Source organism: Cavia porcellus, unplaced genomic scaffold (assembly GCF_034190915.1).
Source record: "Cavia porcellus strain 051 isolate PalLab524CR breed Dunkin Hartley unplaced genomic scaffold, mCavPor4.1 scaffold_17, whole genome shotgun sequence".
In the NCBI taxonomy this organism is placed as follows: Eukaryota; Metazoa; Chordata; class Mammalia; order Rodentia; family Caviidae; genus Cavia; species Cavia porcellus.
In genome coordinates, this window is record NW_026947500.1 from 11,258,110 (window position 1) to 11,315,732 (window position 57,623).

At 38.1% G+C, this 57,623-nt stretch overlaps 1 protein-coding gene and 1 pseudogene across 4 annotated transcripts; both read right to left on the reverse strand.

Moving 5' to 3' along the window:
- Positions 1-230: 230 nt before the first annotated feature.
- On the reverse strand, positions 231-33,560 carry Zmat3 (zinc finger matrin-type 3). 4 transcript variants are annotated; one of them, XM_063227216.1, is made up of 7 exons: positions 33,421-33,560; positions 29,766-30,092; positions 11,827-11,946; positions 9,460-9,626; positions 9,242-9,342; positions 7,001-7,225; positions 231-5,328 (listed from the first exon to the last, which is right to left on the reverse strand). In XM_063227216.1, exons 2-6 carry the CDS (start codon positions 30,033-30,035, stop codon positions 7,017-7,019), a joined length of 867 nt encoding a protein of 288 aa, XP_063083286.1. In that variant the 5' UTR covers positions 30,036-30,092; positions 33,421-33,560; the 3' UTR covers positions 231-5,328; positions 7,001-7,016. The 4 variants fall into 4 exon arrangements, with proteins under 4 accessions (XP_063083286.1, XP_063083283.1, XP_063083285.1 ...); XM_063227213.1 differs by having other exon boundaries at positions 231-7,225; XM_063227215.1 differs by lacking the exon at positions 33,421-33,560 and adding an exon at positions 33,178-33,312 and having other exon boundaries at positions 231-7,225.
- Positions 33,561-42,684: 9,124 nt separating this feature from the next.
- LOC134471089 (mitochondrial import inner membrane translocase subunit Tim9-like) lies at positions 42,685-43,059 on the reverse strand (annotated as a pseudogene).
- Between the last annotated feature and the right edge of the window lie 14,564 nt (positions 43,060-57,623).

Consider the following 57,623-nt stretch of genomic DNA (forward strand, 5'->3'; position numbering starts at 1 on the left):
AGGACACACTGCAGCCTGGGCCACCTCCAGGGTTGGGGGAGAGGTGTTGGGGGCAGCTTGGTCAGCTCCACTGCAAGCCCCAGGGCTTCCAGGGCTCCATGGGGAGTGCACGGCAGTAAGTGCACACTGAGGAACGTAGACCCCCACATTCCTCAACCATCAGCTTGGAAATAACACCCCAGTGCTGACAATTTACCATCTTCCTGGATCTCCAACACAGAACCAAACCATTTGCAGACAAGACTCAGAAACTTTTATTAAATTGAACACAAAATGCCTGTTAGAATAACATCAAGCTTTTATCAGAGATCAGTACATAAGTGAGAATACACAGCCAAAATGAGCCATCAACATAAGCAGTATAAATTTTAATTAACTTTCAGATTTCTATATTCAATACGCTGAAGAAAACAAAACCCAAAGAGCAATTTCAGTTTCACAATTCACGGCTGATTGGTTTTAATCCCATGATGCATTTGTCATTTCTGCTGTCCCAGAACAAAAACATATTCCCAAAGCAGTGACTGGCACTTTGCTCCCATACCATACAAAGATCTAAAACCCCACATGACATTTAAAGAAAATGTTATGAAACAACCTCAATTTCATACAATTCAGGCTGGCATTTGTTTTAGCTGTATCTTTACTGAAGACACAGTTCTTGGAAAGTAGCAAAAGCAGTTTAAAGAGTTGCCATGCCATTCAGGAAGGGTTCAAATGTCTCTCTTGGTTTCCCATGATTTGATTTTTAAGACAGTAACTTTTACACTGAAAGCAAAATCAGTTTTATTTTTGAATCTAGTGCACGCATCTGAGAGGATGCTTTCTGTCCCAGCAGATACGTGCACTGCTTTGAAGTGGAGCCCCACACACTCCAGTAAGGCATTTCCAGGCAAACACACCCGCTCACGCCAGATCACCACGGTCAACAAAGGGACCTCAAAGTGAACACCACATAGTGCAGAATCAACATGAAATTCTTACACACTGGTCCACAGCACCACAGGAAGACACTCAGGTACATATGGAAGGCAAAACAATAGCCACTCCAAAAAGTTTTGTTTCCATAAATGCCAGATTTGCAGTATAGAAATAAACTATATATGCTTTATTCTAGAATAATGTCACTCATTTCAAAACATGGAGTTACTTTTCCTTTAAAAAAAATCATGTAGGAAAGACACATATAACCAATGATACAGAATATTTATTTTCACTAGTGAGGGGGTCACTTAAGCACTTACATTGAGATGAGAGACTCAGGAAGGCCATTTAAAGGTTAAAAAAAATCTGATAAGCCCTGCATTATCAGTTGGTATTAAACAGTGCAGTGAGAGTTCAGTGATTGCAATGGGCTTACTTAAGTGCTATGGCCACAAGAACACTGTGAAGTTAAAAAGAACTGTGAAATGTCTAAAAATAAACATCTAAGTAGTAAAAATACATATTTTTCTTTTAAAGGTCCAAAGGAAGTATTCAGTTTCAGAAACCAGGAACTATATCCAACAAGCACAAGAATATAAACCAAGAACAGTTAAATTTCATTTCTGATTCAGCTTTACTCACTGCATCACCATGACCTGAAGTTGCTTAAATTTTGCAGATTGATCCACCAAAAGTGAACATAGAAAGAAAGGCATATATCCAAAAGGTTCTAAACATCATTGGAGTAAAGCTAAATATAGTTACTAAGGCTCACAATTTCAGCAACTCATTGTACAGTACAATCGTTTTAAATTCTGCTAATTACAGCTAGAGGAAGCATGGGTAATTACAATGCACTGGCAATTGAATCAAATTCCTCTGATACATTAATAGTCTCTATTTTATAAACCACTGGAATGGTTCTCGAGATGCCTGAAACAGCTCATCGTGCATGGGTTTGACCCTTTCCTCCCCTCTCCCCCTGCCAGAGCAGCTGACAACAGTGACAAGAAGAGGAAAAGCAGCAACTGGTGAGGTGAGGTATACGCCGATCTCATAAACCCCAATCTATAATTTACAGTTTTCTGAAGAAGCTGCATAGTTCAACAAAAATACCTCCAGCAGAAGAAGAATAAGGAGAAAAAACTCTTCTCGTGAAACTTTAAAATTGCTGACAATTAAGCATTTAAAATAACCAACTCCAAAAAATGTGTTTGAAAAAGGAGTTGTCTTCCGTCACTCTAAGCATACGGATGAATAGAAACTGGAAGACTGAAGTCCACAGGAGAAAAAACAAGTGTGTTAATTGGCTCAGCGTACCAACTTCATACACTGCTTTCAAAAAGATATTAATATTGAAATCAATATTAAACCCTCGTTAATGCACCTAGGGGAAGTGCTTTGTCTAAAATTTACACTGCAGAGTCTATCCTGACGGACTGGTGGATGAACAGAGCGAGTGATGGATAGATATGTGGAATTACAGGTATGTAAAATGTCAATTAGATTCAGTGGGTGAGTATGTGAAGCATTTTTTATTTTGACACGTTTAAAATTTTTCATGAAAAAGTATTTCTGTAACAAAATAAGTTTAGCAGTGTTTTTAAAGATTCTAGCTACTCAGGCAATTTAGAGTTTTAAATTAATTGATGTAAGAGAAATTATTAAAGGCCTCAAACGATTTGTAAAGATACCTCTCTTAAAGAAGAGATGAATTAACACAATATTTATGCCAGACAGGTTCATAATATATTTTATTTGCAAATATGTCATTCTCTCCTTTAGAAAAAAGATGTGTTGGAAAAAGACACTGGAATAAAGAATTTATCCAAACCCCAGTGTCAAGCTCCTCCAATCTACTATACTACCATTCACTAAATATAAAAGTAACACTTCAAGGTGACTATTGCCAGCCTGAGACACCTGGATTCATGTTCAGGGTGTATATTTCCTGATCCATTGAGTTTTACTTACTATCAAGTTGAGATTGCATTAACAAAAAAACAGAATCCACATAGACCTTGGCTATTCCAAGTTTCTGTTTTATGAACCATGATGAATAGCAATAATTCTGTCATCTCTTCTCGGCGAAATGCTAACACTTGCTAAAGGCACTCATATTCTGGGCTTAACGGACACAGGGTCACACAGGACCATAAGCCATACTTTTTTTGGTAGCTACCCAGAAAGGGAGTTTACAAATGATCCCCCCATTCCTAATGGGAAGAAAACATCAAACAGTTAACAGTTACCGTAGAAATCTTACGAGAGGCTATTTACACAGTTATTTGTTCGAACATTCAGCTACACTGATAGTAACAGCTCATAAGGGTATGAGTTCCCCCACTAAGAACACAAACACAGGAATGAAACACTTTGTATTATACATGGAATGCCTCAATAGTGATTTGTCTGGTAAGAAAAAAAAAAACCAGAGGGTAAGGTACAATTTTTTTTAAACACCTGTTCAAAATCTTGCCTATCCTAACAAATCACTCCTCCACTTATTTCTAAAGAAATAAGAACCACTGTCCACTGCCTTAGTACAAGCTTCCCCAAGTTTTTAAGTACTTCCAGCTTAAGTTTTGATATTACAACGTAAAATTCCAAATCTACCATCTTTAGGCCTCTCTGAAGAGAATACCGTGTCAAAGTGTTCCTTCCCCATCTCTCCTGACACAAAAACAGACTCATTTTACACAGGTCACTACACAGTCCTCAAACTGTTGCTGTTCAATTCCAGACAACTCAGGCATGAAGAAATCACAAATCTCACCACAAATCCTTAGCGCCTAACTTCAGGGGAAGATTTAATCAAATGTATACATATACATATGCATGTATATACATGTGCATATGTACATGTATTTCTCCTTTCCTTTGTGTTCAAACTGTAGCTCAATAGCCATAAACAAGCACACAGTTCTGCAGAACAGCTTTATAAAGTGGGGTGGAAGACCTCGTGCTTCCCATTAGCCTATTAAGAGAGAGCGATGCAATGACCTCAGCCTTTGAGTCATATTTGCCTTCAGGGTTTCAAAAATCCTATGGGTTTCTAAGTCTACCCCAATTAATTAAAAAAGAAAATAATGACGAAAAATGTGGAGAGGGTCTTTTTCAAAATGAACGATAAAAAAAAGTATTCACTTTATAGAATTCAGTGCAATAAAAGACAAGCAGATAAACATAATAAACAACATGCACATATTTACAAGTTGCAGGACATGACCAAGACACGACCAAAGACAAGACCAGCAAAGTATTTTCTACTCAGTGTGGGGTCAAGGAATTACAGGACACACTCTATTTAATAACTAAACTTAAAAAAAAAAAAAAAAGAACACTTTACAGGCATATGCAATCCAATCTTAATTGAAATATGGATATTTTCCTTCATAATCTTTCACTCTCAGTGTCTTAGGAGAGTTTACAATTATCTTCTAGTATTAATTTTTTAATGGCAATGTACACAAAGATTCACAGAGAAAAGAGATTTTGATGCTAGGCATTCTTACAGATGATTGCTGAAATCTACTTTTTTTAACTAGAGGTTTTGCTTGTTTAGGCCTCTGTCCATCCTTGTACACGGCATACAGAAGAGGCACGATTTCTGAGGGACACAGGGTACAGATCCTAAAGCTTGTTATGGAGCAGGACTGGATTTCACAAGATGAAACCAACAGAGATCACATTTCACTAATTCAGAGGCAGCAGCAGCAGCCATCTAGAGGGAAGAAACACTGTCTACACAAAAGGTGCCAATATAAGAAACTGTTCCATGCAGCGACGGCAACTTCCAACACCCTCTTTCACCGATGGAACAAGAGAACACTGCAATGTCACTAGCCCAAAATACAACCTACTACGATAGAAATTTGTGATGTTTTTCAGATGTGCGTGAAAGCTCTGTAAATGGTCGTGGAAGGTATTATCAACTGGAATTTGGAAACTAAGAAACTGAATCATCATAGACAATGTAGTACTAAAGTGTCATATAAAACAACAACATAGTTCTTTGTTAGTGCAAAGAAATATAACAAGTAAGAAATAACACTATAAATCTAACTTCTTTCTTTAAAAGAAAATACACTTATGCATTCATAACATCCATTAAGGGCACTGGGAAACTGGAAACCTGAATACACAAGGCCTGAAAACACATCAAGCCCTTAAGTCCACTGCTTTTTGTACACATATATTGAAACTAGTAAGTGGAGAGGGCAGGGAAACACATCCTTTAATTTCATTTCCAAAGGAAAAACGGAAAGTAGATGAATGCGGCATTTACAAAAGGTAAATTCATATCCACAGTCTTTAATGTTAAATCTGGAGTAAGGATGCAGTGAAATTCTCTCCAGGGAATTACATGGAATTCTGGGGAAAGTGTGATATGTGTACACACACCTGTCGAAAAGAAACGAGACTTTTAAATAAGCATAAAACCAGCATGAGATTAACATCTACCCAAAAATTGTATGTAGCAGCAAAATGAGTAACCTACTGGCCAGTAAGACAAGTGTTAAATTGTCCTAAACTAATAAACGATACTTCATAGACTCAACTACTACAAAAAGGGCTATTATAAAAAGAGTTATGGATCTAGATAGAATCTCAACAGAAAATTATTTCATTCTTCTGTTACTGGGAGAAAAAAAAATTTACCAAGTAATTCTACTGTTCAATAAACCACCACCTTAACAAAAACTGATTTTAATTATAGATCTAGACTATTTAAAATTGTCCCAACATATCACCAAAAAGAAATGATGATTATACCTATTTGCCTATACAATTCTCAAGGTTACCAAGAGTTTCAGTCAGTAGCAAAAGCAATCAAACAAGCATCTGCCAAACACATGCTCCCTGTAAACTTCCGGAGTACCTGGTCTTTCAAAAGAAGCACAGATGAGCACCTGTCTTGTCCATGTAAAGTAAAATGTAGCAAACAGACACAAATGCAGTTAATGAAACGTCATGTAACACTCCATGGGTAATTGAGACATACACTATGGCTTCTTATTTTAAAAGCAAAAACAATGTTCTACGGGAGGTGGTGATACTGAAACTTGAACAGCTTTTTAAAATTTCTTCTCTTATCTATGAAATAGCAGGTGATGCTATTAATGTTTTTTCCATGATGGTCAACAAACTGACAGAACAGAGAACAATATAGTATAAGGATTGGTTCATTTAAAATTTTCTGCCAAAAGAAAATATCAAGAGAGCATACATTATGGTTAAGACAATCATACATTGTATGTTACACTATTATCAATGAAGCCAAAATTCTAAACTGAAAAAGCCAACACATCTTTATGTTTCCTAAATCAGATGGGAAACATTCTCTGAAAAACCTCATGCCCACCTTGAACTCCTATGCCCAAATTCATGTTTGGAAAGCCCATAGCACAGCGAGGGCATGAAAATAAACCTACAAGACAAGATGATTCCACTGGGAGGAAGAGGGCAGACCGGGCGGCAGCAACTGAATGTGTGGAATCCACAACTAGAAATGGAGTTTAGCCGTTTGGACAAACACAAGCACACTGAAAATATCTGAATTCAAGAAAACCTGCACTTCAGGGACGGAGGGACAATACAGGGGAACTATGTCTTGGAAAGACCCTAATACAGACTGTACTGATACATCTTATTGGCAGTGCATTGAGGTGAAGATTCCCGCAAAGCCTTGAGAAACAAACCTCAGCTTTTATTGCAATCTGAAGTAAGAACTCAACACAATTCTTTATTTAACAGTACATAAAACTAAAACTACAAAAGCAGATGAGATTTTTAAATGGTCGTATCTCTAAGTCAACCAGAATTTGGCCAAGATAAAATGTTACTTCTGATGGGATAGGTAAGTCACATGCAATAGAGCTCGACACAGTGGACCCGAAAAAGAGTTAGGACCTAAGAAGCACGTCTGCCTCTCCCCCATCGCGGGGTACTGACATCTCATGGTACCATTGCAGGGTACGCACATTAACATCAAGCGGAAGAGTGGATTTGGATCAGAGGACCACAAAGCAGGGCGAGCAGACAGAAGGCAAACAGGCAGGAAAAGCTACTCCACCTGAACAGGACCACCACTATACATAACCCAGGTTCTCCATCTCGTTCCGGTACCGCTGTTCAGACACCTTGCTTTTGTGTTGCTTGCTCTCTAAATGCTGCCGAAATTCCACTTCTTCACCAGCCCCAACATTACACATTGAGCAGTAAAACTGGCCACTCGGAGTAACACACATGGCTAGGTCACGTGGAATCCTCTGCCGAGAGCGAGGGTTGAAATAAGGGCCTGCGAAAGCAAGAGATGGAAGAACAGTATTGACTTACTGGAAGACCCTCTGACCAATTCTCATGGCATCTGTAAGTCTACAGCAAATGACGCAATTAAGAGATTCTTAGTTTTCAATGAAGTTAAACGTAACGAGGTTTTTTGAATTAATTATAATTTTAGATCAGCTCAATCCACAAAGATAAAATGATTCCCAAACTACTGTTAGGAAGGTTTGGGGTTTTTTTTTTTTTTTTTTTTCATTTTTATCTGTACCCGGGATTGAACTCATGACCACCTGAAGGCAGGTGCTTATGCCACTGAGCTAAATCCCCAGCCCAGGAAGGTTATTGTAGTGCCAAACCCAAACTCTAAATGGCCATGTCTCTAAAGAGTGAACACAGCTTTTAAAATAATTTCCAAGCATTATAATTCCTGTAATTATGTTAATTAATCTACAAATTATACTCCTTTAATTACCCTAAGAAAACATTAAGAGTGTTTGCACAGAGGTTTTACCAGCAAGATATTCACTTTGACAGTGTTTATAAAAGCAAAATTTTGGTGAAATGAGAAACCCAAAAACATGTGATTTGAAAAAGCATGGTAATGAACACGATGATAAACTACAGAGCGGGCTGGGCAGCAGCTCAGTGGTGAGCACTTGCTAGCATGTGCAGGGGCCTAGCTCCATCATAACCAAGCAACGAACGGACAGAAAAAACACCTATGAAGACAATAAATAGAATGCTATAGAAAACTCATTACATTAAAATATGACATTCTATTAAGTAAATGGTGAATATCACAAAATATGAAAAGATTTATATGAAAATATGAAATGACATACAAAAATGTTGATGACATTGCAATTAATTTTATTTTCTTTATTTTGTATTACTTGACTTTCCTGGGCCATTGTTTCATTAATTTTCTTCTTTTCTGTTCTAGTGTAATAAATATTTTTCCCAAAATATAATTTTCACTGTCTTACAATTATTGATAAGATAGTTTCATTACTGTTTGATTCTAAGAATTATTAAATTCTAGTATGAGTGCTTCTTTGAACTATGAATCATTTAATGTTTTAAAAATTTCCAAGCACATGTAGATTTTGTTTTTATGTTTTTATTACTGACATCCCATTTAATAGCACTCTAGCCAGAGAACATAATCTATACTACATTCATCCTAAAATTTATCTTCTCTAACACTGAGACACTTAGCCTGGCTTCCTTCATTTCGGCTGGCTTTCTTTTACCCAGCTGATAATTGTGGTTTTTTAAGTGACACTTTCTTAAATCTGTATTATAATTACTTATATGTTAGACTTTCATTAATCATACTGCGTCATGTTTCCTAGATGTCTTAAGTTCGCTTTGTTTTACTGGTCACATAAATGATTCTGCTGTCTCAGAGGCTGAGGTGGGGGAAGGATGAAGATCTCCTTAATCCTAGACTCCCTACTAAAGACGAGAAAAGAACATTCCTTTAAACATGGGATTCTAGATTGAATGTGTGCATCAAAATCACTAAGGAATCGTTTGCAAAGCATACTCAGGTCCAGGTCCCATTCCAAAATTTACTGATTGAGTATCTCTATGTAATCGTTCAGGTATGCATATTTTATGAGAACACCTTAGAAAACTGTGATTCACTACCCTGCTTTAAAACCTAGTATTTTCTTTCATTTTCCCCAAGAATGTGAACTGAATGTAGCATAAGTTTAAAGCTCCAACCCATTTTCATTAGGCATTTTATACTTTCCAGCTGGCAAACAAGAAAAGCAACATAAAGGAACTATGATAAGAGACCTTAAAACACAGACATAGTTTCAACCCAAAAGAAATACGTAATATACTAAGTAGGAAATAAGACCTGAAATAAACACCAGCATGGAAGGCCTCTAGACCAACAAAACAATGGCTCACTCTGACTTCTCAGGGCTATCTATTACTATTAAAGGAAATAAAAATCAGAGTCCATTTATGGAACATATGTGTAAATTTCCAAAGTATGTGGAAATACATGGGATACCTGAATTATTCTGTACTGTGTACATATTTCTCCTATTTGGCATCATCTTAAATTCATTGCCTTCTTTCCGGGCCCGCCGTTGACCCATCTCTGAGGAGTCCCTAGAGAAAAGAAATTTTAAAAGAGTAAGACTTCTAAACAAGGATCCCTTTCAGCTCTCTTTAAAGAGAGTCTGTCTCACATAACACCCTGGCCTCAGAGAAAATGGCAATACCTACGAGAACGAGTTACTCTGAGCTTCAGCCAGCCGCAGCCTCTTGGCATGATTCTTCCCTTGATAGTGAGCCTGGGCCACAGCCGGGGAGCTGAAGGAGGCATCACAGAGCTTGCAGTAGTCATTCTCTGTAGCCAGGATCACTCTGCCTCCTGGCCTAAAGGAGCCCACCTGACATCAAAGACACAACACACGAGGAGGCAAGGTTTAAAAAAAACGGAGCTTAGCCTTCCTTCTCTTCAAAGGTCCTTCTCAGAACTGAAACAGCCAAAGACCACAACACTCAGCTTTACAAAGAAAGGAAGTAACCCCAGAAAGGAAAAAAAAGCTTGGAGACACTTAACTCGTGCTTCTGCATTATAATCACCTATGGCAATGTACCAAACTCTGAGCAGCTTGTTGCTATGCTTCTGAAAAAGATTGTAAGATAAGTTAAACACTCCAGCATAGAAGATTTAGAGAAATAAGTAATATGTAAATAAATAGGGAAGACTTAAAGTCTCCTTTTCAGAACAAATAGTCTCCTCAGAAAGCATCAGTAAACACCAAGTGCCAACTGTTTGCTAAGCCTTGCTATCTAATCTAGAGGGATACGGTCAATACATATTTTTTAAAGTCAAACCTCTGCTCTCATAAAGGTTACAAAATAGGCACCAATTAATATAATCAGAAAAAAAAAAAATAACTAGCAGACCCAGGCAATGTGTTAAAGGTTAGGGAACATGTTAAAGGAAATCTGACAGTGCCTGCAAGACAGACAGTGGGTATCCAGTTGTGTTTATGTTAAAAAAAAAAAGTCACAAAGCAGGTTTTGGCGAGAGGAGAAATAGATGATAAAGAGTCTGAAAGTCGTATCATTTCAGGAAACGTTGAAGGAAGTAGAATTGTTTGATCCAGAAGAAAAGAATCTCTGGGTAAAGGTTAGCTGTTTTCAAAAATCACAAGGGCTCTGTTATCCAGGGCAATGCAAGCTGTTTTCCCGAAAGGGTGGAGCCAGGCAAAAACCATCCCTGACAGGGATGAGCCATCCAATGCCTCTGTGGCCTTCAGAAAGCGACAACGTGAAGAACTCTAAAGTGTTTTCTTGTCCTCTGATTCCATTTTAATGTATCTCATTTTCCCCACAAATTGATGAAAAGGAACAATAGCTGGAATTGCGAGCCACATATTAAGTACTAAAATAAGAATCTCCAGAAAAGTAAAATCAGGCCATGGTGATTAGGAAGATCCTAAGATGTAACACTAAAAAGAGTTACTTCACTTTACGGGGCTGTTAATACAACTCTAAAGAGGCTCACGCTGCTGGCACGTGGACCACACTTTGAGTAATAAGGCCGACGCCTCTAAGTTGCTGCAAGCATAAATGAAGTTAGGGCCCAGGTCTGAAATGAGACACTTAGACTTTGTGCACAGAATTTAAGGGAATATCAAAAAACTTTAGTAATCAAAATAAATAAAATTTTAAAGAGTGAAATTTAATAGAAAAAATAAATGAGCAAAATATCAAAAATTGTACATAAAGACAAAATTAGCACCACTACCATGCTAAATCATCCTGCAGTAAAGCTAAAGGAAAACTGATTAATACTTATCCTACCTTTAAGTTTTTGATGACTGGTCCACTATTTCTTAAATTAATTTTGAATTTGTTAAATAGTTCATGAATGAACTTATGAGACCTGTTTGTTTTTTGACTTCTTAAACTTTGTGCCCAAATCAAGGTATCCTTCACCTCATTTTAGTCCCACTTCTAAAGGAAATGATGCATTAAGCAAAAAACACCTTGCAAATACACTCAATATATTATTCCTTATGTTGTTCTGTGAGCAGAGAACATTTCAAAGACAGGTTAAGAAGGACAGTCCATATTTCAGAGGCAATAAAAACCCAGGAATACCTCGCTTGAACCATTTGCTCTGACTTTCAAAGAGTAAAAAGAACTGGCCTCTCAAGTGTGTCTTGTAATTCCAAAGCCTACATGGCATTTGTCCTTGATCTCTCTACAGAGGTAAATAAATGGCAATCTCAAGAAACATCTTATAAATGGAAGATACAACACAAGTAGAATTAATGGCAATTAAAATTTGTTTTAAATCTCTCATCATTCAGGGGTACTTACCCTGGAATTCTGAAAAAAGTACAGAAACAGACTCATGTTATAATATTTGTTTCATAAATATCAAAGTTTAAAGATTTTGATGTGCATTAAATACAGCACATAGTAAGTACCAAGGAAGACCTCTCAGGAATATCTGTACAACTACGTCCCGATGGACACATGAATGACAGATTTCATCCATGACTGTACACGCCCACGACCGACCGCTTCCTAACACCACTGCCCCGCCTCCCGCCCCGACGCAGGTCTCACCTGTGCAGGGACTGAGACCACAGGCGCAGCTGCAGGCTCCACAGCATTGCTCATTCTGGCAGGAGGAGGACAGCTACTGGCTGCATAGTAGTTTCGGAGTTTCTTACCATGATTTTTACCCTAAATGAAAAAATATAACGAATAATCACCAGGAGGAAATTCTGTCAGATTTGAACTCATCAATGTATTTGTTAAAAAAAAAAAGGAAAGAAAAAGCCCACAAGCAATACTAATTATGTATTATTTCTCTATCTACACTACACTGGGGTAAACACCACTAGCTAGATGCCATTATTAGATTTTATTTGTTTGAAGATTTTGTTGTTGTTGTTGTCTTTTTTTGTGGTACTGGGGATCGAACTCAGGACCTCGCACTTGCCAAGCAGGTGCTTATGCCACTAAGCTAAATCCCCAGCCTCATTATTAAAAGAATCTATTGATGCCTCTATGGAATGACTGAATTATTTGCGAAGGATAAGAGAACAGTGTCAGACAAAATTAATTTCCTAAGCATTTCTAAAAAAAAATCCCATTCGCCAGTGGTCTGTGTCTCTCCCCAATTCGTGGACATTCAAATGCCACTGCTTAACTATGAATTTCACAACACTCTGATCTAATCACCTTTGGAACTGAGTCATGAAATGAATAATCCAATTATTTTAACAGACCTTACAAAGTATCTTTTTTATGTAACAAGAGACTTGCTGCTCATAAAAATACTGTCTGAGAAATCCATTGATGTAACCCCCAGATGACAGCTAAACATCTGCTTCTGGGTGGGGAAGGCGGTGGTACATGACTTTTCCAGAAGGACAAAGGAGCAGAGCCAAGGCTTGACGCTGGCCTTCTGAATCCAGTACACTACAGAGTCACGGCTTCAGGCTGTATGCTGAACCTCTATGAAAACAGACCTCCCTTCTTCATCGTTATATGCCTTAAGCTAATAAACCAGCAGCAAGGGTCAGTGGTTGAAAAGCATTCTCAATATGGGTAAAACAGTGTATTTGTAAAACCACACTGTAAATTCACACCTACAAGCAATCATTTATTTGCCATCTACTTCATGCTAAAACCAAGAAATAAAATGAAGACTGGCACACAGTCTAAAGGAGACTGAAACAAAAATGTTTAAAGCAATGAGGTATGTTCTCTCCGGGCTTCCTCGGCACACCCCAGCTGTGCTCTTACCATGGCCACGGTGAGCGCAGTCCAACTCGGATCCACCTTTCCTAACCCAGCACCTCGTCATCAGTCCATCTTATCACTCCACCTTCACAGTGCAGCCCAAGCCACGGCACTGCTCTCCACCGACACTAACTACACCGCAGCAATCCAGCCCCCAACACGCTTCAGCTGCAGCCGTGACAACTCCTAACCAGGCACAGCCCTCCTGCACTCCTCCCTATCACAAATGAAAGTGATACAAACAAAATCACCTCCCGCCCTCACTTACAATCTTCCAGTGACTTCTCAGCACTTCACTAACACGAAAAATCTTTTCTTTGAGTCACCCTCTGGCCTGTTTACTTCTCTGATGTTACATCAAACAGGGCTCCCTTCCCCAGCTAATTTGCTCCTGCCTCAATACCTTGTTTTTTACTCCTTAAACACTTCAAGCTAATTCTGGCTCCTCTTCCTAACAAACTTGCTGTTCCTCCTGCCTAGAATATAGAGTTTTCTTATCTCTGTACAGCTGATCAGTATCTTTAAACTCTGAACACATACAGCGTATCTCACTGCATCTCAAGTGTCATAACCTCCCAAACACATGCGTATACAGATGTAAACACTTGCTCTATTATATTACCACATCGTCTGATTTCATTTAATCTTCCTGCCACTTATCACTATGTAAAATAACAGGGATTATTTTTTTTTTCTCCTTTCTGCTCTCAAAAATGTAGACTCATTAAAAATAAAAATCTTGCCTGGTTTACTCCTTTCTGTGATGCTCGGGAAACTTTCTAACATACAGCAAGCAAGCAATAAACATTAGTTGAATAAAAGATTCAAATATTATAGTAGAGATGGTTTTTTAAAAACATTAAGACAACATTGAGAGGCATTTCTTATTTCTGTCTCAACAGATCAGAAGACTTGCTGGAAGAGGGGATGGCGAGTTACCTTTTAAATGAACAAAATTTCACCAGGGAAGTAGGGGTAAAGGAGGAAGAAAACTGTGAGCTAAAAACTAGCATAAGCAAAGGCCCAACCTAAAGGGGAGATGGTCTCGGGATCTCAAGAAAACCAGGAGCTCAGGTGCAAAGGAGGCGCACCCTCAGCGGTTTTACCAATGATTCAGAACAGGGACGTTCAGGGCAGCAGGAGCCTGAGCTATAAGCCAGGCAAGAACAGGACTGTGCTGGATTTGATACAGAGCATCCTGGAATCATCATGGGGCACATAGCAGAGCAGATCAAAGTTAGAAGCTGGGAAGACAAAGGAAAAAAGCCAAGGACTTTTAGTAACACACCTTACTGTAAGTCTCCAACTAGAGGGACACTATGATAATGTGGAAGAAAACAAAGTACCAGGTCTATCGAATAATATGAAAACAAAAGTGTTTTCATGGAAGCCTAGAACCAAAATGGAGCTTGGAGGGAGGTCAGGCAGTTATGAACATGCATACGGTATTTAAGGTCATGGAACCAAAAGGACAAGAGCTTCTGAAACAGCCCTCCAGCAAAGCAAGGGTTCACAGCAGGTCAATGGCTACCCTGAGGAGAAAGACACAAGAACCATGGAGAAGATAAAAAGAAGGAAGGACAAGTTGGAATGAGGGCCAGAGGGAGGCAAAGCCATGAGCAAATGGGAATGCCAGTTATCAAAAAAATTTTTGTTTTAAGAGAAGGGTGCTGGGGCTGGGGATTTAGCTCAGTGGCGTAAGCACCTGCCTTGCAAGCAGGTATTCGTGAGTTCAATCCCTGGTACCGATAAAAAGGAAAAAGACAAAAAAAAAAAAAAAGAGAGAAGGGTGCTATGGTTTGAACATGGTCTCCGCATCAAACTCATGATGAGATTTAATAATCAATACAACAACAGAGAGAGAGCCTTGGTGTGGTGGTTGAAGTCATAAGGGCTCTTCCCTCATGGAGAGATTCATTGAATTCCCATTAGCGAGGGTTAGTTCTCTCCATAGCAGGGAGTCTGGCACAACCCCTACACTCTCACAAATGTGCTCACCCACATGTACCAGCTCCCCGTTTCCACTTCCTACCACAATGTAACACAGTACAAGCCCTCACCAGAAGTCGCACATTTGCTAGAATTATTTATTTCCCTGTCTCCAGAACTATGAGTCACACAAACCTCTTCCCCTTGTAAATTAAGCAGCCTCAAGTATTTTGTTATAGCAATAGAAAATGGGCTGAGATAACACAGCATTGGAAAAAAGATAATCTGGGTCAGTATGCTGAGACTGAGGCCAATCGAAGGGCACTCATATGAATCCAAGAGACAGTGCAGCACAAGGATTAGCATTAAGGAAATCAAGGCCACAGGAGTTTAAAGAATCTTCTTAAAACTAAGTGGGAATCTGAATCCACAGATTTGTAGGAAGATAATACATCTACATAATTAACTATCTTCTTCTATGTGCTGGTCACTATTCAAAGAAACAGAGACAAAATGATAAAAGGCAAAGTCCTTCCCTTCAAGAAACTTTTCCAGAGGTTAAAAACAGATTATATATATTTATTTATGGTTTGTGTCTGAGTGTCCCCACAAAGCCTCATGCCATCACAGAGGTGGCTGAGTCTAGTGTTTGCAACTGGTTTGTTGTCTAGCACTGGGACTGGCAGTGTGAGTGCTGCACCCACCCAGGCGTAGGCAGCTGGCATACAGTATAGGGGAGGAAAGGAGGCGGGCTTTTCCTTTTATGCCCTTTTGCTCTTATTGCTTCTGCATCTGCCACAGCTTCCACGCTCCTTCTCAGCCACACCATTCTGCCTTGAAGCCAGCTGAGTATGAACTGAAACCTCCAAAAACTGTAAGCTCAGTAAACCTTTTCTCCCCTAATTTTGGACATTGGGTATTTTGTCCCAGCAACAAAAGTAACCAAGATGTAGATACAGATATAGATACAGATATATACCATTTAAAAATATAACTGACAGCTGCTCTGCAGAAAATAAAACAGGATGATATAACAAAAATGAGCAAGGGAAGCAGGAACAGAAAGACATGGCTTTTCTGTGGAGTGACACATGAGTTAAAAGTGGAAGAAGAGAAGCCTTCAGCTGCGCAATGTGGAGAAAAAAGGGAGGAGCTGGACACCACAACATCCATTTGACCTTGTTAGGTCTGAGATCTCTTTCTCAGGTCCATAGAGAACATAATTCAGAGTTCAGGGCCAAGCCAAGTGTTACTGCTCATGTTTGGATTGCCCCCCCCCCAGTCTCATGTAATCATGGACGTGGCTGAGTCTGGCACTCATGATTGGTTTGTTGTCTGGCGCTGCAATTGGTGGTGTGAGGGCTGCACCCACCCAGGGGCAGGAAGAAGATGTGTCTTTCCTCTTCTGCTCTGTTCACTCATGCTGTTTGTGGTGGCCATGAAGGGCTGCCCTGCCATACCACCCTGCCTTAGAGCCAGCTGAGTATGGACTGAAACCCCCAAAACTGTAAGAAATAAACCTTCCCTTGCTTCACTTTGGGCATCAGGTATTTTGTCTCAACAAGACAAAAATAACCAAGACACCAGACTAGGGATAGAATATGAGAAGTTAACTTTGTGAAGATGATATTGAACACCACGGAACTAAATAAATCACCTGCTGAGCATGGAAATAAAGAGCAAAGGACCAAGCTCTGGGACACGATAATACAGTGTGATAAAGGAACATGCAAACAAGTGAAACTGAGAATGCCTGGCCTGAGGAGAATGATGAAAATCAGGCAAGAGAGTGTCAAATGTTTCAAAAGAAATCAATCAAGTAAAATATAATCCCAAAACCCTACTTATAGGTATTACTAAACAGAAACCGACACACAAGAAAACACATACAAAAATGCTTCTAAAAGGATCTGTTGGTAACAGGACAAAAGCGGGAACAACTTAAGGGTCCTTTTCAGACAACAGCTAAATTGTAATCTATTGGTACAAAGGAATACTATATTGTAGTGAAAAGAAACACACAAGGACTCCATAGGGCAACAGAAATCATTCTCAACAAAATGCTGAATAGCAAGTTACAGAAGATACATAAGAATAATTTTAATATGTGGTTTAAAACATGAAAAGCAATGCTACATATTTTTATTTTTTATTTTAAAGAGATTAAACAAAAGAGGACATAACAAAGCAGATCAGATCAGAACAATGCAAGTAACACAGCATTTTACAACACAACCCATAATTAACAGTAACTACCATAATGTCTCTTTCTTTGAAATAATTGAGCATAGCTTCATATATGATGGTATGAAACATAACAAAACAGTATAAAACCATTCAAGAGAATGTAAGCATTACAGAGCTTTCAGAACCAAATAGCAGAGAACGAACAATGGCTACTTTATTATCTCATTTTCCACAGAAAATTTGTTTATACTCAATGCTACATTATTATACAGTCAAAAATTTTCTGTAGTAAAGGTGAAAAAAATGCTTGGGAATAATGTTACCAATGAGTGTAATGGCTGCATGGGGGAATATAATTGGCAACTTCAACTAACAATTTGTACACTTTAAACTAGATGGCAAATGTAAATGTTCTATTATTTATGCTTTTTATGTATAGGAGATTTTATAACAGACAATAATAATCATAAAAAGGAAGTGATTCACTGGAGTTGTCAGGACACAGTGATGCCTGATTTGAAAAAAACAGAGGTCAAAGCAGTGGAACAGTAAGAGACAAAAAGAGATAAAAGGTCAAGTGGAATGGTTTAATTTAAGAAGGGAATGGGAGCCATAAAAACTAAACACTACAGGCTGGTGCACGGAAGAGTTCAACGACAGAGAGCAGAGACGTAGGGAGCATTACACAGGGAAACGGAGTCACCGGAAGAGTCTCTGAAGATGGGCTTTGCTTATGCTGTTTGAATGGTAACAGGAAGAAGTCACTCAGAAAAGAACAGATGGTGCGGAAGCCAAGGGCATGGCCACAAGAGCAGTGCATGAAACAGCAGATGAGGCACACAGTACCACCAGAGGGGTCAGGTGTAGACAGCATTGAGTCTTTTATTTCCAAAGCATCATCCCCACTAGTACTAAAGCAGACACTGCATCCGTAACATAATCATGATAAAGTCAACCAACAATTTTGAGCACTTTGTCACACACCAGACACTGTTCTCAACACTTCATTATCATCTCATTTGATAATCAGGAAATCTTTATCATGTAGATTAATTATTATCCCTATTTTGTGTATAAGTGAAATTCCTGAAAAAAAGAACAATCAATGAACATTTATAGCTAGGCAAATTTTTCAAAAAAATACATGAAAATTTAAATCTCCACCTGAAAGGACATACTTTACCAGGTGTCAGAAATATTAACCCAGGACAATCAAATCTGGGGCATCATTTACAAAGAGTAGGAGGTTTCAAAGAAAAAGAAAAAGACCTTGAACTTTCCAAGCCAAATAAATAAATAAATACATAAATAACTTACAAAGGCAAGAGAATTAAAGTGGATCCACAATATATAAAACAACAGGACAGTATTTTTTTTTAAACTCTAATGAAAATGTGACCAAAGATTTTATAAGCACACAAGTGCCCCTGTATTGTCAAGACTAGAGAAGAACAGTGGTCAACATACAAGAACTTAGGAATTCAGCACGCCTGAGTCCTTCTTGATGAATATGCAAGAGTTTCATCCAACAAGATATAACCAAGAATCTTCAACAAGACTTCAAGAGTAAATCAAAGGTGGAGATGAAGTTCTAAGAATAACGTTCAAACCGGGCACAAGATACAAACAAGACACAGCGTGTGCTGTAATCCCAGCACTCAGACTGAGGCAAGAGATCACCATGAGTTCAAGGTCAGCCCGGGCTACATACTGAGTCTGAACTACATGGTAAGACCCTGTCTCAAAAAAAAAATTTTTTTTAAATGAGCAATGTGCAAATGTTATCAATTATAAAGTAGAAACAGGAAAATAAAATACTTACTGAATCTGCAATAATGTGTAACTGAGATGCTATTAGAAACTTCAAATCAAAGACTAAAACATTAAATAACAAAACAGGATAGTAAATTCCCCTGAGTACACATCTTTGCATAGCTTTGACCCTTAGAACTGTACTGATATTTCCCAAACTTAAAAAGTCGAATTGAAACCATTAAGAATGAAGGAAGATACAACATGATATATGAACAAAACCAAATATGATTACATAAAAATTAAGTAACAAAACTGCACGGTGGAAGGGAGAAAAATATTCACATCATCTGCCAATGTCTTCCTGACATGAAACCTACTAAACACTAAAGAAAAAGAGTAACTACAAAGGAAAACCCTGGGAGGTCCCATCTTTGAAAACTAGTAACTTAAAGAAGCAAGATTTTAAACCATACCTTGACATACCACAGACAAAAAGAACAGTACCTAACATTATTCCCTGGTTAGTACATTTGTTTTTTCACAGGGTATGGATTACCAACTCCCAAACTATTTGGGGGGTATTAAGCGTGTGTGTGCAGATGCAAATTTTGTGATTAATGAAAGGTCAGACGTCTCACTATCAAAGAAAGTACTTAAACACAAGAAAAGATGGAATGCTAAAGCGAACACTGTTCTACACTGAAACTGAAGGTAACAGAACTCAGCTTTTAATATACGTATACACAGATAGAGACATACGTATGCAAGACACATATTTATTAGCTCTGTTCACAGAGATAACACAGAAACAATAACATCCCAGTATCAAATGGAACAGCACCTAGATTTGAGCTTCTAAATACCATTTATTCTCCAGTACCATTCATGACACTGAGAAATGGCTGGCGTGGGTAAAGGATAAGAAGATCCTCAAATAGTTTTAGACAACAAGGAGATATGCAAAAACGTACGTAAAGATATCAAGAGTAGAAGCACCAGCCCAAAGGGCCTCAACTGATAAAATATTGGACCCTTTAAACATCAAATAAATGACAGAAGATTTATATTCCTAGAATAAAATAAGAACCCACTGATCCATAGTGACATAAATAAATGACTAGGTAGATGAATAAATGGGGGAAAGGGGAAAGGTCTTCCTTAAAGTAAAATTCTAATAAACCTATGAAGAAAGATTAAAACAGAAAAGCTACCATTTAGAGAACATCACTGTAATAATCACTGCAGGCAAGATCATCATTAGCAAAACATGAGAAATAAAAAACAGAGGCTCAAAGTGTCTCTTCACATCCTGAATCAACAAAAAGAAGAGCAGTCATTTTACAAAGAAGACCCAGCAGGCAGCACCTTGTCAGGCAGCACCTTGTCAAGTGAGCACACTCGGCAGCGTTAGCAATGCTGCACTGTCACGTCTGGCCCTTCCGGAGATGATGTACTGGGAAGGACACAGGATCACCTTATGGTATTCTTGCCAAAACACACGTAACCAGGATGTCATCAAACAGGTCCAAAGTTGGGATATTTTAGAAAAAGAAAAGCTCTTTGAAAATTGTAAGCGAATAAGAAACAAGAAAAAACCACAGGCCTGTCCAAATTCAAAGGAACCATGAAAGCTACAGTAAAATTTCCTTCTGGATTCTGACACCAGACAAAGGGCATTAGTACATAACTGATGAAATACGAGGAGTTTACAGATTAGATAATACTGGTGCCTTTGTGATAATTTCCTGATTTTGATAACTGTACTGTAGTTATGTAAAATATTAACATTTGGGGACTCTTTGATGAGGTACATACAGGATCTTTTAGACTCTACTATTTTGGGGACTATTTTGTGAGTCTATAATAACTTAAACTAAAAGATTAATAAAATTAAAGTTGTCCAAAGCCACAAGTATATGGCACACCTGGGGACAGTCTGCTTATAAAGTCCACATCACACTATGCCCCAGTGTAAACCTAGAACCACACAGCATTACAGGATTAAGGATTATCTTAGGGACAGGCAATCATTTTAAATGTCTCATGGATATTAATTTGCAGGTATTATTAGAATTATCATCATCAAAATCATTATCTTCATGTTAGAAAATATTCTCAACATCACACATTCACTAGACACTAAGACTACTGGTTGAATACCAGTCTGACTTCAAAGCTCTTGAGTTCAGAGTCTAAAAAACTTACAAAACAGATGCTGTGAAAAAGAACAAGAATGAATCAAGAGATCCTTCAAAATGAAAAATGATTGTCAAAATTTAAAAATTAGTATAAGATTAGAAGTCAAAACACATCTCAAATTAATGATAAAAAAGAGTAGGTATGAGCACTGTAGTAGTCTCCCAAGCCTTACAGTTTTTCACGATTTTAGTTACCCAGGTGTAGCGGTTGATTGATTGTGTCAACTAGACTTTCAGAAGCTTAACTAAATTTGCTTATCAATTCTACACCCTAGGGGGCAGAAGACCCACCCCAGGGTGGCTCATCTCCTAGATGGTATGAAAGGGAGGAGGAGGAGCTCTGGTCTTCACCTTCAGCTTGGGCATCCTGTGCTGGCTTCTAGCACAGACTCTTTGGCTTCTGCCTTGGATCCTTCAGATTTCCAGCCATAGACTTTTCAGCCTGCTGTCGCAGACCCATCAGCCTGCCGGTACAGACTTGCACAGGACACCAGGGTGCACAGGACACCAGAACTCCAGACCTTGGATTGAATCCTTCCGCCTCCAGCTTGCAGACACTCTGCACACTTCCTCATCTGACTCTACTGCTGACCATCGGGAGCCAATCTTACAATTTCTTATACATTTGTATATTTTGTGTTATATCTGTTTTCTCTAGTAAAACTGTAATACACCATAGTTAACCTCAGCCTATGTTAAATGGAAAATTGCAGAAATAAAAAATTTATAATTTTCAAACTATACCATTCTAAAAAGTATTGTAAAATCTTTATTTTTACAGGTCTTTCTATGTAGTTCAGGCTAGCCTTGAATTCACCACATAGCACAGGCTGATCTCAAATTTGTGGTGATCCTCCTGTCTCAGCTTCTCAAGTTCTGGAGTTATAGGCATGCACTAATGTGGTGATATTTTGTACCATCCTGCTTTATTCTGTCCTGGCATGAGTCATTTATCTGGCATCTCTACACTGAGTATACAGCCACCTGCTACTCACTTAGCAGCCTCAGCCCAGGCTCTCGCTGCTCCTATATACTACAGTGCTTGCACTTCAGTGATCCTTATTTAGCTGAATAATGGCCCTGAAACGAGTAAGTGTTGTTGTGAGTAATTCAGAGATGCCAAAGAGAAGCTGTCAAATACTTCCTGTAGGTAAAAATGTAGACGTTCTCAGTAAGGAAAGAAAAAAAATCACAAGCTGAAGCTGCTAATATCTGTGGTAAAGACAAATCTATGTACAAAATTGTGAAACAAAAGCATTCTGTGCTAGTACGTTTTAACACCTCATGCAGCAAGATTTACAGCCATAGAGCATAAGCACTTAGTTAACAGTGTTAAACTTGTGTATGTATAAGAAAAAACAGAATATATCTACTATGCTTTAGAAAGTCAGTCTATCGATTTACTCAAACTGGAGACAGACAAAAGGAAAAATTCAGCAGGTCAAGGATAGGGATAGTTAGATTTCAAGAAAGACAGAAAATAATACATATAAATAAGAAGGATGTTACCTAAGACATAATATCAAAGAAAATTCCCCAGAGCTCAAAGAACCAAAAGTATACAGTCAAAAGGATCTACCAGCACTGACCAGGACAAATGAAAAAAAGGACCTAAAACTAGACACATCCGTCAATGTGAAATTTCAGACTCCAAGGATAAAAAGGAGAGCCTAAAAATTTATGGCCAGGGAGGCTGCCAACACACAAAATTAAACAGGTCACTTACAAGGTAAGAATCAGTATAAGATTTCTCCTCAGCAACACTAGATGATTTTTTAAAAACTGGACTATATCCCTTAACCTTCAGGGGAAAACTAATTCTCAATCTACAGCTGAGCTGTCAAATAAGAAGGCATGAGGCAGAACATTTTTAGAACTACAAGGGTTCAGAAAATTTTACTTCCCATTACCCCATCATTTTATTTAAGAGAGAAACATTGTAGTGCATGTTCATATGGTTCTTCCTTCCAAGAATGATGATTTTCAACAAACCAAGGTTGAAAAAGAAAGAAAGACAGAAAAAAGAAGCCAGGTGTATTTCATAAGAGTGGCCCAAGCAAAGTGCAATGAGGGAAGTACACAGTTGACAGCTTTGCAGCAAACCTAATGGCAGTCAGCTGAAAATGGACCACAAAGACAGAGGGATCTAAGAGGAAAGAGTATCTTGGTCACTTTCCTCATCACTGGGACAAAACACCCAAAATCCACAACTTAAAAGCATTTGGGGCTTGTGTTTTCAGTCATGACTTCCAGGCAGAGCCAGCCTCATACAAGGGTCTAGTGGAAGAAAACTGCTTGTGTCATGGTGACCAGCAAGCAGAAAAGGCAGGAGTTGGGGAGGGCGATTTACCTTTCCAGGTCATGTTCCCAGCGACCCACCTCCAAGAAGTCCCAACTCCTGACAGCAAGTCTGCTGCAGTGCCGCCTGAAATGCAGTCACCTTCCAAGACCCCTCACTGCTGAATACATGAGGCTCAGGGGAGACACCTAGATCTGAACCCTAACAAAGGGGAACTACACACGATACACAGTGTCATTAAGAGTCCAGGAGGGGTTGGGATGAAGATTACAAATAGATGGCAAGAAGAAAAGATGGGAAAGAAGAAGAGCACCAAGGACCAAAGCTATTCAATGAGTCAGCTCCAAATATAAATTGTTTCATGAAAATAAACAATATAGATTACAAGAAATTAAAAGCAAGACTAAGAAGCTAATAGTTTGTTTGCTTTTGTGGTACCTGGGACTGAAACTGGGGACTTTGCAGGGAGCTACATTCCCAGTTCTTTATTTTTTGAAACAGGTTCTATCACTAAATTACCCTGAGTGCTGAGATTCCAGGTATGCACCAACACACCCACTTCTTTTTAAAGTATAAGATTCTTCTATCTTTCAAACAAAAATCAAAAACTTTGGGAAAAAAACAGAAAGCTATTTCAAAGATATAATACATCCAGTTATGTTATTCTAATTAAACTGAACGTGATTTTGAGGACTTGTGGCCTTCAATAAAAGATGTTTCCTGTGAACATCTCTTTGGTGTACAGTGAGATTATAACGTTAGAAATAGGGACGGAAACAGCTCTGCAATGAATAATTTCCCTGCTTGTAATAAGACAAATACTGAATATCAGTTTTCATCAATTGCAACCAATCTTCAGTGAGCACATGGAAAATTTAATCTCATCACAGATTAGACAAAAATGTGACCAATCTTCAGTGTTAAAGTAAAACTACAGCCAAGTTGGGAGGTAGAAAAAAGAATAGAGAACATTTTTAAAAGGGCATGTGTAGGGAAGAAAGAACAAGTAGCTACTGCTTTTCATTATAAACCCTTTGATTCAAGAGGCCGAGTGAAAAACAGAGTTAGCTCGTACACTCCCGGATGACCCTAAGAGTGAATGGGAAGTGAGTATCTGCAAAGGACAATCATACCTGGCAAAACTCTGACAGGAGAGAAGGGAGAGGCTGCCTACAAGAGGGTTTAAAAATAAAAGTTGTTACTGTATGTATATAGAAGAGACCAGCATGTTATGATACACTCCACAGGACAGAATAAATAGAATCCAACTTGGAAAAAGAAGGAAAATCTCTTCTTCTAAAATAAGAAGAGGTGAGGTAGCGGTAGATTTAGATGTGGAGGCAGGAAACTGATAAAAATCTGACTAATGGCAGATAATCTGCCCTCTGATGTGACCAAAGGATGGGCTGGAAGAGCCCATCCTGGTCATTCAGACTCAAAAAACAAGCAAATAAGCATGGACTTAGATACTGAACTAAGCTGCCAATCCTAGCACCATGGTTGAAAGCACTTCTACATGTGAGAACCATTTTACATTATGTCATCTGGCCAGGCGTGGTGGTACACACCTGCAGTCCAGCACTGGAGACATGAAGGCAGGAGGCTGCCACAAGTTTGAGGCCCACCTGCGCTACATAATGAGTTCAAGGTAAGACCCTGTCTCCAAAACAAACGAAAAACGTTGATGGTATCTGTTGGTTGAATTACTCCTTGTAAGATTCCTTTAAGAAAACCTAGTATTTGAATCCAGAAGAGCATTTTTGGAGAGTGACCAACAAGGACAAAATTTTACTCATTTATACAAGGTCCTACAGCACGTTGGCATCAAGGCAGTAACAACAATAAGAAAATTATATCTCACTTTACACCCTTCTGAAGCTACAAGAAACCTAAGCAGAAATCTTTTTCAATCAGTAAGTATTTATTAACATAAAATACACAGTTCTCACAATCCCATGAGGGAAGTACAATGACCTTTACAGAGGCTGAATTTAGACACTGTACTACTTTGCCTAAAGTAGCAGACTCAATTTCAAAACATCTTTACCAATTATGAAGCACACAAGTAACACAAAATCTGCAATGTATTTTGACTACAAATTGTCTACCACAATTTCATATGGATAAGAGAATTTTGAAAACATAAAAATAAGATGAGATTATTGTTACTGATCATGCCCTCCAAATCTGGGAGATCATGCTAAAAATCCATGTGTCAAAATCAGTGCTTTCTGTTCTGATACAAAAAAAAATTATCTTCATTATGAAGTAAGATCACCACGTTCAGTATCATAATTATAGAACTGTTTTTTCAACCTATGTCTTTTCTTTCTAACTAATATAATTAAACCAAAAGAGAGATGTTATTTGGCTACTAAATAGGACAAATAGATATCTTTGTTTATGACAAATTTTAGAAATGTACTTTGAGTAACTAATTCGTTTTGCATAAATATGAAATTTTTCATATGTCAAGTATAAATGCCTTAGCAAACTTTATCTGTGCATGCCTTTTCTTTTCTTCATTTCTGTTAATAATCTTTCGTCTTACAGAGTTCTTCCTCCGGGCGTTTATGCTGATGAAACAGTGTTATAATTACTCCATGCCAGGATTGCCCTAAGTAACCTGAAATATGCAGACAGATTTTAATAAAATGCAGACATGTTTCACCTCCAAAAATCTAACTTTAAATTAAGTTATAACCAAAGTCATAATTTTGAGACTGCAAAATTACGTAACTTTATTAAAAATAAAACAACAGCTGAGGGTGTTTTGAAGTTGAGTGAGTAGGTTAAAACGCCCTGTTAATAAAACTGTATCTGTGATGACCACAGAAACACTCAGATCTCTGATAAGGTGGCCCTAGTTTGGGACCATGAGGTTACCAGCGGAAAATGGTAGTAAGCTCAAAGGGAAGAATTTACTAAACAGTTTCCACTGTGTCCTAGATTATGAGAAATGATATAGCTGGACTCTAGGGTAAGGATGGCTGCTTCCAACACTCTGGCAACTTAAAACTGTGATTTCAACAATAGCATGAACTGACTAAAAAGTTTTGGGTAATATAATCACAGTGATTCACCACTTTGCATAAAGGTGTTTTCAGCTTATAAACAGGTCACCAGTGGCCACTTTTATCTTACATCTACTAAAATAATGTTATCACCCTGTATTAAAAACTACAAAGCAGGGTGTTAGCCTTGAAATAAAACCTTCCCAGACATTATTTTATTTCACCTTAAACCACTTGTTTTTTTGGTACTGGGGATCAAACTCAGAGCCTTGTACATTCTAGGGAAATATTCTATCTCTGAGCCATAATCTGAGGCCTACCACTTGTTTTCACACTGCCATGCTGTCTATTCCTGGTGCTCGTAAGTCCTATGCTCGGGTCATACCCTGTGCTTACCAGCCTTTCTTTCATCACCACCCATTTCTGTGCTCTTTGACTCGTCTCTCTCATGCTAACATCTCTATCCTTTCCTGTGCTGGTCCACCCACCTCTCCGTTATGGTCACGTTTCAACTATTATTAGTCTGACATACTCACCAATCTACAACTCTCTCATCATGACCATGTCTATCTTGTTAAAATTCAGACTTCATTTCTAAAATTAACTTTCTTCTATGCTATGCCAATGAAATTGCCTTGTACTTTAATAAATAAACTATACTGTCTTGGCTGTCTGTGGAAACAACACACCTTTAAGATTACCAGGAATATTGGTCTCATTCAAATCTTAGTTTCCAAGTTCTTAGACTCATGTTCTATTGCTCTCAAACCATCGCATTTTTATTTTTTAATCAGGTTCCACTCTCTCTGTACCCATTTACCTCCTCATCTTTCCTCTATTTTTATCCTGGTATTCAGCTGCTTACACTGCCCCTATGATAGGCCATCTTTTCTTCTAACTGTCTAACTGTTCCATTAAAATTTTTTAATTGTTAGGAATTTGTCTAAATTTTGCTTCTCTTCCCATGTGTTTTCTTTCTTACTTATTTATTCACTGTCTCACTGAGGGAAATGAAATAAAACAATTACAAATCTTGTCAACTAAAAACTGTAGATACAAAAATATACAATAAAAGAAAAAACTGATTCTGTTTCTTATGTCAACTGTATAACTCAATGATCTTATATCAATATGAATTCTCTAGACATTAGTCAAAGGATCCATCACTGTCTGTAAGTCAAAGAAGTACATTTGGTACACGCTATGATTAAAGAGTATTATGTTCTGCAAATATGTACTGATAAAAAATTAATAAGATATATGAAACTACATATATTAAATTACTAAAGAAATAAATGATATTACATACATTAAATTACTAAAGCAATAAATGATATATAATCCATGCACGCATATATTACAATTATACACTGCTCAAGAGTAAAAGTTAAAACTCTGCTTACAAGGTAAATGCATAGGTACATATGAATGAATGTATAGCTAAAGCAGGTTTACTCCAGTTAGCCATTTATTAAGGTCCAACACTAAAACTTTAGAATTTAGGTTTGGTTTTTCAAAGTAAGTCTTAAGCTATTAAACTGAACATGCCACAGGAATAAATGAAGAAGCTAACAGAACCTAGGTTTGACATTAATTACCCTAACATGCCACTTGAATAGTAAAGAGAGGCAAAGAAGGTCCTGTATCAAATGACCTATTATAGCGGGGAGAGGTACAAGAAGGGATGAGAGGCAAATGTAAACCAAAACAGGAGGAGACTGGTGTAACAGTAAAACCTATAATGCCAGCACTCTGGGAAGCTGGGAAAGAGGATCACCAGTTCCATCCCAGCCTCAAATAAAATAATTTAAAGGGCAAGGATGTCACTCAGTGCAAAGGCCCTGAATTCAATCTCCAATACAATGACAACAAAAATAAACAAAAGGAGGCGGTTAAGAACTAATAATGACACATGCCAAGATTGGAGAGATAGAATTAACACAACTCTCTGTACCTGAGGTCAAAACAAACCCAAACAATGGCATCTCCAGGGAAACAACTATCAAATCTTCCCCTAAATCCCAGAGAAACAATTCATCAACAAAATACATCCTAAGGAGCTGAGAATGTAGCTCAAAGCTAAACCATCCGCCTAGCATGCTCAAGGCCCTGGGTACAGTTCCCAGCTCCATAAAAAACAAAGCAAACTTCTGATACATAATCACAAAAATGACACAACTATCAGTTTTCGGGATCAAAATAAAATGAAACAGAAAAGAGTTACAAACAGACTAAACAAAAATAAGTTCAAAGCAGCTTAGGACACAAGAAGAAATAGCTTTCTAGCTAAGACAGCTTTCTCCCACACAGTCCATTCATGGAGGTAATAAATACATAGTCAAATTAGTGAGGGCCCAGAAGCTATGCCTTCACTCAGTAGGGCTGGGTCACCGTTTATACCTGTCTGTCTGTCTGTCTGTCTCTCTCTCTCTCTTTTGGTGGGGGGAGTACTGGGGATCGAACTCATGACCCTGCACTTGCCAGGCAGGCACTTAAGCCATTGAGCTAAATCCCCAGCCCCTCTCTCTTTTTTTTTTTTTTTTGAAGGAAATTATATAAATTTATACAAATAACAATCTAGAAAAAAACACACTCTCTAGTCAAAATTTAATATCTCATGTTTTTAACCTAAAGATGCCCTTTAAAGTAGTCCTTTCTGCTAGCTGTTCTACATGCAGTTAAAAGCTTTAAATTTGGGGCTAGAGATTTAGCTCAGCGGCGTTAAGCGCCTGCCTTGCAAGCGCATGGTCGTGAGTTCGATCCCTGGTACCAAAATTATCCCTGGTAACAAAACAAAACAAAAGCTTTAAATTTTAAAAATCTAACTTCATATTAATGAGTGAAAAGAAATCAAAGTCTGCTTATTATCAAGAAAGGATATGGTTCAATAATTGGATGTCACCATATTTTCACTTGGAAAAACACATGTGTTTTCCTCAGCCATGCAGGGAGAATTAGAAGTCAAAATGGAAAGCACAAGATTGAAATGCAGAGATTACTATGAACTGATGCAGACTGCATCGGCTTCTAAATAGCTTTCCGCTAAACTGTGTCTGGTACACCATGTTATAAATGCCTGTTCCCCTTAAGACAGGTTCAAAAGCCAGCATAAAGGTTTACAATTGCTCACAAAGACTGGTAAGTATCAAATGCCACACAGCTTAATGTAAGAAGTTAAGAATCACTGCATGAAACATGACACTTAAAAGGACGAACACTATGCTTTTAGTCAAACAAACTTAGTTGTTCTCTAATGTATCCTTATTTTCCAAGCACAAGTGGTCATATAGGGCAAAACAACTTCTAACTGGCATAGCATGGAATGTTCACCCCACCAAATACAGTATACCTGATCTTCTTTCCTTCCCTTACCTGATAATGAGCCTGGGCTTGCTGCGCGGAGTTCAAGGTGACATTACAGAGTTTGCAGTATAGAGGCTTACATAGCTCCTCCAGGGCAGAGTCTTGCTCCCCTGCCTTAGGTAACTCTTCTTCCCCTGCCAGAGGCAAGGAAGCCTCCTGGCCAAAAGGCTTCTGCTGTGGAAGCTGCAAGGTTCCTGTAGACCGGGTGGCCACTGACATAGGAGGAGAGTATGAAGGCTGCTTAGGTGGAGGAAGCCCAGCGTGTTGCAAGAGGATCATTGGGTAGCAGCGCCTTGTGCATAATCCAGTGAGCAATGAGAGGTCGAGTCTTCAAATCTGAATCCACAGGAGGGAAAAAACAACTTAGAAATGAGACCTCAGCAACATGACATGTAAATAAATGACACTACCATATGACTCTTCCCTCTATTTCTCTAACCTATCTTTGGGACTTTTTCCCCTGCCTGTTAATTTATACAATGTTCTTCCACTGAGAATGGCTTTACAGATTTGACTTTATGTCACTTGGCATAGCTCCAACTACAATCCCTCTGGCCTATGAACATTAATAGCATTACATGCTTAGCTAATTAAATCTAAAAGTCATGTGGCTAAAATGGACATTAAAGGTCACCTAGTCCAGACCCCTTCCCTCATGCATACTTAAACACTTTTGATAATAATTATGCATAGTCAAAAAAAACCCTACTAAGAATTCTAGCAAATACCTTTTTTCCATCCATAAGATGTCAGAGTGAAAAAAAAAAAAAAAGAATCCGTGTACTTCTACAACTAGCTAAAATACCAAGGAACTCTTGGGATAACCTAGAAGTAAAATGTGACAGAAATAAATTTAAAAAGGGTCCTTTTGATCAATTAGCAATATTTAAGTGAGCCAGTGATTTCTTACAACAGAGGTTAAAATAGACATCCTGTAGACCACACACAGCTGCACAAGAACTGTTTGAAATAGTGTTTTGTTATGCTTTCATTTTTAAAATTGAATTCCTTTTCAATGTTCAAAAATCAAGAGATTGTCACTCATAGCATCTCCTGATAAAAGGAGGATCTGGCTAGAGTCCTCCCACTGGCCTCCATTGGGAACAACTAGCAGGTTAGCATGGGGTGCTGCCCTCTCCACAGGCCTGCCTTTCCCTGGCCCCTTACTGCTCACTCAGATTGCTCCCTGGAGGCCTCTGAGTTTATGATCCGATCTCATATGGCCTTAGAATGTATTCTTGGATCCTTTGTAAAATCAAAATCTTTTCTCTCTTTCAAAAGGCAAACTACCTGCACAAAATAAGGTATTTCTGGTTGGTAGACATGGACCAGTAATGAATTACACTCCCCCAGCCCTATTATATTTCCAGTTCTTCAGTCTTCAGCTATTTCTTTCCAGTTTCCTACTAAGTAACTGATAGTTTCTTATTCTAGTATGTTCCACCTCATCATCAATCTTTATAATTTCTCTTGCCTTCCAGATGACATTTCCAATTCTGAGTTTCTCAAAATGAACTACAGTACACCCTGAGTTCCCAGGGTTCTAATTAACCCAAATTAGGATCCTTATTACAAAATCTACAATTCCCTCCCCTCTCTCAATATTATTAAACTCTTTTCTTGGTCAACAGAATATGGCTATTTTAGGCTGCTGTGATTTTCCATCTGCAATAAAAATGTATACATTATGACACTAGGTTTACTAAAGTGAATCAAGTTTTGAAAAGTTAATAGATTATTTTACCTCCTTTTTTAAGTACATAGTAGCAAGAAAATGTAAGCAAGTTAACAACTTTTATACTAACTTCATGGTCTGGGAGCAGGAGAGGAAATTAGCATAGTTAAGAAACAGTGTAGTTAAGGACTAAAAATGCATAAAAATTAGCCATAGAATTTTTAAATAATTTTCATTAATCAGATTTAGAAAAATTATTGACTCAAGCAGAAGTTTGCTGCCCGTTGATTTTAGGAACATAAAGAAAAGGCAATGTGGATTTATAATATTTAAAAAGCTAAGTTCTCTATAATGACATTATGTCTCTCAAATTAAATCAGGGGAAGATATCCAGAAAGCAAAGATGGATATGGACAGTTTAAAACAGGAAACCAAAGAGACAAAGACTTGCTTTGTAAAACTTTAACTACCCAATTACAACTGATAATGTTAGACGATACCCATACAATAGTACAGTCCTTCTAATACTAAACTGCAACAAATATGGTGCTGATTCATAACAGAAAAGGTAGAGGAGGGTGTCAAAACATCTGGATAAAGAAATAAGCACTATAAACAGAAAATCAAATGCAAACAATTGCCAAAACATGTCTGGGCTTGTTTTATGAATGCTTATTGCCACTTGAGGAAATTCGAGCATCTGCCTCCCCCAGTGTTTCCTACAAGTTTCCATCAAAATAAAGGCCTTTTAGCACTGAAGCAAAAAAGGCCTCCCTTCAGAGGAATGGAATTAAAGAAAAACACGTCAGTACAGACTTACCTAGTATTGTATTTCATCTTTATAATGTTTAAAGAATAGATATTCCAAAATTATTTTGTGTACCATATGTAACAACCTACTTGACATTCATTCCCCCTCAGATCTATATATGTCAATTACAACATGTATAATTACACTTGCAAACAAAAATTAGCAAAAGAAAATATAATCCTAAAATAAATAAAACCAAGCCCTCGGTGAATATACAATGATGGGATGCAGACACCAAACCCACATGCGACTCAGACCAATTCAACAGCAGCATTGGTTTAAAAGACTAATTTGCAGGCTGACACAAATAAGTGTTCCTCAGATCTTAAAAACTCCTCCATCTGATGCTTGCAGGATTTATGGTGTTGAATGTTCTGGTTGGAAAAGGGACTGAATGGGCCTTGAAGAAAATCCAAGCCACAGGAGGTACCCCGTTTAAAGAAAATGAATTATAACAGAATACTTAATTTTCATGACTGGACTGAGGCCTAGTCTTGGTAGACCACACTGAAGACAATTGCTTTCTCATTTGGAGGAATCTACAGAGCAAAGGGAATACAGAAACAGGTCTCCTGCAGCTCAGTAACTAGGTGAGGATGTCACTGGGAATAGTGGAAAGGAGGGAAAGACGAGGAACATTACTCAGAGGTCATCGGAACGCAGCAAAGAAGGAATGCGAGGGAGGAAACCATAAAAATACCCAGCGGAAGCAAGGTATAGGGCATAAGGGAGGCTCCAGGGAACACAGGAGCGCGGAGAAGAGGCCTGGGTGAACCGGAGACTCTTTTCCAGTCTCAGCTGTGAGGGTTGCGGATCCCCGGGACCATTTACATATGCAAATCAAGCTGCAGCCACTTCAGCATCGCCCACAGATACCTGGGAGCCTCGGGATGTGCGTGCACACACACGAGCCCACGCGCGCGCGCCGCACGCACCTCGACCCCGCAGGGATGCCAGCCAGCAGGGAAGATGGAATCCCCGCCTCCCGCCGGCGGGCCAGTGCGCCGGCCACCTGAGCCGCGGGGCGCACGCGAAACGAGCCAAACGAACAGATAAACACGCGCGGCGCGAGCCCCGTCACGTGCGGGACAGGTGGGAGGGCGCCAGCCGGAGGACCGCCAGCGCCCCGCGCCCGGCTCCGTCGCCGTCGCCGCAGCCGCAGCCGCAGCCGCACTCACCGGAACCGCCCGGGACGCGCCCGCCCGCAGCCTCTCGCCGCCGCCTGCCCGCCGGCCCGGCCAGCTCCGCCCGCCTCTTTTCTCCGGCCACTTTCTCCGCCCGCCGCCGCCCCCGAGCCTCCGAGCAGCCGAAGGCTGACTGTCAAAAGTCAGTCCAAGCCGACCCACAGGGAAACAGCTGCAGGAAGTGACTGCGGAACCGGGAGGCGGCGGAGGAGGAGACTGGAGGCGCCGGGCGGCGTCGCCACTGCGCATGTGCCGCGCGGAGGGGCCGGCGCGCCGACGGCCCGGATTGCTGCGTCCCGCCGGGCAGGTGCGGAGGCCGCCGGCGCCGGGCGCGAGTGAGCCGGAGGGAGGACAAAGGCGCGAGCCCGGGCCGCCCGCCCCTCCGCCGTCCGCGCGCAGCTCGTCGCGCACCCTGGAAACTTGATCCGCAGCGGGAGCCTGGGAGGAGGCTGCAACTTTCGCCTCCCGTTCTGAGAACCAAACTTTTTTTTTTCTTTAGCCGAGTTCCTTGTTGCTAGCTAAAGCGACAGGGTGGACCTGCTAGAACGTACAAGACTCTGCGACAGAACCTTCTGGCCGCACCTCTCCCCACTTCCGCCCAGGTTGGAAGGAGAAGCAAGTGCGCACCGCAGAGAGCAGGAGAGGAGGGACACGCTGCCCCGGCCCTTGGGACCCTCGCTGCAAGACCGGAAGACCTGGAAGGGAGCTCGTGGGAGGAAAGTACATCCTGCTAGAGCCAACTGGACAACGTCAGGGTAGACACTGAGAGATGAGCTTGGGGTTCCAGCCCTAAAATTCTACTCATTTGTACTACTTTCAACTTAGGAAGATTTGCAACTTATTTTTCTCTGTCATAAACTAAATATTGCATAAATTTACCATTTTAACCAAGTTAAGAGTACAGTTCTGTATCATCAAGTACATCCATGTAGTAGTGCGGTTGTTTTTCAGTTATTAAAACGTCAAAGAAATGTAAATGTAGTAAGATAGCGGGTAAACTGCTGGAAATTAAGACAGTTTCTTTTCTGAATTACCCATCACCTAATATCAACAACAACAAATCAGCGGTGACTTCCCAAGTATGATGATTGTGTAGTGAACGTACACACAGCTATGCACACCAGCCTTCTTTTTCCCCATGGTGAAAATAACCCAATCATCTAAATTGTTTTCCAACACTATGTACATATAGTTTGTGACAATTTTAAATGGCGACATTGCATTTAAAGTAATAATTGTGGCCAAAACCCACTGTCCAGCCCTTTTTCTTTCCTTTTTATTTTAAAGAGAATCAAAACAAAACAGAATAAAGCCAATCAGCACAGAACAATGAAAGCAATACAGGACTTGAAAACAAAGATCATAGAAAATCAACAATGTCCACCATAATGTCTCTTGTTTTCTTCAAAATAACTGTCCATACCATTAGTCAGAACAGAATAAAGCTATTCAAAACAAAATGGATATAATACAGGATTTCAAAACAGGATAATAGGAAATCAACAATGGCTATCATGCCTCTTGCTGTCTTCAAAATTACTGCCCAGACATCATAAGATCGAACAAAATAGGACAGAATAAAACCAATCAAAACAGAACATTGGATAAAACAAAATGATAGAACAGTATTGGATTTCAAAAACAAAACAGACAAAATCCCCTATGTTTGCTATATTGCTTATTGTTAACCTCTCAGATGCTCAGTCTACCAGCCTTAGGCCTGCAAAGTCAGTCAAACAATACAAGCATTAAGTTGTTTTGGTACCTCAGTTACTACCAACTCAGTCTGTCCTAGAAGTCAGCCAGTTGCTTGGTGGGCGGCACCCTTGTCTCCCAGCCCACCTGTCTGGGTTCATGGGAAGGGCAAATTGGCTTCTTGACACTCCTCCCCAGGCCCAGCAAGGCTTGTGCCAGCTAAGGATAAAGTCCAACCCTTTTCCTTATGTGGCCTTTTAACCTTTTGTAGATCAGTCAGATTATGATTGAGCCCTGGCTTATCTTTTTTTGTTTGTTTCTAATTCAGCCTCCTACTGTCTCTTCCTTTTTACCAATGCCACTTAGCTTATCACCTCTGATTTTACTCAGTATGCTTCTTGAGTATAAAATGCTACGCTATGTGTGTCCATGTCAGGCCTATCCTTCAAAGCATCTTCTTTCAGGAGCTTCTCTGTACACCTTGATAACATGCAGTTTGTTGTCTTACATAATTACTTAAAGAGCTACTTAATCTGTCCTAGAAACTCCCTGAGCACGGGAAGACTTCATGTCTTGGAATTTTCACATTTTCTATTTCATGGTTTTATGCAGTTTTATAAATCAGGATAAAAATATGAGAAATTAGCTGAACGACCCTACCCGCTAGCCCTGCTTATACACATACAATCCCATGTTCTCTGCCCTGGTTTTAAATTCTTCTCATACAGCTAAGGTATTTCCTCACCTGCCTCAAGAAAGAAGGGGACAACTCCCAGATGTTTATTTAATACACATTTTAAATTCATGGCAGTGATAATAGTGTCTTAAATCAGAGCTTTTGATGTGGAGTAGCTGGAGTTCAAAAGTTCCAGCTCCTGAACAATTGAAAGAAAAAGAAATAGGCCACAAACAATATATCCATCACATTTGCTGAAAAACAAAAATAAATTTCAATAGCATGGGGCCATGGAAATTTATTTTTTGACTGTATTGCATGCTACAGGTAAGCTGAGGTCTGCTCCATGGGTCTTCTCATTCCAGGACCCTGGCTGAAAAGGTATTTGAGATTTTTGACAACTCTCATATTCGATGAGAAGATCGAAAGAGCTGGAGACATCAGTGAAGAACCTTAAAGCTACTTCTCTAATGTGTCATGATACATCCATTCAACTTCCACTGGCCACAGTCTTTTGTATGGCTAAACCTCAAGTCAGTGAAGTCTGCTCACAGGCAAACAACACGGCAATGAGCATGGATTATAATCTTGCCTGGGAGAAAGTGAGGTTGTGTGGTTAATTATAAATAATAATACAGTCACAAATATGGGGCAATGAGTATTCTCAATCTAGAGGTAAATGTAAACCCCCAAGGAAGGCCTTGTTCCACCCACCACACACACAATTCCTGGGATGGGTTTGAGAAAAGATGGAAAGATAGAAATAATGGAACTCCTGGGTATATTTTGAAGATTTAAAGGCAGAGAGTATCTGTGCTATAGTCTCAAGATTTAAAAAGGGGGTTTCCTGTCAATAAGACAAAAAGCAACATACTAGCATAGAATGGGCAAGAAGAACTAAAGGAATGCCTCCAAACTTGTTCTTTTTAAGTGCTGTATTTATGGTCCTTTAAACCTTTTGAAGAAGCTTTGAGAGGACCGTAGAGAGCTGAAGAGCCTACAGGCCAGGAGGAAGGACAGGCTTAAATGTACAGATTAATGATCCAAAGCAAAGAAAAAGTCACCAATTTCTGAGATCAAAGTCAAGGGACATTTGCATCTGACAACCAGACACTTCCCCTTGCTACCTGACTCCCCACTCACCCTACATGCCCCCTCCACCAAACCCCAAGGCTATCTCAGAAAGATGGGGAGGCCAATAGTTCTAAAATGATTTCAGTTGAACCAGAAATGATTTGGGGACAGAAGAGATTTGTGGGTAACAGAAATGTGTGGGTGTATGAAATTGGCTAAATTAAGTTCTCAGGAAGCATAGTCTCATCATTTGAGACTTAATTTCAGCTATTTTTTAAGAGAAATTTTTTGCACACTTGGAATTTATTATGGCATATCTGGTATATTGTATGACCATGGTTATTTGAATAAATGCATAAATGAACAATTTGTTTCCATTATTCTATAATAGGAGTGACAGGTCCTAAAAAGTACTGCACAGGAAAGTTTTCTTTTTAGTGAAACTATGGTATGGGAAATTCTCATATTAAAAAAACAAGGATAATTATTTTTTCATTATGCTAATCTCACACTAAGAAAATAATCTACATTTTTTTATGCAGATGAATATCAAGAAGATAGTTCTAGCATACTTTTAATATCATGGTTTGAGACTCTACGGATTTCAAGTCAAGAATTGTCACATTATACCCACAATCAGAAGAGAAACACTCACCAGTCTTCAAAGACTTATGTGATTTACTAGGCCACACTCTTGTACAGGAATTCGCATCATCTCCTGAGAATCCATGTGCCTTTACTTTCAGACTCATGACAAGGCATGTAATGTCTTTGAAATCTACATATTTCCTTAAATCACAGCAGAAAGACTCCAAAATTCTTTGTCTCTGCTTTTAACCTCCCGTTACAGTAAGAGCAACACAATACAATAAAGATTTCAAAAGAAGAAAAATAACCTGTCAAACATTTTAGTAACATTTAACATTTTTAACCCAAAAATAAAATATGGAAGAATAATGAAAAAATAGCAATGACATGACTTTTAAACTTCTGTTAATTCCTCTAATTTAAAAAAATGGACCCAGTAGAGAACAAAATTACAGTATATAACCAACTACTATAATAAAATATCTCACAACCTCAAAATATAAGTGGGGATGGAGACAAATCACCCATAGCTATAAGACCAGAATGGCATAAGCCAGAGAAAGCAGACAGAAACAACAGGGCAACCGACCCAGAATGACAGAGTGACTGGTGGGAATCACTGGAAACCTCAAAAACCCAATATGAGAACAGTAGATGAAACAGAGGAACTTTCTGCATTGCAAGACAAGATTTCTGCAATGGGTACATACTGAGTTCTAAAGGCACTCATTAACCCTCAGAACTAACTAACCTGAGTTCCTTTCCAAAACTGAAAAAGAAAAATGATAGAGAAAAATAGGAAAGAAAAGATGGAGAATACAGAGGAGGAAGAGCAAGGATATCTCAGATGGTAAGTCACCAGCATTGTGAAAGCCAGTTGAGATCAGAAAAACAGGGAAAGGTAAAAAAAAGAATCCTAAACCACCCATCCATCAGCTTCTTTAGATTCAACTGTGGCTATGCAAAAATTTAGAAGCTACAACAGTGCCATACTGTGGCCTACCCTCAACAAAATTAGGATTTATATAAAAACATCCTGATTTCCTCAACAATTAAATTTCACAGAAAAGGGCATACAAGAAACAAAAGAGAAATGTGTGTAATTTTTTAAAAAGTCTTAGAGTATCTTAAAGCAGTGGCAAAATTAAATTATAACATTTTAAAATGCATTGTTGGTTGATACATCATGGTGAAAACTAAGAATTGATTATCATAAAAGTCAGGGCAGTGATTCTCAGCAGATATAGAGAAGTTGTGATTGGGAGAAGGAACACGGAAGGCATCTGGAATGGTTAGGAAAGTTTTGTTTCTTGACACAGTGATAGTGAAGAAATGTAACCCACAATAGTCCATTAAGCTGTATGTCTGTTTTACGTATTTGTTGTCTCTGCACTATGACTTCAATATATTTTATCTCCTCCAAAGCTCTTGTTGAAATTCCATGGCCACTGTCACCATGATGGAAGGTGGGCCTTTGATTATCCAGAGAGATTAATGCAATTGTCACAGGACTGGATCAGGTATTGCTAGGGTACAATGTTATCAAATGAGGTCATCCTTTGTGTTTTAGTTGCTATGTATGCACCCTCTTTCCTTCTAGATTTTCCACCACATTCCACCACACAACACATGACTCTTGCTTGCCAAATGAAGACACCCAATCTTGAACTTCTAGCCCCTAGAACTGTGAGCTAGACAAATCTTTTTCCTTTATAAAATACCTAGTCTTGGGTATTTTGCTATAACAATATAAAACAAAGTCTCTATGATGTATTTTGCATAAATAATTTAAAACAGAAGAAAAAAGTAATATATGTAAAAGAAGAAAATGCAGAAATAGCTAAAGCAGAAACTGACTTTTCATAATCACATGGTATATTTTAAATTGTACTGTTTTTAATTAGGCTTTTTCCCACACTAATATAAAATGCATTTTTAGTGCAACTAGATTTTCCTACATTTGCATCATTTTTTCATTTATCATATAAGCATTTTCAATAATCCTAAGTACCTTCCCATCACCATACTAGCCCATCTAATAATGTATACAGGATAATTTGAACATTCACTTATTTGGGGGTACTGAGATTGAATTAGTCACTTTCCCTTATTGCAACAAAATACCTGATATATACAAGTTAAAGAAAAAAAGTAAAGAAAAAATGAAAAAATAAAAAGAGGGTGAGATTTATTTATGAGTCCATGGTGAGCTGGCTCTCAGGCAGAAAAGGAAAGGAAGAAGAAAGTTTCTCTCTTCATGGTAGCCAGGAAGCAGAAAGACAAAGATCCAGAGAGGAAGGGGCCAAGGACCAGGCATCACCTCCAAGGTAATGAACACCCAGAAATGTGCTTTACTAATCTCCTTAGTGTGTCTCAAAACAATCACACTGATAGTCAAGATTAACCAAGATTCTGTCCAACTTTTCACTAACTAGTACTCCACTATTTCTCAACTCTTTTCATATCTCTTAATCTGAATTTATTACCTTTCTTAGATTAAATTATTAGAATATAAAATTCCTAAATCAAAAGGAAAGCGCACTCTTAAGGCTATTAATACATCTTGCTACACTGTCTTTCCAAAACAAGGACTAACTTAGAATTTGCACCAGTCACTGACTGAATGTGATTGTCTCATTCATACTAATCATTGCTTATTAAAAATGTGTTTTTCTTTACAATTAGGAAATAAAATGGTAGAGTGTCATTTTATTTCTTTAATGATTGAATTTTTATAGTTACGTTTTAAGAATTGTCTGATTGTCCTTTAGTTCCTAAGTGTAATCTCATTGGTCACATAAGCACTCAACATTGTCAACCTGTTGTCAGTGTTAAAAATAATTTTCTCCTGGGGCTTGGAGTGTAGCTCAGTGGTCAAGTGAATAGTTAGCACACATGAACCCTAAATTTAGACCCCAGCACCTCATCATCATCATCTCTGTTTTTTGGTTACCCTCAATATATTCCTCTTAAAAATACTTACTCTTCTTTGGGTCTTGGTGTATGTATCATCTGTTTTTGAAGTCCATCCCAATTCCAAAGACACAGTACCAGTCCATCCTAAGTTTACTTGTTCCAAAGACTCTGTATGTCGCTTCACAGATCTGAGACTTGAGCCAACATAAATTAATCCCTGTTAAACAACTCTGGGGCCAAACCTGCTTTCCAAGTTGACACTAAAGGGTTCTGAGACAAGGCTGACTTTCGTGTACCTATGTGAAACAAAACTTAGTTACTCATATCTGGGAACATTGGCTCCTAGAAGATAAGAATGAATATATTGAAGAAGCTACATATAAAGACTAACAGCTTGCTCCTTTTGATAACTTTCTCAACTCCAACTACCCTATGAAAGGATTCACTTAGCAAAGAAATGCAGCCTCCTGCCAATTTCCATGTGAGAGAAATAGAAGTGGATCCCCCAGCCTCAGTCAACCTTGCAGGTAATGATTGCCTCTCTAAACATCAGGGCTGTTTATCCAAGGAAGCCCCTAAATCAGAATCACCCAATTAAACCACTCCCGGATTCCTAACCACAGAGACCATGTGAGATCATCAGTGTTCTTTTAAGCTGCTAAATTTGGTATGATTTGTTATGCATAAGTAACTCACATGAACCTTCTTTTTTGACAAACTATACATATAGATTTCTTTGCTAAAAACTAAAAATACTAGTTGCTATCTCCTTATTGGTTGTGTTTTCTTTTGGCTTCTCTGCCTATTATTTTCTGTTCATACATTCTCATTAACTTTAAAATCACATTGTCAAATTCTACATGAAAAATTTCATTGGGATTTTAATTTGAATTGCATCAAAACTTTAAATTGATTTGGTGAGATGTTAAAATGTTACAACATTCTTTCTGTCACTTTACAATGATCAAATTTTTCATCACAGGTATATAATATTGGATATTTGATATATTATTACTATAATTAAAATAGAAAAGATATATCTTTTTGCTTTAGTGAATGAAATCTATTTCCCTTTAGGTAATATACCACTGGCATATAGAAAAATTGTCAGTCTTAGAGTACACTCAAGCATTTACAATAATTGTATACTGCTGATAGAATTCTATACTCTCTCGCCTATGGGCAGATTTATTATATGAGAAGAAAAATTAATAATTTAATTTATTAATAGCATGCACTTTCCTTTTCTATATTGTGAATTGTTGAGCTACCCAGTTAAAATTTTATGATCTAAAAGTCATCAAAATAATTACCTACTTTCCTAAAAACTCCTGTTCGTTTCCTAGACAACCTCAACTTGAATTATCTTCTTTCCCAATTCTAAGCACTACTGGAGTTAATTTTTGTTTTTATTATATCTTCCTTCTCCAGATTAGTTAGCTTCCACTTGGGTCTTTATCTTGATATCATCCATGTGAACTCAATTTTGCGTACTCGTATGATGAAAAAAGTTAAACCATACTCCATCCCAACCCTTAACCCTATACTCACTGCATTATTTTAGGAAAATGCCTATCAATTATGCATCTGTATATTATTATCTCTACCACTTTGTTTGTGTGCTTATCAATTTCATATCAATTTTGTCTTCTGTCTTGGGTTAAAAATATTTTTGAAATCCCAAGACCTCATAAATAGCTGGATAAAGATGACAAGCAAATGTGTGTTTATTTTTTTTTGTTTGTTTGTTTGTGGCTTGTTTTCACTGCATTGTAAGTTACAAGGGAAATAATCAAGGTAAGATACTTAGAATGAAGCTACAAGGCCAATCGGGTGTAAGCAAAAATTTCAGCCTACTGTCAAACACAGCAGAACAAGTTGCTAAGGGTATAAGGAAGATTGAGAGGCTCCCTAATCTAAGATCAGTATGTTTTATAATCTCAGGATTGCTTGTCAAAAAACATTTTCACTGAAGAAAGTGAGATTTTACCACTAAAGCTGTAATTTACATAACATGTAAATAAAAACATCTCAAATGGTCCATTAGTCTTTTTTTAGTGATATTTCCATTTATTTCTCGTCAATAATAAATTTTTTCTCTAACATGATTGAACACATATTTTGCTTTAAAATTAACAGTCACCACTGAAGAAACAGTGGCTTATCTTTCTAATGAAGTAACCAAACTACTGAATCTTAAAACCTTTTATTTTGATTATTCCTGGTAAGTAGCAGGGGTTTTTTGTTTGTTTGTTTGTTTGTTTGTTTGTTTTGTTTTGTTTTTCTGGTGGTTTACATTTGCCAAATAGTTATGACAGATGTTTTAACACGGTGCCCACCGCTTCCAGAGATTCCACAGATGGGTCCTCTTTCCTCGCGCTACAGCTAAGGCAGCCGCGGTCTGCAGGGGCTGCTGTACCACGCTGGTCAAGAAGTCCCGCTTTAGCTGCCACGGCTTCCTTCTGCTGAATGCGGTTGTGCTGACATCTCAAGGATATTCTATGTGTCTTTTTAAAATATTTCTGTAAGCAACGTTCTAACCAGGTGATCTCTTCAGGTCTTGTTTCTCTTGTGGCAAGGTCTTTAACACAGCCCGAAAAGCAGGTTTCTGCAAATTTATTGGAGATTCCCAGGAATTCCCTGAACTATTTTATCTGATCAGATTCTGGTATCTGTGCAGTCATATTCTTTGGGTGTATTTCTGAGGTTCTTCAACCTCTGCTCAGTGTTTCCAGGGAGGCCTGATGTCTCACTCAGTCACTGAGTTCTGCACCTGCGCGAGGCTGGGGGGCTGCCACCACTGTCGGGGGTCGGTCCATTAATCTTCAAAATCAACTTTTTCATTCCGCCCTCTAAAGTTTTCGTTGAAGTCACGTTTTTGTTTTTTGTTTTTTGTTTTTTTTTTTAGTCAAAAACACTCACAAGTTGTCATTTTTACCATCCTATTAAACAACTTAAGTAAAAAGGCGAAATTTTTTGAGATGAGGTGTTCTCAATAAATGATTCAGCGTTAGCTAATAAATTCAGGAGATAAGCACTCCCCCCAATTTTATACATGACTGATTAGGCCTCATAATTAAGTTTTCTCATTTGCTACTCTGTTCACTAAAATATTGTTGAAATATTTTTTGTTCGTACTTTATGAGGCTCAATCGGGTAAAAAGTGTTAACTCTATACATATGTATGCAGTGTGTAACGGTCAAATCAGGATAACTAGCATTTCTGTCTCTGAATATTTACCACATCTTTATGTCAGGAAATTCAAACACTTTCCTTTGGACTTTTTGCAAAACACGTGGTAAACTGTTGTAAGTCGCTTGCCTGTGCTGTAGAATGCTCTTAGGGAAATCTGTTTTGGTACCTGTTACCCAACCTCCCTCTATAACCCTTCCTCCTTCCCTTCTTAACTCCTGGTTACCACTTTTCTACTCTCTACTTCTTTGAAATTGGAAGCTGTCTAAAGATAAGCCGCAATATGGAAGCAACCTGGATCTCTGAGTTCCTTTCTGAAAGAGAGTGAGTGAACCCACAATCAGCCGGTCAAATGAGAAATAAGCAATGGTACCGTTAAATCACTAAGATTTTGAGGTTAATTTGCTACCACACATAATGGGGAATCTGAATCTATTCATTATCTAATTAACCCCTACTTCTGCCGTTGGCTCCACTGTAATTGGTGTGATGATGTTTTTCCTGCCTAGCTCAACAGAGTCTACAGAGACAATTCCTCTTGCTCACTAACTTTAATAATTTTAATTATCTTCTTTGTTTTACATGCTTATAAGTTTTAAACTCATGTATCCACCACCAGTAGATGCTTCTAATTGGAGATATAATTTTAATTGTATAATATTAAATTTTAAGAAGGCAAACGGAAGTAGTACTATAATTTCTAAGACCATTTCAAGTATGTTTGTGTTACTAAAACTCACTGCCATTAAAAGTAAAACTAGGAAGAATTTTGTATTTGTAAACAAAATATTTGATTGTGAGAAATAATTTTAGGAAGTTGACCTGATTTGTGAGGGAGATTTGTTTTCTGTAATCAAAGTCATAAACACATAAATATACAAAAGAACTACACAGAGGTTTGATAAGCAAGGCAGCCTTATTCTTCAAAATAATATCTGGGTGAGCCTCCGTACATCACTGAGAGACTACACGGTGTAGCGTTCAGCATTATTTAAGGCTTGCAGGAGAATAAAGGCAGAAGTTTCATTTATAGAATCTGGGCTCATGTCATCACGATGCCCAACAGTGAAGGAGGCAAAATAAAAAATATCAGATTGTCTCAGTGATATAAAAGCCCAAATTGCTTAGTAATTCTAGGTGTATAACAATATAAAAGCATACAAAAATTGAATAAAGATAAAACATAAAGTCAAAGCCGGGCATGGTGTTGCACACTTGTAATTCCAGCACTCAGGAGGCTGAGGCAGCAGGACTGTTTAGAGTTCAAGACCAACTTTAGTGAGCTCAAGGCCAGCCTGAATTGCATAGCAAGACCCTGTCTCAAAAACACTAATAAAGTCAATATACATGAGAAAAGATAACTGTTGATTTTTCTAATGGATTTACGTGACAAATGTTTTCAGAAAGATACTAATAATCTTCAAATCTTTATATAGATTTAATGACTCAGAAAGATGGATCTTATAAATTCTTATGTTTTAAGAATTCCCCACACCACTATGTATAATCCAAGAGATAAAATTATCCAGTTTGAGAAGCATCCATCAGTCCTATTTCAGAAAAGATTAACTTTGCAAAATTCAACACTTTGAATTTTAACCAAATGTGTAGATTCTTACCATTGCTTTTGCTAAGTTATATTTCATTTTCATGTCATCAATTTACACAAAAAGATAACAAAAATTCATATACTACTAGAGTGGTTCTAGATACATAGTTGAGAGCATTGCACACAACTTCATACAATGCTCCTTTCATGCAATTTCAGGAAGTAACTGTACCTCTAATACAGAAACAGAGCAGTCCCAAACAAATAACTCAATGATGCATTTCACTGTCCTAGGAAGGCAAGAACAATACAAACCCAAAATTAACAGAATGAAAGAAATGATAATGATTGGAATAGAAATCAATGAAAGTGAGACCAAAAACATGCAAAAAATAGATTAAACAAAGAATTGGTCAAGCTTACTGAGAGAGAAGACCCACATCATATAAGCAGTAGTCAAAAAGCTGAAATTATAACAGATACCACTGCAATCCAGTGGATTATAAGAAACCATTTTTGAAAATTTCTATTCCAATAAACTGGAGAATCTAGAAGAAACTGATTAATTTATGGACACACACAAGTTACCAAAACTGAACCAAGAAGATACCCCTGAAAACACTAATAACATGCAATGAGATTAATAAGAACTTTTCCATCTAAGTAAAGAAAAAACTGAGGATCCAACACATTTACAGTTGAATTTCACCAGAACTTCAGCAAAGAACTAATAAAATATTCCTTAAATTGATTTCATGAAGTCAGCACTCCTGATATCATAACCGAATAAAGACTCAACACAAAGAAAATTATAGAACAAGATCCTTGAAGAAGCCAGATGCCAGAATCCCCAATAAGATGTTTACAAATGCAATTCAATAAATCATTTAAAAGATCAGGTATCATGACTCAGTTGGCTCCATCCCAGAGATGTAAGAACGAAAGAACACGTGTAAATCAATAAATGTAATACACCACAAAATAGAATCAAATATAAAAACCACATAATCATTTCAATAGATGCAACAAAATCCTTCTACAAAATCTAACATCCCTTCATGATAAAACCATGATGATCATTGGTATAGAAGGATCGTATCTTAAATTGATAAAAGACATATATGAAAACCCACTGGAAACATCAACTGAATGGGCAAAACCAGAAAGCATTCTCTCTAAAATCAGGAACAAAACAGGAGTGTTTACCCTCACCACTCCTCTTCAGTATAATACTCAAAACATTAACCAGAGGAATCAGATAAGAGAGAGAAATAAAAGAGATAGGAATAGGAGGTGAAGAATCAAATTATCTCTACTGGAAGATGGTATGATCCTTTACGTAGATGATTCAGAAAACTCTACCAGAAGAACTTTAGAACTGATAAACAAATTCAGTAAGTAGCAGAATATAAAATCAACATACAAATATCAACAATGTTCCTATATACCAATAATAAACTCACTAAGAAAGAAATAAGGAAAACAATTTCATTCATAATAGCTTCAAAAAAATTAAATATCTAGGATTCAGTCTAAACAAAAGGTGAAAGATCTCTATATTGAAAACTACAGAACACTGAAGAAAGAGATTGAAGGTGTTAGAAAATGGAAAGATATCTCTATTCTTAGAGAGGCAGACTTAATATAATTAAAATGCCCATAATATCATACCATATATAGGTTTAATACAATCCTTATTAAAATACCAACATTCTTTATAGAACTAGAAAAAAATTCCTTAAATTTATAAGGAATCAGAAGCAATCCAGAATAGTCAAATAAGCCTGACCAAAAAGAACAAAACAGGAGGCATCACAATTTCAGATTTCAAATTACACTATGAAGCTATAGTAATAGTAGAAATACTGTGATACTGGCATAAAAATAGATACATATATCAGCAAAATAGACACAGAAACAACCCCAAGCATCTTTATCCAACTGAATTTTGACAAGGTTCAAAAACATGCTGGAGAAAAGGTAGCTGTTTTAACAAATGGTGCTAGGAAAACTGGTTATCCACGTCTGAAGAATAAATCTAGACCAGTGATGACAAACAGTTTAAAGCTTTCTATGATAACAAACAGCTGGCTGTGGTACACGTGCCAATGGTTCACCACCGCTGACCTAGACTCTTTCACGTCATACTAAAGTCAAATCAAAATGGTTCACAGATTCAGTGTAAAAACAGAAACTTAGACACACCTGAAAGATAGCATAGGGCAAATGTTTGAAGCAGCAGGTACAAGCAAGGATTTCCTGACCCAAACTCCAATTGCACAAGAAATAGTATCAAGAATCAATAAATTCAAGAGCTCTTGCATAGCAAATTAAACAATCTTCAGACTGAAGAGAACAAAATTTCTCCCAGCCGCTCTTCTGATAGAAGACTGATATCTAGAATATACAAAGACCCAAAACATTAAAACTTTTTGGAGAGGGCTGGGGATTTAGCTCAGCGGCATAAGTGCCTGCATGGCAAGCATTAGGTCATGAGTTCAATCCCCAGTACCACAAAAAAAAAAAAAAAACCTTTTTGGAGGGAGGGCGAGAAGAAGAATGGAAGGAGAGATTTAAAAAAAGAATTAGTATGCATTACATACCTCTACCAACTTCCCCTGATGAATGTAATTATCATATTCTGAAAATATGTACCAATAAAAGTTTTTTTAAATTTAACATCCCCCAAACAAATGACCCAATCAAAAAATAGACAAATGAACCAAATACATAGATACTTCTCAGAGGATTTATGGCCAATAAGTACATGAAAAATGTTCCCTGCCTTTAACTATTAGGGAAATACAAATCAAAACAATTCTGAGATTTGTATCTTATTCCAGTTAGAATGGCTACTATCAAGAATGCAAAAAACAACAAATTCTGGCCAGGCTGGGGGGAAAGGAACCCTTCTAAATTACTTGTAGGAATTAGAACAACAGCTATGGGACCCCAAAACACTAAAAATAGAAATTCCATTTGACTCAACTATACCTCTCCTGAGTCAAAGAGTTTCCCAAAGGACTAAAGACAATATGCTACGGTATAATGATACATGTCACAGCCATGTTTATACCAGTGTAATCCATAATAACTGTGCTATTACACAAATGTGTATAATTTGTTATGTAAATATCATATAATATATGCATTACTGAGCCATAAAAAATGAAGTCATTTAATTTGCAAGAAAATGAACAGATCTTGAGACCATACTGTTAAATAAAATTAGACATAGAAAGTTAAATAACACATGGTTTCTCTTATGTGAGAAACTCAAGATATAAATAAATATCAAAATAAAAAGTAGAAAACCAGGAAGCAGACTTTTTGGAGATAGTTCAAGGGAATGGGGAGGGGGAGAAACCAAAGAGGGGGGTAAAGTGATTTAAAAATGATATTTTATATATATATATATATATATATATATATATTCTGGGATTAAAGCCAGGAATTTGCACCGAACTGCATTCTCAATCTTTCTCTAATGTTGTTGTTGTTGTTTTGCAGACAGAAGCTTGCTCAGTCACTAAGTTGCCCGGACTGGGGCTCAAACTTTCAGTCATCCTGACTCAGCCTCCTGAGTGCAGGGATTACGGACATATGTCCCCACACCCACCTAGCTGTTGTTTTGTTTTGATTTGTTCTGTTTGGTGTTCCGGACTTTGAAGTCAGGGCCTTTTCACTGAGCTATATCATCAGCCCTTTTGATTTTTTAAGACAAGTTTTTACTAAATTGCTGGACTTGAACTTTTGATTCTCCTGCCTCAACCTCTGAGTGCTGGAATTACAGTTGCACACTACTGTGTCACAGTTTCAGGTGTTTTGTAAGCTACCAAAACTGAATCTTATAATTTGGTCACTGGGGTAACCATTTGCCAAGATAGTCTCATTTAGCTCAGGCTCCTGAGAGTCATATTCTTAATTGCCTTCTATAATGCACCAGCCTTGGTCTAGGAGATCAACGGAAGATTTACGGAAGTGTTGGGATGTCATTTCCAAGACTAGATCAGAAAATCAGCTGCCATGCTGTGAAGACACAAGGCAGCCTTGCGGAGAGGCATGGTGACCAGCACACACTTGCGCCAACAGTCAGCCCCTGGCTTTGGTTAACAGCGGCATGAGGAATTATTGTGGAAGCAGGTCCGTCTGCCCACCAAGCCTTCCTGCAGCTTCAGCCTCATGAAAAATGGAACCAGAGCCTTCTACCTAAGAGACTTCTAGAGTCCTGATTCTCAGAGTTAAAGCAGTTAAATTTTGAGGTAAATTATTGTTATATTGCACTAGATAACTTATAAATCTGCTTCCCTTTTTCTTCTGACTCTCAGCAATCCTAATTCAAATATGAGGCTTACTTAGAAAATATGTACAATATGTACAATTTGAGTATCCCTGTGTAGGACAACAAGTGTTTTTGGATTTTAGGGTTTATTCGGTTGGTTGCTTGGGTTTTGTTTTTGAATTTGGGAATATAAAAATTTTTTTGCATATGTATAATGTCTTGAGGGGGGACCCCAGTTTAAACATAAAATTTATTTCTGCTTCATTGGCACCTTATACAAACAGCCTGAAGGTAATTTTACTCAATATGTCAGTATGTCTGCATATTGCTTATGACCTGTCACGTGAGATAAAGGTCTGGAATTCTCCACTTGAAGCTAATGTTAGCACTCAAGTTTTCTCAGATTTTCAGATTAGGGATGCCTAATCTCTACAAGACTCATGTACTTTTGTATTCTAACATTATTTTTAATTTTCTTGCTTTTTTCTCTTATTTCAGATTCCTTTTCAATGTATTTATCTCCACTACAATATGTGCTATAAGCCACCTCAAATCATTTTAGGAAATAAGACAAAATATTTTTATGACAAAATATAACCCAAGGAAGACAATAGGAGTTAAGGAAAGAAATAACATCGGTTATCTAACATTGGTTGTTAGATTCAAGTCTGACAGTCCCTTTTTAAAACTTCTTATTTTATTAGTACATATTCGCGGCACATGAAGCTTACATCCATCTTAGGGAGGTGGTCACGTACATAACACCGCTCATTTCTATTTTGCATCTCCTTCTCTTCCCACCAACCTCCCTCCCTCCATCTCCAACACTCCTTTCCCAATTTTCATTCTTTCTGCTATTACTATTCTTAGCTCACGTTGGCGACCAACAATGCTTACATTCATTAGGGGTGTTTGGTGCTTGTGAATAGCAAATCCTAAACCCACTTGCTTCCTCATCTTGTCCCCCTCTAACTCCCCCACAGTCTCCTAGACCTCTTCCTAACTGCAAGAGATCTGTCCCCTTCTTTCTATCCATCCTATATTTCACGCATTGTTTGTACTTTGCCTTACTCAAATGAGAGAGACTGCGTGGTGTTAAAACTTGTGTGCCTGATTTATTTCACTCAATATGTTTTCCAGGTGCATCTTGAATTTATCCTTCTTTATAGCCAACTAGTGTTCCATTATGTATAGATACCACATTTTCTTAAACTTTTAAAAGATCTCAATGTAAGTTCTATGTGGAGAAAAGTACAAATATGCAACAAAATTATAAATTATTTGAAGTGAAAGTAATACTTTGCTATTCTGCATACCAATTCACAGTCACTAGTCTACAAAGATATTTTCACCAATCTGCTGGTAAACCAAAAGAGTAAGAACAGTGTGGTCATCTGGGAACCAGTGCTCTGCCTGGGCCACTAGAACAGCCAGACCCAAGCCTCTCCCCATGAGTCAGCGCCATTCAGGGACTGGGGATAGAGAGAAGGCCATTCCACAAAGCAAGCCCAGTCTGGGAACCAGCACTATGCACGGGCCTCCACTGGACTGGAACAGCCAGACTCTAGCCGCTTCCAGGGCACAGGCTGGCAAACAAGAAGTACCAACTCCCCGCCCCACCGCCCTTCCCCCATCATAAGCACCTGCTTATCCAGAGAAAGCAGGCCGTGATGATAGCTATGGAGGTGAAATGCAATTGGATGCCTGTGGTGCTGTGGTGTTTCACTAATATTGGCGGTCTAGGGCCACAGGTTAAGAGGATAGTGGTATGCAGTGTGGCATCTAGGGGAGAATCTCCTTCTGAGGATTGCAGTCATTGTTGATTTCCTGTGGTCTTGTTTTGAAGTCCTATATTGTTTCCATTGTTTTGTTGGGTTGGGCTTTATTTTCTTTTGTTTTTTTTTTTGTTTGTTTGATTATGGCGAATCTAATGGCAGGAACAGCTATTTCAAAGGTAGCAAGAAATATTACGGTAGCAGTTTTAGATTTACTATTGGCTTGATTTGAGGTCCTTTATTGCATTCATTGTTTTATTTTTATTGTTTCTATTCTATTCTGTTTGATTTTTACTATGTCTGGAATTATCTGCAGCTATTTTGAAAACATCAAGAGGCTTTACGGTAACTATTGTTGATTTTGTAATGTTTTGAAGTCCTACATCTCTTACACTGGTTTGTTTTATTCTGATTCATTCCCTTTAAAATAAAAAAATTTAAAAAATAAAGAACAGTGCAGTAAATTCGCCATTAAATCTTTTATACAACTTAATTTGACGTTTATGGTATAATGTTCCTAATTTTGCTTTTTTTTAATTTTAAAGAGAGTAAGATTAAACAGAACAAAACAGATCATAAGGAAACAATTTCAAGAAACATGGATTTCAAAGCAAGTCCACTGGAGATCTTCACTGTCTATAATATTGTCTCTAGTTTTCTTCCAAATAGTTGTCTCCATCTTTACACACACTGAATACATACTGAACATTATAGAACTAATCTAATCATAACAGGATGATGAGGGATTTTTAAGTCTTCAAGACCTGACATTGGGGAAGTCAGCAAATACTGCCATAATGTCTCTCATTCTCTTCGAAGTAGCTATCCATATCTTTACGTATGCTGAAATTAAACATAAGAGACTAGACTAATATCACTCTGAACAGTGAGCAAATCAAAAGTCAAAAAAGTTACTGTAATATGTCCTGCTAATTTTTTAAATTTTTTCCCTTAATTAAAAAAATACAAAAATAAATAAATTTTTTAAAAAGGGGGAGATTGAGATAAAATAGGACATAACAACATAACAATACGGGTCAGAACAGAACAATTTAAGAAACATAGTGTTTCACCACAAGATAACCCAACTTAATAGTAGTTACCATAGTGCCTCTTTCCCTGAAATCTTTGAGTATAACTTTGTATACTGTATTATCTATTATGATGTCTTATTTTCTCCAAAATAGCTGTTCCTACCATCCAACCTTCTCTGCCTCATTTCTGTTGAGCTCTTTTTCTGTCATTAGTTGTCAGTTTGTCTTCATTCACTTTCTGCTCCATTCATTGTGGCCTCTCTGCCACTGTTTCTGGAATCTTGGTATTTTTCTTTTTCAGAATGTCCTGCAGTATTCTCTGTAGAGGTGAATTGGTGGTTGCAAATTCCCCTAGTTCTTCTTTCTCCTGGAAGCACCTTGTTTTTCCATCAATTTCTAGAGACAATTGTGCAGGATATATCATCTTGGCTGGAGGTTATTATCTTTCAAAGCTTGAATTATTTTCCCCCACGCTCTTCGTGATTTGATGGTTTGTGCCAAGAAGTCTGCTGTAATGCTGATGGTGTTCTCTTGTAAGTGATCTGTTTCTTGTCTCTGATGGCTTTTAATATTCTGTTTTTATATTGGATTTCTGGAATTTTGATTATTATATTCATGGGTGTAGCTCTGTTTGGGTTGTAGGTGGCTGGGGTCCTGCATGCCTCATACATCTGAGTATCTTTACCTTTTGCTAAATTAGGGAAATTCTCCTGGATTATTCCTTGAATAGCCTTTGTAGTTCATTTGTTTGTGTCCCTACTTCTTCCTTTACGTTCTTAATTCTTAAATTACAGATCCTCTTATCATCTTCTAGCCTTTGTATTGTTGTGGTTTGTTTCCTTGTTATTTTTTTTTTGTCTTTTTTCTTTTTATCGGTACTGGGGATTGAACTCACAAGTGCCTGCATGCAAGGCAGGCGCTCATGCTGCTGAGCTAAATCCCCAGCCCCTCCTTGTTATTTTTAAGAAGTTTTTTATTTCCTGATCCCACATTACAAATCTGTCCTCCAGGTCAGATAATCTATCCTTAGTTTCTTTCACGCTGTTATGCCAGTTTTCAATAGAGTTTTTAGTTTCCTGGTAATCTCTTTGAACCTGCTTCACGTATTCTATGTTTTCTCTATTTTCTCCATCAAACAATTCTCCCCTTTTTTTCTGTTCTTCCATTCCACCATCTGTTTTTTCTTGGGTGGTGCTTAGCATTTCTCTAACTGTTCTACTTATATCTTGCTTTACTTCGTTAAGTACTTCACTTTTGAACTCGTTTATGAGGCTCCGGAGATATTGCTTTATGTCTATTGGTGCTGTGTCTGACATTGCATGTTTTCTGTCCTCATTCTCTTTTGAATTTACCTCTCCTGGATCAGTGTTCTCAGGATTGGGGACCAAGGACCCTTTCTTGTTGCCTCCTCTTCTCATATTTTTTGTTCTTTCCATACAGGCGTATATAGGAGGCCCAGTTTCTTTCTTTGTGGGTACAGTTTGTTTGAATCCACCGGCTAGGTGTTCCTGCCCACTCAGTGTACTAGGGAGGCACAGACCTGGGCAGCCCCTCTCCTGGGCCCAGCCCTCCAGGTCAACCTACTGAAGGCTTCACTGCTAGGGTGTACCACCAGGCTCAGGGACCTGGTTTGGGCTAGCCTACTGGGTCTTAGTCTACAGCTTCACCCAGGTCAGGCACTCCCCACCAATCCTGCTTGAGAGGGAAATATGTGACTAAAGTCATTGCAATGTCCTGTTCCAGCTAGTCTGCCCGGTCCCAGAATGTCCTCTGTTGGAGCCTCCTAGTCTATAGAAGGGTCCCTGTTCCTCTCACTCACCACAGGCCAATGCAGGGCTCCCCACCAGTTCCACTCTCAATTCAGTTTGCCGATTCCCACTCACAGAGCTTTCGAGTCTCTATCCCTGCTGTGTCAATTGAGACGCAGCAGTGGCAGCAAGAAATTCAAATTGCTGTTTCCAGAGGTGCGGCTTCCAGCTTCAGTGCTGAGATTTTATCTGTTCTGGTCATAGCATTGGGATTGCATTTCCAGCTGGTTTCTCTCAGCTTAGTTCATTCCTGAATCGGCAGGGTACATTTCCCCTTGCTTAGGACTCCTCACACCACACCATTCCTGGATTCTAAGCTGGCTTTCTCAGAGAGCCTCCATAGCTGCTGTTATCTATCTGCCATGTTCTCCCGGAAGTCCCCTAAATAATCTTTAATATATTGCAGTAGACTGAAAGAGGAAGTAGGCAGAAATAGTCTAGCAAGTACTTGAATACTCTTTTCCTAATGCAAGGATGTAGAAAGGTTCTTATCAGAGGTAGAATCTCATTCTAACGTAGATCTCTTTTATTTTTCTTATGCAGTAAGGCACTCCTTGCTAATATCAAAGCCTCTGCATAGAAAAAGAAATGACCAACTGAGGGAAAAGAAAACCTACAGAATGAGAAAACATTTTTTCCAACTATTCCACAGACAGAAGACTGATATTTAGTATACATCAAGGATATATATCTAAGATATATCTAGGACATATCAAAAAATTAGATTCCCCCAAAAAAGACCCGATCAAAAAATAAGCAACTGAGCCAGAGGTGGTGGCGCACTCCTGTAATCCTAGTACTCAGGAGTCTGAGGCAGGAGGATCATTGCAAGTTCGAGACCAGCCTGGGCTACAAAGTGAGCCCAAGTCCAGCCCGACCTCCATAGTGAGACCTTGTCTCAAAAAGACACACATGAAAAAAAGTGGGCAACTGAAATAAGTAGAAATTTCACAGAAGTGAAATGACCAATATACATATGAAGAAATGCTTGATGTCATTGACCATTAGAGAAATGCAAATTAAAACAACACTAAGATACAACATTACTCCAGAAAGAACAGCTATCATTAGGAATGAAATAATAACAAGTGCTGACAAGGATTGGGAAAAGGGAACTCTTCCACTTTGTTGGTGAAATGTAAACTAGTACAACCACTATGGAAATCATGGAGAGTCTTCAAAAAACAAAAATTAGAAATTCTATTCCCCTTCTAGGTATTGTCCCATGCACCCCTGATCACAACAAAGCCACAGTGTAGCCGCATAGGTCTTGAGAAGCCTAATACATGCCCTGCTATCTACCTGTAAATCTGGAATTAGAGGAACCCAGGTGCCTGTCTCATCCCCTACACTGAGTAGGGGCAGCCAACATGGAAAGTGCCTGGGCTCCACAATCAGCTTACTGGGAGGAACCCAGGAGAATGTCAAGAGGAAGGAGCAAAAGGTAAACTCAGACCTCCAGCCCACACAGAGTAAGTCTGGGAGATACAGTCATGGAAAAAAATGGAAGTCACACACTGAAATCTCTGAGAGGATAGCAACTGTAGTAAGGAAACAACTTCATGAGATTGTAAAAGCAGTCAAGTCAGAAATAATGTCTCAGGTAAAAGAAGAAATCACAAACATAGTGAATGAATTGTTCAGCAGGTCTAAAGAAGACAGTACCAATAAAAAGGAGCATAGGAAAATGATGGAAACCTTGAATGAATGTAGAAAGGAATTACAATGCATGAAACAGATTCAAAGAGAGATGCAGGAAATTAAAAATTCCAAAAGCTGGCAAAACCACTTGAAAGAGACTGAAGATAGACTTTCAAACCTTGAAGATAGAATTGCAGCTAGTGATCATGAAAGGAAAAATTTCTTAAAAATAACACAGAATCAGGAAATAACTACTCAACAGCTGCAAGATGATGCAAAGAAGCATAACTTAAGAGTAACAGGTGTAGGTAGAGAAGCAGGGGTCAATACAAATGAAATTAAAAGGATATTCACAGAAGAAATAGGAGAAAACTTCCCAAACATGGAAAATGGATTTGGCATGCAGATAAGTGAGGCATATAGGACTCCAACTAGCCATAACCAAAGTTAATCTACACCCAGACATATAATAATCAAGATCCCAGAAATTCAGCACAAGAATAGAATATTAAAAGCTGTTAGAGAAAAGAGACAGATCATTTATAAAGGAAAATCAGTCAGAATCACAGCAGACTTGTCAACACAAACCATCAAGTCGAGAAGAGCTTGGAGTGAAGTGTTTCAAACCTCAAAAGAAAATAACTTCCAATCCAGATTGATCTACCCTGCAAAACTATCTTTCAAAATTGATGGAAAAATAAGATACTTCCATGATAAAGAACAACTGAAGGAATTCATGACTGCCAAACCAACCCTACAGAGAGCACTAAAGAATATTCTAGAGAGAGATAAAGCTAACCATGGTTCCAAGAACAGCAACAGAGGAGGATCACCAAGCAAGACAGGCAATTGAATGAAGGGGAAAGTGGAGGGCCAACAACAGAAGGACAGGAGTGCAGAGACACACCAATGTATGCCAGTTGCAACTGTTAATGTAGATGGCCTCAGGTCAGCAATAAAAAGAAACACAGAGAGAGTGGATCAAGAAACAAGATTCATCAATACACTGTACACAAAAAACACATTTAACTGGAAAGGAAATTCATAGACTGAAAACCAAAGGAGAGAAAACAACTGTTTCATGTGATAGATCAAAAAAGAAAAAAAAAAAAAAAAAAAAGCAAGAGTAACTTGCCCATCAACCACAGAATGGATAAGAAAGATATGGTATTTTCATGCAATGGAAAGCTATCCACCATAAAGTAGAATAATCTCAAGGCTCCTGTAGGTAAATGGATGCAGCTGGAGAGCATGATCATGACTGAAACAGTTCAAACTCATACAGTATATGCGTAAACCCTCACATAAGAAACAGAAGGAGTTAATGGGCTCCAAAAGCAAAACAGTTAATCTAAGAGCAAAGGGGAGGAAATATCTGGGAGGGAAAGGTGGAAAGTACTGCCAATTTCTTATTCTCTTATCTTGAACCCTTGTACTATTTACACAGTGTTGTTAGGTTTGGCTTTGTTCTGTCCTGTTTTGTTAGATTCTATGCTGTCAGTTGGTAGGAGCAGCTATTTTGAATATAATGGGATATATTATGATAATCATAGTTTCCTATTATTTTGAAGTCTTATCATGCTTTCATTCATTTGATCGGTTTTATTCTGTTTTGCTTGATTTTATTATGTGTAATGGTATGAATAGCTATTTTGAAGAAAACAGGACATTATGGTAGCCATTGCTGATTTACTATCATCTTGCTTTGAAGTCCTACCATGCTTTTGTTCTTCTATTTTGATTGGTTCTACCCTGTCGTGGTTTATTTGATTTTATTATGTATGATGGTATAAACAAATTTTCTGAGGAAAATGAGATATTATAGTAACCATTGTTATTTGTTATTTCCTGTTATTTACTTTTGAAGTCCTATAATGCTTTCATTCTTTTGGATGATTTTATACTATTTTGTTATGTTTGATATTAATATATGTGAAGGTATGCTCAACTATGTCAAAGAAAAGAG

Excerpts from the sequence above, each read along its gene's own strand:
- Zmat3 (XM_063227216.1), bottom strand. The coding sequence starts at position 30,035 with ATGATCCTCTTGCAACACGCTGGGCTTCCTCCACCTAAGCAGCCTTCA. Across the intron at positions 9,343-9,459 it reads GCTCAGAGTAACTCGTTCTC|GGACTCCTCAGAGATGGGTC; the intron begins GTAGGTATTGCC and ends TCTTTTCTCTAG. Across the intron at positions 7,226-9,241 it reads CACAGTACAGAATAATTCAG|GCCCTTATTTCAACCCTCGC; the intron begins GTATCCCATGTA and ends TTGCTTTCGCAG.